Raw genomic sequence first — 72,089 nt, 5'->3', positions numbered from 1 at the left:
TTCATCAAGGATGAGGTAACAAAACTCCTCAAAATAGGATCTATTAGGGAAGTAAAATATCCCGAATGGTTGGCCAATGTGGTGGTAGTTCCCAAAAAGGGAATAAGTTAAGAATGTGCGTAGATTATAAAGACTTGAATAGAGCATGCCCCAAAGATTCATTCCCGTTGCCCAATATCGATCGCTTGATCGATGCTACGGCCGGCCACGAGATCCTTGCCTTTCTCGACGCCTACTTGGGGTATAATCAAATTCAGATGAACCCCAAGGATAGGGAAAAACTTCGTTCATCACGAAGTACGGTACGTACTGCTATAATGTAATGTCCGTCGGGCTAAAAAATGTGGGAGCCACATACCAATGCCTAGTTAATAAGATGTTCGAAAACCAAATAGGCAATTCCATGGAATTTTACATTGATGATATGTTAGTTAAGTCCCTGCGCATAGAGGACCATTTAACTCATTTGCAGGAGACATTCGACATCCTCAGAAGTTACAACATGAAACTCAATCCCGAGAAATGTGCCTTCGGAGTGGGTTCGGGCAAGTTCTTAGGCTTCATGGTGTCGAACAGGGGGATTGAGATCAATCCCGATAAAATCAAAGCCATTGAAGAGATTACGGTGGTGAACAATGTAAAGGCCGTGCAACGACTGACTGGGCGAATAGCAGCTTTGGGCCGATTCATATCAAGGCCGTCAGACAAGAGTCATCATTTCTTCTCCCTACTCAAAAAGAAAAATAGCTTCGAATGGACTCCAGAATGCCAACGTGCTTTAGAGGAGTTGAAGCGATACCTGACGAACCCACCTTTACTCCACATCCCAAAGGAGGATGAAACACTGTATTTGTACCTGGCTGTGTCTGAGGTAGCGGTAAGTGGTGTGCTGGTTCGAGAAGAGCAAAGTACGCAATTCCCTGTCTATTATGTAAGTCGGACCCTGGGAGATGCCGAAACCAGGTATTCGCACCTAGAAAAGTTAGATCTTGCATTAATAAGTGCATCTCGAAAGTTAAAGCCTTATTTCCAATGCCATTGTATTTGTGTTTTAACAACATATCCTCGCCGAAGCATATTGCATAAGCCCGAACTGTCACGTCGTATGGACAAATGGGTGATCTATCTCGGGGAGTACGATATCGAATACCAACCCCGAACGGCTATCAAGTCCCAAATTCTAGCAGATTTTGTGGCCGACTTCACACCTGCCCTCATGCCCGAGTTAGAGAAAGAACTTCTACTAAAAATGGGCACACCTTTGGGGGTATGGACCTTGTTCACTGACGGCGCCTCGAACGTGAAAGGGTCCAGACTCGGTATAGTCCTGAAGCCATCTACGGGCGGTATGATTAGGCAATCTATAAAATCTACAAAATTGACTAACAACAAAGCCGAGTATGAGTCTATGATTGCAAGTCTAGAATTGGCCAAAGGCCTAGGAGCAGAAATCATCGAAGCAAAATGTGATTACCTTCTTGTAGTAAATCAGGTAAATGGGAGCTTCGAGGTTTGAGAAGACAGGATGCAAAGATACCTAGACAAAATTCAAGTCACATTGCACCGCTTCAAAGAATGGATCCTGGTCCACATACCTCGAGAGCAGAATAGCAAGGCCGATGCCCTCGCAAACCTGGGGTCATCTGTCGAGGAAGATGACTTACTTCCCGGGGCTATTGTTCAGCTATCCAAATCAGTGATCGAGGAAGGACACGCCGAGATCAACTCTACCAGCCTGACATGGGATTGGAGAAACACATATATCGATTATTTGAAAAGTGGGAAGCTACCCGCGGACCCAAAGGAATCGAGGGCTCTACGAAACAAAGCAGCCCGATTCTCGCTCGACGAAAACGGAACTCTGTACAGGAGAACCTTTGATGGGCCCCTAGCAGTATGTCTGGGGCCGGGGGACACAAATTACGTGCTTCGAGAAATCCACGAGGGCATCTGCGAAAATCACTCCGGTGCCGATCCCTTAGCCCGAAGGGTGATCAGAGCAGGTCACTATTGGGGCAGCATGGAGAAAGACACCAAAGAATTCGTCTGAAAATGCGACAACTGCCAGAGATTCGCACCGATGATTCACCAACCCGGTGAACAGCTACATTCGATCTTGTCACCATGGCCTTTCATGAAGTGGGGAATGGACATCGTCGGACCCCTACCGACGGCGCCAAGTAAAGCTAGATTTATTCTATTTATGCTGACTATTTCTCAAAATGGGTGGAAGCGTAGGCCTTCGAGAAGATAAGAGAAAAAGAAGTCATTAACTTCATCTGGGACCGTATCATGTGCCGGTTCGGAATTCCTTCCGAGATAACGTGTGATGGCAGAAAACAGTTTATCGGAAGCAAAGTAACACAGTTCCTCAAGGACCACAAAATCAAAAGAATCCTGTCAACACCCTACCACCCATGCACAGACGGCCAGGCCGAGTCCACAAACAAGACCATCATTCAAAACTTGAAGAAGAAGTTAGAAAGTGCAAAGGGAAAATGGAGAGAAATATTACCCGAAGTACTATGGGCATATCGAACAACTCCAAAATCAAGCACAGGAGAAACGCCTTTCTCTCTGGTATATGGCGACGGGGCTTTGATACCGGTCGAGGTCGGAGAACCAAGCACCAGGGTCCGACACGCCACCAAAAGCTCAAATAACGAAGCCATGACTGCGGCTCTCGAGCTATTGGATGAAAAGCGAGAAGCTTCGCTGGTCCGAATGGCCGCCCAAAAACAAAGGATCGAAAGGTACTATAAGAGGAGAACAAATCTCCGACATTTCGAAGTCGGGGACTTGGTCCTGAGGAAAGTCACCCTGAACACTCGAAGACCTAATGAAGGAAAGCTAGGCCAGAACTGGGAAGGACCGTATCGCGTCCTCGGAGTGATCGGCAAAGGATCCTACAGGCTCGGTACCATGGAAGGCGAACAGCTTCCGAGCAATTGGAACATATCAATGCTCAAACGCTACTACTGCTAAGGAGTTCGATGGAAGACGCCAAAGCATCCCCCAGCTTGAAGACCTTAGGTTTTAAAGCATGCTGTGAGCACGTGATTTTTGCCCTAAGCAAATTATTCCAAAAGTTTCAAATAAAATGATTTTACAATTTTTGTGGGTTTTGTTGAATTGGGTGTTAATTGATTGCATGATAATTCATATTAAAAAATACAAAAATATGCCTTTGCATTTAGGTATTTAATTTCACATTTTTAGTATTAATTAGGTATTATTTTGTTTTAGAACAAAAATTAAAGAAAATAACAAAAATAGTTTCTTTGCACTTGTAATTGTTAATTGTTGAATTTATCGCGAAATAGATTTTAAGCAATTTTAGGAATCAATTAGCTTAATGTTGGAAATAGATTAGGTTTCATTTTAATTTTGCATTTTTATAAAAATCAAAAGATAAAAATACAAAAATATAAAATAAAAATAAAATACAAAAGCAAAAGAAATAAAAAGGAAACAAAAGGAATAAATAAAAGGGAAGGGCTGCCCAGATTGGACTCATTTTAATTAAGGCCCAAATCGCCTACCAGCTAGCCCCAGCCCAGGTCCGTTCTCCTCAGCTCGGTCCAAATCCTCTCAACCCAAAACGACGGCGTTTAGTCGTCAGGCAATCACAGCCTTTCATATTGATTGATCCAACGGCCCTTGATCAATGTTGGATTTTAAATATAAGTGTCTAAAATAATACCAAACCCTAGAGACCAAATATTTCTTCCTCGTACCCCCCCCCCCCTCTTTGTAACGCCGGCCACCGGATCCACCCTAACTCCACCCTGCTTCGCCGTCCTCCGCCCTAGCGCCGCCGCCGGCGATGCTTCGATGGACCCCAAAATTTCACACCATACTCGCCTTCGTCTCCTCTTTCCAAAACTCCAAAAATCATCCATCAAATCCAGCCCAATCTTCTCGAATAATCAAATTTGTGGACGCCGCCTCCGCCGCCCACGGCGGAGCCACCACCACCACGACCCCAAAAGTACACCCTATACTCTCCTGGTTCCCCTCTTCTCGAATCCCTCATTGGTTTCCGTCAAAAATCACCAGAAATGCTCGAATCTCAAATCATAGATAAGGCAGAACCCTAGAAGTTCAAATTGGCTACGATTTTTGCCGATTTCCTGAGTTTGGTATTGGATTCGAGTCACGAAATAACGTTTTCGCTTGTTCTTTGAGAAGAACAAACGATTAACATTATTCCAAGGCTCAAATCGAGTTTTTTTCATGTCTCCGTTCCGGGCTCCATAGGTAAGGTTTTCTTGGTCATTTTTTTTCATTATTCTCCTCTTATTAACTGATATGTCTGCCTATTAGTCAAGTTAGGATTTTAGTTTATTATCTTCTTTCTTTTTTTATCTGTTCGTTAGACTAGTATCTGATTAGGTTAATTCAACTGTGCTCGATTTGGAATTAAGCATATCATGACTAGTTAAAAGCATTTTTCTATTTGGCTGTTTCGTTTCCATAAGCTTGATTCTGTGTTTTAGTCAATTAGTCATTGCCATTTTATTTAGATTCATATCAGTTTAACTTGATCAGTTAGGGGTTTTGTTTTGATTTTGAATGGTTGATTTTAGTTTTGTTTGTTTAATCCTAGTTAAATGGTTTGTTTGGCTACAGCTGATTGTGTTTAGGTGGTTTAGAAGGGGCTGGAGTTAGTTGAGATAAGATTAGCAATTTCAGGGTAAAAGCAGGGGTATTTTGGGCATTTAACAATAGGATAGAATGCTGTGGATTAGAGTAGAAGTCCCCAGAATCTTCTAGAATGGGGCTCAAGTTTAGATTTCAGTAAGTTTAGGATATTAACTTGAGTGACAAGTTAGAACTTTAGGACTATCTGAATAAAATCAGAAACTTGAGGGCTGCCCTCATCTTTGCCTATAAAAGGCATGACCATTGCCTTGAATAGGGAGTTTTTTTGGCAAGACCTAAAAATTCCCCAAAAAAAAGAATAGTCTCTGCAATCTCAACAGATCTGAAATTGGAGATTCAAAATCCAAAAAAAACCAAAAACACAAAAACAGTAGAAAAACTCTATAAAAATCCTGTTCTATTGGAGTTCTCTTAGAGTTTAAGTTAGATTTTCAGCTATAGATCAGATTTCCAGTCAACAGAAGATTAGAAATGGCCTGAATATCTTTAGATTTGGTTGGTTTGAGTCCAAGGAGTTCTGGTTGGTTTTGAGCATATTTTGGTCCATTCGTGTTTGGTTTTTTCGTGTGCTTTTGGTGTTTAACCTGTTGCTGTTCGTTCCTGGGTTTGCTGTGTTAATTTTGGAGCTGAAATTGATTTAATTGCTTTGAATCTGGGTTGCTGTTCATCACTGCCTCAACTGACTTCCAATTCCTCTTCATTGTTGTATGCTGATTCCAGGTACACTTCCTGCGTTCATTGTGATGTAGATTCCCGGTTTTTAAAAGTGAAATGAAATAGAAGCTCAATTCGGCCATAATTGTCGTTTGTTGCATTGCATTGTTGCATTTCGATTAATTGGACTATAATAAGCCTGCTGGACTGTTATTGGATTGACTATGAATGCCTAAGTTTAGTATATTGATTAAAATGAAGTTAGTTGTCACATTAGTTGTTAGATGGAGTAGGAGTTAGTGTTTTATGTTTCCATCTACACATGTTCATAGAGCTGTTTGGACTGTTAAATTAGAGAGTATTCATAGCCATATCATAATTTAATTCGTTTTGTGTAAGTGTGATTTTGAAATCAGAAGAGAGCTGGAATAATGTGAGTTTCGAGTTAGTTAGGGATTGACCACGAAACTGGTTCATAATTAGTGTTAGTTGGTAAATCGTTTATCAAATTTCACGAACCGTTTAAAACTGGATTCTGACTGATAGGTAACTCGTTGGAAGTTTGGATTGATAATCATCACCAGTTTGTTTTTAATACTTTAGTTAACCCATTAGTAATAACCCCTGTTTAATTGTTAATGAATGTAATAAGTTTGCAGGAAGACCACCATTAATTGATATCACGTTCATGCTTAAAATAGGTCATTAGATTCTCTATCTTTGTTTCATTGTCAACATTGACTGAAGTTTGGCTAACATTAGTTAGGAATAAAAATGTTTGGGCTCAATGGTGGCCAGTTGAAAACGTCCAGGCCCATGACCCTTTTAATTTGATTAGTGGAGGCTCAAGTAGTATAATCCGAGGCTTGGGCCCAGGGGCAACATCATAAGCCCAAAACTGGGCAAGTTCAAAATCAGAGCAACTGTGCTCACTTGTTGACTAGGCTAATTTCAAAGCCCAAAATTACTGAAATTCTGCATCATGTGAAAAACGTGGATTTTAAATGTAGTAGTTCTTAAGCAGTATTAATCAACTAAGTCCATTAGAGACAAACTAAATGGAAAATTGAGGTTTGCCTTAGGATTGGCCCATTAATAAAATGAGACGACGAGCCTCGCCAAACAGAACGCGTAAATTGTGGGGCCCTCTTTAAATGTATATATTAAAATACTTAGAATTCGGGATGGGCCGTTTAGCGAATTTCACGGCCTTCCCCAAAGATAATAATGCGCTAGTCACTTTAGGCACGTTTGTAATAATTTTACCTTCTTAAATACGGGTGCACATTTATGTGACCCAAATCCAAATCTCAACGAAGTCGAAATGTGTCAAAAATCGCGGGTGCATTTATGTGACGCGGTTCGAGACATGTTTTCACGACGTTGCAATTCTCTCTAAAAATAATAATAAAGCGGTTCAAAGTTAAAAAGCACATAGGTCAAAACATGTATTAAAATCAAATAAATAAGACAAATATAACAGTTGAGCGACCGTGCTAGAACCACGGAATCCGGGAGTGCCTAACACCTTCTCCCGGGTTAACAGAATTCCTTACTCGGATTTCTGGATCGCAGACTGTTAAACAGAGTCATATTCTCCTCGATTCGGGATCCAACCGGTGACTTGGGACACCATGAATCTCCCAAGTGGCGACTCTGAATCCTAATAAATAACGAATCCCGTTTCGATTGTCCTTTAAGTGAAAAAACTCCTTTATTATACCCCTCATGTGGGTGTAGCGTAAAAAGGAGGTGTGACAGCTCTGGCGACTCTGCTGGGGAGACAAACCCAGAACTTCGGTTCAGGGTTTAAGAATTTGAGCTTAGAATAATTGTTATGTTTGGCTTTATCTGATTTTCCTACATGTTTTCCCGCTAAATGTGCTAAATGCTTTACCGCTTTGATATTATTTGAACTGTATATATAAACTGTGCTGAAACCCTTCTCTTCTCACCTCCGGGGATGTGCTTACTGGTTGAGACTCCCTATTCTGTTAGTGTCATACCTTGAAATAAGAAAGAGGCTGGACAAGTTACTAAGCCGGACGATCCCGCGGGTCCCCGGTACGTAGCCCTCTCCTCGACTCGAGTTGTCCGCTCGGGTACACAGTCTAGAACATATACCCAGGTTTTGAACCTAGAATAACTTGACCTCATGCCGGATCCCTAGTAGGAACGCTTATCTGCATCACGTGCATTTTGACTTAGGGGACTCAACACAGGGGTTGGGTCCGTCTAGGACAGGTGTACCCGGAATAATGGACCATCCTGATGCATCCTATTTGTGCATTTATCTGTTTTGGACTCGCATGCTGACCGGCTTTGAATATCTGGGCTATTGAAAAAAAAAGAGAGAAAAAGAGCAAATAGCAGTGTGGAGAGTTAATTACTTATATTAGAAAAACCAATGTCCAAGTAGTGCCGAAGTGCTGCCGGATTTTTTAGAACATGAAAGATAAAAAGAAACGTAGTTTTTTAATTTGTTTGTTTGCCAACGGAAAAGAAAAGGTTTTATTTTCAAATTAGTTTGTTTTATTTGCCACTAAAAAGAAAATATAAAAAGAGTCTTGCTTTCAGAAATAGTGAATTTGCCAACAAAAACAAGAAAAAAAAAGTTTAGTTTTCGAAAAATAGTTAGTTTTATTTGCCCGAATTACGCAGGTTTGATTCTCACCGGATGTGAGATACGTAGGCAACCCTCATCAGGTCCAACCACCCCTTTTGCAAAAATTAGCCAAAAATACCAAAATTTTAATTTTTATATAATAAGTCGGGTGACGCCATTCTTGTTTAAAAATAAGCCGAATGTCCCCAAAAGAACGCCGGAAGGCTGTTTTTTACAAGAACAGCCACTCTGAGTCATTTTTAAACGGTTTGCGGGCACAGCCTTGAAATCTCCCTTTCGGAAGCGCTGAAAGGCCGTATTTGCAAAACTGAGTCTTTGTTTTCTTAAATAAAATTTTTGAAATATAGCCACTTTGCTTTTTAAGTCAAAATAAGCCATTTACATGGCCAGTTTTCTTTAAATAGTCACAGTCGACATGGAAACTTTCTCAGTCTTGCGTAGGCCTGCGGCGATGCCGAGTGATGCCCCACGGGCCCCCGGATGTGAAGCTTTGATGCACTCTTGATCTAGTTTTAAATCATCGAGTCTGTATTTTGTTATTTTGAGTCTGCTTTTGTAGTTTCCCTTCAAGAAAGCAATTTAAAAAAAAAACAACAAAATTTTGCATATAATTTGCAAGAACTACGCTCGCTCTGATTCACACGGGGTCGTGATACGTAGGCAATCTCCATAGGATTCAACCGTAACTAAATGAAAAGGGGAGAAACAAGAAAGGAACGAAAGGGAAGAGGTGAAAAACAAGAAGGGAAGGAAAACAAAAGAGGGAAAGAAAAACAAAAAAAAAGAAACCAAATAAGAGCAAACAAGAGAAAATAAAAAGGGGGAGCAAAGGAAAGAAAAGAGCGGAAAAACAATTTTGAGGAAAGGAGCGAATGGGAACAAAGGAAATCCAAGGCAAAAGAAAAAGAAAAGAGGGAAAAATAAGAGAGAAAAGCAAAAGAAAAGAGGGAAAGGCAAGAAACAAACAATGGAAAACACGAGAGAAGAATGAGAGGAAAGGCATGGCAAATAAAGGAAAATGAAAAGGCCGGGATGACGCATGCGACTGATCAAAAGCATAATAGGAACTGTTAACTGCCTAGGTGCATTCATTCTCCAAATGTGCGGGTACCAATGTGTTAAATGCCCTAATGCTAACGTGATGGTTTCATTTTGTCATGTCATTCCAGAAAGGTGGTTGGTTTGTGGTTTTAAAGTGGTAACTCTGCTTCACAACACAAGGACAAGAGGTAATGGCAAACAACAAGAGAACTGAGTTGGTTGGTACCGGTGTTCGACAACAGTTGGTGGAACGGGATAATGGGTTGGTTGAAGAGGTGCGGATGCTGAGACAACACATGACAGACATGTATCAAGCCTGGATGACTGGAAAGGCGCCACCCCCGCCACCACCAATTTTCCCGGACGCTACCTTTACCCAAACTCCCAACACAATGCCGGATGATCCTCCATATTCTCCAGATACACCCGCTTATCACACTCGCCCCAACGACCCTAGTAGCCCCATCGCTCATCCTTCAGTCACTTCTCCCCAATATTGCCCTCCTGTCATATCCATTATCCCAGACAATGAATACCTACCCAAAGCGCGTAATGCCCGACTTCACCCTCCAGAGGTTGCCCACAGGGTCCTTGATCCATACAAGAAGAGCTCCCGGGATGAGCAGATTCATGGTAGAAATGAAAGAGTTGCGGGAAGAGCAGGGCGAGATGAGGNTAGTATCTGTATTAGGTTAAGTTCGACGTGTGCTCGTAATTGGAATTAAGCATATCATGACTAGTTAAAAGCATTTTTCTGTTTGGCTGTTTCGTTTCCATAAGCTTGATTCTGTGTTTTAGTCAATTAGTCATTGCCATTTTATTTAGATTCATATCAGTTTAACTTGATCAGTTAGGGGTTTTGTTTTGATTTTGAATGGTTGATTTTAATTTTGTTTGTTTAATCCTAGTTAAATGGTTTGTTTGGCTATAGCTGATTGTGTTTAGGTGGTTTAGAAGGGGCTGGAGTTAGTTGAGATAAGGTTAGCAATTTCAGGGTAAAAGCAGGGGTATTTTGGGCATTTAACAATAGGATAGAATGCTGTAGATTAGAGTAGAAGTCCCAAGAATCTTCTAGAATGGGGCTCAAGTTTTGATTTCAGTAAGTTTAGGATATTAACTTGAGTGACAAGTTAGAACTTTAGGACTATCTGAATAAAATCAGAAAATTGAGGGCTGCCCTCATCTTTGCCTATAAAAGGCATGACCATTGCCTTGAATAGGGAGTTTTTTCGAAGACCTAAAAATTCCCCCAAAAAAAAAAAGAATAGTCTCTGCAATCTCAACAGATCTGAAATAGGAGATTCAAAATCCAAAAAAAACCAAAAACACAAAAACAGTAGAAAAACTCTATAAAAATCCTGTTCTATTGGAGTTCTCTTAGAGTTTAAGTTAGATTTTCAGTTATAGATCAGATTTCCAGTCAACAGAAGATTAGAAATGGCCTGAATATCTTTAGATTTGGTTGGTTTGAGTCCAAGGAGTTCTGGTTGGTTTTGAGCATATTTTTGCCCATTCGTGTTTGGTTTTTTCGTGTGCTTTTGGTGGTTAACCTGTTGTTGTTCGTTCCTGGGTTTGCTGTGTTAATTTTGGAGCTGAAATTGATTTAATTGCTTTGAATCTGGGTTGCTGTTCATCACTGCCTCAACTGACTTCCATTTCCTCTTCATTGTTGTATGCTGATTCCAGGTACACTTCCTGCGTTCATTGTGATGTAGATTCCTGGTTTTTAAAAGTGAAATGAAATGGAAGCTCAATTCGGCCATAATTGTCGTCTATTGCATTGCGTTGTTGCATTTCGATTAATTGGACTATAATAAGCCTGCTGGACTGTTATTGGATTGACTATGAATGCCTAAGTTTAGTATATTGATTAAAATGAAGTTAGTTGTCACATTAGTTGTTAGATGGAGTAGGAGTTAGTTGTTTTTATTGTTTCCATCTACACATGCTCATAGAGCTGTTTGGACTGTTAAATTAGAGAGTATTCATAGCCATATCATAATTTAGTTCGTTTGTGTAAGTGTGATTTTGAAATCAGAAGATAGCTGGAATAATGTGAGTTTCGAGTTAGTTTGGGATTGTACCACGAAACTGGTTCATAATCAGTGTTAGTGGTAAATCGTTTATCAAATTTCACGTACCGTTTAAAGCTGGATTCTGCTGATAGGTANNNCAAAGCGCGTAATGCCCGATTTCACCCTCCAGAGGTTGCCCACAGGGTCCTTGATCTATACAAGAAGAGCTCCCGGGATGAGCAGATTCATGGTAGAAATGAAAGGGTTACGGGAAGAGCAGGGCGAGATGAGGTACCCAGGAAGTTGACAAGCACATAACAGCCCTTAAGGGACAAGCGAAGAGTGGGAGGTCAGGGTAGCATGACTTGCAAGGGACTGATTGTGCCCCATGACACCCGCCTGCCCGCAGGATTCAAAGTACCAAACTTCAACTTGTATGATGGGCGTGGAGATCCGGTAGCCCACCTGAGGGTCTATTGCAACGAAATGAGGATTTTTGGAGAGAAAGATGACGTGATGATGGCATATTTCAGTGAAAGCCTAACTAGGGCAGCTTTGGACTGGCATGGTCGTCAAAATGTCGATGAGTGGCTTACATTAGGTGATATGGCTCAAGACTTTGTCCGATACTTTCAATGCAAATCAAGTGTTACCCCAGACCGCACCTTGCTATCTAAGATGGAAAAGAGGCCGGAGGAAAGCTTTAATGAGTTTGGGCTCAGATGGAGGGAGCAAGTTGCTCGAGTCAATCCCCCGATCAGCGAAGAAGAAATGGTTAAGCTTTTTCTACAGGCCCAGGGACCCACCTACTACAGTCATTTGATCCCGGCCCTGGGTAAGCCTTTCAATGATGTGTTAAAAATGGGGGAGCTAGTGGAAGAAGGAATCAAGTCAGGCAAAATCGTGAGTCATTCGGAAGCCATCCAGAACGTACCAGTAAGCTTGGTTGGAAGTAAGAGGAACAGAAAAGACGATCCAATAGGTTTTCCCGATCAACACTTCCAGCCTCGACATCGTCCCTGTGGTTATACTTGTGCATTAGATGACCCTCCCCGACGCCACTTCTCTCCACAGAAATCCCAAAGTCGCACATCATATTCTCAGTACCCAGCTCCTCAAAATGCCCATCTACCCCCGCAAGCTTACCAAAAACACCCCGGATCAGGTTTTCGGCCCAATCCAGCATTTAAGAATGAGAGGTTACGGAAGAAGAAGACCTTCACTCCTTTGGGAGAATCATATGCCAGTCTGTTCCAGAGGCTAAGGACATTGAACATGTTGAAGCCGATTCAGATAAAAATGCCGAACCCTCTCCCAAAGAAGTTTGATCCTTCTCAAAAGTGCGCATATTGCTCAGGTGCCCGGGGGCACGACATAGAGAAATGTTGGCGCTTGAAAAAAGCAATTCAAAAGCTTATTGATGCAAGCGACATCGTCGTGCAAAACCCAGATGCAACAAACACTGGCCAAGATCCATCTCCGATGCACAATGAGACGCATATGGTGGGTATGATTGATTGTGAGAATGAGCCGGTAGAAGAAACCCAGAAGCAGTCTGCTCAGAACAACGTGATGAAGTCTTGTGAAAATTCCAGCAATCTTGGTGTGCAATTCAGTGGCTAAGACGCCGTACTTGGTAATTGGGAAGACGCTCCATCTCTTGGAGTTTTGGTGGTTTATTTTGTTGTCATTTCTGTTGTCCGGGTTATTTCAGGGTTGTAATCCGGATATTGTCTTGTGACTCAAACCCTTCTATCCTTTCACTTTGTCTTGTTCGTCTCGTCGTAGTAGCTTGTGTAGTGTTGTTTAGGTTTGTTCAAGGGTTGTAACTCTAGTCTAGTTCGCTTGTTTCGTTGTTTGAACCCTTTCACCGTCAGTCTAATGCAATTCTCTATTTCCCGCCATTTCTAGTCATTTTATCTGGTTCCTTTCTCCTTTTGCAATTCTTTTCATGTTGGTTCTGGTGACATGACATGCACGCATAATTCTCAGCCTGGTTTTAAAAGTCAGAAGCAATAAAACAATGTTAAAGATGTAAGGACAATCGAGGGATTTTGAAATCTCTTCGAGCCCAAATTGTGTGAAACTGGGTCAGATAGAACATAAAGAAATACTATTGAAACGCATCCTGCCGCATCAGGTTGAAGCCAAAGGCAAGTTTGCCCAACTGTAAGGGGTCGTTCATGGTAAGGAAAGTGAGAGTGATGTCCAATGGTGCTTTGTATTCAACAGATGTAGGAGGCAAATGTGCGGATATGGTTATCAAGTCTGATATAATCAAGATGTTACGAACGTTTTCCCTGTTTTGCTTAATTGCATTTGTTTGTACTTGGCACGTTTTGAAGATTGGAATGACGAAGGCATTTTGTTCTGCTATCTAAATATTTTATCCTTTGTTACCCCCTTTGAGCCTTATGTATTTTCTTTCCTACCCCTCTTTTGGAATCAATGACAAAGTTCGTAAACACAAGCATGGAAAGTAAGTGAAGGAAAGGGAGAAGGGAACAGTGAAAAGAGACAGAGAAGAAAAATGAAAAAAAAAGGAAAAGAGAAGGAAAAGAAAAAGAAAAAGAAAAAGAAAAAGAAAAGAAAGAAAAAGGAAAAGAAAAAGAAAAAGAAAAAGAAAAGAAAAGAAAAAGAAAAGAAAAGAAAAGGAAAAGAAAAGAAATGAAAGGAAAGAAAAGAAAAGTGGAAGAAAAGGAAAGACCGCAACAACGAACGTAGTTTTATGGCCTGAACTATGTTTGACTTGATCCCGAAAGGGTACGTAGGCAGCCTCTCTCTGAGGTTCAGTCACACCGAAATAAAAGTCCAAAGTCCCCAAGGAAGAAACTGGGGCAGAAGTTGTGGTGGTTGTGAGAAATCTATTTTCGAAAGTTGTAATTTTAAACCCATGTTAAATTGTTTTGAGCCTTTAATACCCTTTCTTTCTAACCCTATCCAAAAGCCCACATTACGGTCCAAAGGAAGACCTTCTTATCAGTCTTCGAGAGATGCCAAGTCAAGCGAGTAGAGGTGAATCATATTAAGGGCAACACTCCGGTACAAGCAGAAAAATAAGGAAAATGAGAGAGTCTTATTGGTGAAAACCCTCACGGGCACCATAAGGCAAAGTGAGTTGAGAGAAATAAAAAATGAGAAAGTCTTATTGGTGAAAACCTTCACGGGCACCTTGAGGCGACTGTAAGTTGAGAGAAAGAACGAAATGAGAGAGGCTTGATGGTGAAAACCATTCGGGCACTACAAGTCGAATAAGGATTGTGAATCAGATTGGATAAGCGGAGCATTGAAGCCCTGTTTCATGGTGAAAAGGTCCAACAAAAGCTGAACATCAGATTTTGCTTGACAAAATATCTACAGGTGCATGTCTTGGTCATTAGAGTTGGTATCCACACCTGATAGGTTTCTACTTCGTAGTTTTCTCGTTAGGAATCATCTCCTCCCTTTGTCCTTCACTCTGTTCCTTTTGTTTCATTTACTTCCTCCTCTTGAGTCTGTGTGGTCAAAACAAGTGAGAAATGACTTCAAAATCTGCCACCAAGCTTTCCAATTGAACAAAACGGGATCTGGCAAACACATCAAAGCGTTAAGTCAGGAATGAACAACAAACGCACTGCGCTGGTAACAGTCAACATGCTTTGGGATTCGTGTAAAATACGAAGGCTTGGTATGTATCAATTCATGGACGATGCAATAGAATGAGGGCTAGGGTGAACGGATCAAAGGTATTTTCTGTGAAAAGATTGACAAAAAGGGTGGTAAACCAGTGACAAGCGAGGTATTCCAAGCAGAAATCAAAGTTATTGTTGGAATATGGCAAGTGAAGGAGCAATAGATCTCGAGGCCAAGGCCATTGATTCAAATCAGGAAAGAACAACATGCGCGGTGAGTTGGTAACAATTAATATGCTTGGGAGTCCAGGTGAAACACAAAGGTTTGGTAAATGTCGGTACGAGCGGTGCAACAGATAAAGGGTATTGGGCCTGAACGAGAAGAGGTGTTTTCCGGGTCAAGGCTTACAAAGGAAGTGGTCAGTCAAGGGATGAGCAAGGTCGTCGAATGGAAATCAAAATGAAGGAGCAAAAGACCTCAAGGCCGAAGCCAGCGGTTAAGTCAAGAAAGAACAGCGTATACACAGAGCGGGGGTAATGGACGTGCTTTGGGATTCATGCGAGACACAAAGGTTGGGTAGATGCCAGTTCATGAGCAATGCAACAGATAAAGGGTGTTGGTTCTGAATGGAGAAGAGGTATTTTCAATGGTAAAGATGACAGAGGAAAGTGGTTAGTCACCAAACAAGCAAGGTCTTCAAATGAAATCAGCGATCATGGGAAGAAAAGGAGCAATCACCCTCAAAGTCAAGGCCACAAACCAGCCACCACCGTTTTAAACTGACAAAATGTTCTTTGCTTGAAACAGGGGCAGAAAAATTCGTTTTTTTTTCGGAGGAACTCTCCGCAAGGAAAAGCAAGCACCAAACAGGTATGACGGGAAATTCTCATGACCCTCCTGGAAAATGGGACTTAGTTTAAATTTCAAAACAATCATGAGTAGCATAATTTAGCATAAATGTACCCCAAAGGAACATAAGTTGGTTTCAAAGTTTGCACGTTTAAGATAGGATTCAATTAGGAGTTTTCAGGACCCTCCTGGATAATGGGATGTAGCTTTAAAGTTTGTTTAGATAACAAGATATAGTGGGAGTCGTACCTTCAGTAGATATAACTTAGGTTAAAACTATCTTTTAATTAGAAGTTGTCAGGACCCACCTGGATAATGGGGAGTAGTTTAAGACCCTTTAGATAACAAATGTAGTGGGAGTAATACCTTTAGAGGATATAACTTAGGTTCATAATTATTAGAAGTTGTCAGGACCTCCCTGGATAATAGGACTTAGCTTTCAAATTCTTATAATAGTTGGTAGAATAATTGAATTTAACACTCACCCATGTGCCCAGCTACCAAACTGGGGCAGAAGTTTTCTTTGTTTGTTTATTTTGTTGCAGTCAAGAGCTCACCTGGTGAACAAGGGAATACTTTTCAAGTTCAGCAATCAGGAGCCCACCTGGAGAACAAGGGAATGCTTTTCAAGTTTAGCAATCAGGAGCCCACCTGGAGAACAAGGGAATACTTTTCAAGTTCAGCAATCAGGAGCCCGCCTGGAGAACAAGGGAATGCTTTTCAAGTTTCAGCAGTCAGGAGCCCACCTGGAGAACAAGGGAAGTGCAATCAATTCAAATTTTAGTTTTTAATATTTGATAACATGCTGTACCCAGTTACCAAACTGGGGCAGAAAATATTCTTTGTTGTTTATTTTATTGCAGTCAGGAGCCCACCTGGAGAACAAGGGAATACTTTTCAAGTTCAGCAGTCAGGAGCCCACCTGGAGAACAAGGGAAGTGCAATTCAAATTTTAGCTTTTAATTTATTTGATAACATGTTGTACCCAGTTACCAAACTGGGGCGGAAAATTTTCTTTGTTGTTTATTTTGTTGCAGTCAGGAGCCCACCTGGAGAACAAGGGAATACTTTTCAAGTTCAGCAATCAGGAGCCCACCTGGAGAACAAGGGAATACTTTTCAAGCTTCAGCAGTCAGGCGCCCACCTGGAGAACAAGGGAAGTACAATTCAAATTCTATCTCTCAATTTTTAATATTTGATAACATGTTGTACCCAGTCACCAAACTGGGGCAGAAAATTTTCTTTGTTGTTTATTTTGTTGCAGTCAGGAGCCCACCTGGAGAACAAGGGAATACTTTTCAAGTTCAGCAATCAGGAGCCCACCTGGAGAACAAGGGAATACTTTTCAAGTTCAGCAATCAGGAGCCCACCTGGAGAACAAGGGAATACTTTTCAAGCTTCAGCAATCAGGAGCCCACCTGGAGAACAAGGGAATACTTTTCAAGCTTCAGCAGTCAGGCGCCTTCCTGGAGAACAAGGGAAGTGCAATTCAAATTTTAGCTTTTAATTTTTAATATTTGATAACATGCTGTACCCAGTTACCAAACTGGGGCAGAAAATTTTCTTTGTTGTTTATTTTGTTGCAGTCAGGAGCCCACCTGGAGAACAAGGGAATACTTTTCAAGCTTCAGCAGTCAGGCGCCCACCTGGAGAACAAGGGAAGTACAATTCAAATTTTAGCTTTTAATTTTTAATATTTGATAACATGCTGTACCCAGTTACCAAACTGGGGCAGAAAATTTTCTTTGTTGTTTATTTTGTTGCAGTCAGGAGCCCACCTGGAGAACAAGGGAATACTTTTCAAGTTCAGCAATCAGGAGCCCACCTGGAGAACAAGGGAATGTTTCTCCAAGGGAATGTTTTTCAAGTTCAGCAATCAGGAGCCCACCTGGAGAACAAGGGAATACTTTTCAAGTTTCAGCAGTCAGGCGTCCACCTGGAGAACAAGGGAAGTACAATTCTAATTTTAGCTTTTAATTTTTAATATTTGATAACATGCCGTACCCAGTTACCAAACTGGGGCAGAAAATTTTCTTTGTTTTTGTCTATTTTTGTTGCAGTCAGGAGCCCACCTGGAGAACAAGGGAATACTTTTCAAGCTTCAGCAATCAGGAGCCCACCTGGAGAACAAGGGAATACTTTTCAAGCTTCAGCAATCAGGAGCCCACCTGGAGAACAAAGGAATACATTTCAAATTTCAGCAGTCAGGCGCCCACCTGGAGAACAAGGGAAGTGCAATTCAAATTTAGCTTCCAATTTTTAATATTTGACATGCTGTGCCCAGCCACCAAACAGGGGCAGAAAATTTTCTTTGTTTGTCTATTTTGTTAGCAATCAGGAGCCCACCTGGAGAACAAGGGAATACTTTTCAAGCTTCAGCAGTCAGGCGCCCACCTGGAGAACAAGGGAAGTACAATTCAAATTTTAGCTTTTAATTTTTAATATTTGATAACATGTTGTACCCAGTTACCAAACTGGGGCGGAAAATTTTCTTTGTTGTTTATTTTGTTGCAGTCAGGAGCCCACCTGGAGAACAAGGGAATACTTTTCAAGTTCAGCAATCAGGAGCCCACCTGGAGAACAAGGAAATACTTTTCAAAGCTTCAGCAGTCAGGCGCCCACCTGGAGAACAAGGGAAGTACAATTCAAATTCTATCCTTTAATTTTTGATATTTGATAACATGATGTGCCCAGCCACCACACTGGGGCAGAAATTTTTCTTTGTTTGTCTGTTTTGTTGAAGTCAGGAGCCCCGCCTGGAGAACAGTGGCATACAAGTTTCAGCAGTCAGGAGCCCGCCTGGAGAACGGAGGCATACTTTTCAAGCGTCAGCAACCAGGAGCCCGCCTGGAAAATGGACACATATTTCAAATGGTAACAATCAAGCATCATTCGGAGGAATGGGAAAAAAACATCGCCAATCACAATGCAAGACAACAACAGGAATCCCATCGGAAGAATACAAGATACAAGTTCAAGGCAACACAAGAGCAAGTTTGAAGGCATAGATAGGATCTTTTGTAATTCATAGATCATAGCTTAGGCTAGCTTCTTTTGGTTTACCACGGTGTAATAAGGAGGTCAGTGAGCAGTAGCAGCAGCAACAGCAGTGAAATCACAGCTCTTGGTAGTCCCAGCTACCAGACATTCCTGAACTACACTGACCTGATTCCTGTTTAGCCCAGGATATGTAGGCAACCTCTGAAGCAGGGTGCGGTAAACTCTTTCAAAATGCTTCACACGGAATAGGCGAATGGGCAAAAATCGCTCATTTCCGCTCACTTGTCTTTGCACGAAAACTCTTCGTGTTTCCGGGCAAAGAGGGGCAGCTGTGAGCACGTGATTTTTGCCCTAAGCAAATTATTCCAAAAGTTTCAAATAAAATGATTTTACAATTTTTGTGGGTTTTGTTGAATTGGGTGTTAATTGAATTCATGATAATTCATATTAAAAAATACAAAAATATGCATTTGCATTTAGGTATTTAATTTCACATTTTTGGTATTAATTAGGTATTAATTTGTTTTAGAACAAAAATTAAAGAAAATAACAAAAACAGTTTCTTTGCACTTGTAATTGTTAATTGTTGAATTTATCGCGAAATAGGAGGTGTGACACATTGCACTCTTTTCCTTTAACCGGATTTTATCCCAAGAAGGGTTTTACCGGCAAGGTTTTTAATGAGGCAACATCTATATGCTACCTAAGGAGAACTTAACAAGTACTCAAGGCTTCTCATCAATCAACCTCGAATACTGGGGGGCATCCCCCCGGGAGATCACCCCCTCGAAGAAGTCAAGATGAGCCAAAAAGGGTCTCAATAGGAAAATGATGTATCGAGCCAAACGGTCAAATAAACCGTGTCCGCATAGAATAATTGAACCCTTGGCGACGAAAACATGTATACTTGTGCCAAGTAATCAAGGAATATTTTTCCATCAAAACACTTTGCGCCTCAAAGAAATTCGCTATTTTTTCAAGAAATGGCTCCAGAGCCTGAAATTTCCCGAACACTCGGGGACTGACGTCAAAAACTCGAAGTCATATGACCTCCGGGTCAGAAACTTTGAACTTGTAAGCCCTCAATAAGGCAACTCCAACTTTACACAAAACGACTCCAGAGCCAAAAGACTCTCGACGTCTGGGGGACTGTCGCCAACGGTCACCACATCGATTTGTCAAACTCGAGGCTATAAGACCCCATGCGGGCAACCTCAAGCTCATAAGACCTTTACAAGGCAAATCTGTAAGACCTCAAGCAAGGCATGAGTTATACTTATACCAAGTAACCAAATCTGTAAGACCTCAAGTAAGGCATGATAAAATTTATAAGACCTTAAAAAGGCATAATCCCGATCTTAAAGTTGAGGCTATATATTCGAACTTGTAAGACCCCTAGAAACGCATACCCTCGATATAGACGCCGAAGCTACTTCACTCGGGGACTAAAAGGCTACACCAAGTACAATGACTACGGTCACAAGGATGTACCAGCCAAACTCGGGGACGCTCGACTGTTGCCAATAAACTCACAGGCCTTCAAATTGCTTCGAAAAACACTTCGAAAAGAACTGGTTAACCAGGCTACCCTCGACATAAGCAAAAGAGCTTCAATCACATCAGCTCCAAACAATAAAAGGCTTCAAAACAATTCAGATATCGGCGACACCCTCCGAGGTACTCATTTATCGCTGCATAACGTCTCACAATCGAGGTTCTTATCGAACTGTCAAAGAGTCGGGCGAACACAAAAACTTCAAAAAAGTCTTTAACGAGGGAAAAATAAGCATATACTAGAGGTCGTACTGACCCTACGTGTAAGAGCCACTGTCGCCAGCTTAAACTAATGATCGTACCGACCCAACGCGTAAGAGCCCAGACGCCAGATTAATATTCTAAAACCTAAGGGTCAATGAGCTCGAGTCGAAATCTGAGTCGAAGGCTGAGCCAAAAACAGTTAACTAAAAGGTGCCTAAAGGCGAATGCGTAAGAGCCACTGTCGCGAGCTTAAACTAATGGTCGTACCGTCCCAACACGTGAGAGCCGCTGTCGCCAGCCTATATTAAAGGTCGTACCGACCCGACGCGTAAGAGCATTAGGCCCGGCCTAGAACAGCCTCAGGGCCGATACAGTAGACCTAAAGGTTAATAAGCTCAAGTCGAAATATGACTCGGGAACTAAGCCCCAAAACGATCAACTCTCGGCCATTACAAATCGCTCAGCGGCAGTAGGAGCCTAAGGGTTTAAATTTGAAGTCCAAATTTCGGATCAATCATCAAACAAGCATCATAGATTGTTCCTAAATAAGCAAGGGAAAAACGGAAAGCCTTTACATATTTGTTAAAAGGTTCACAAGGGTGCATTTACAAGGCCTATGTTTGAAGCCCCTACAAGGGCAAAAAGCAAATAAAACCCTAATCTACCACCAAGGCTATGCCTTCGGCGGCTCCCTCGGAAATTGTGCTGTCAACACCACCAGCCGTGACCCTCGGGTTTTCAACAGCCTCTTCCCCTTCGGGGATCACGCCTCCATCTTCATCGTCTCTCGAGCCACTGCTCGACTCGCCTTCAGAAGAAAGCAGGGCCGCAGCCTCCTCCTCTAGGGTCTTCACCCTCTCGATCTCGGCGGACAAATCGATGCCCCCCGCATATATATCCTCGAGAGCCTGTCTCCGAGACTCTAACCGGGCATGCTCCACAGCTCGGGTCAGTCGCAGCTCGGCCTCTTCGGACACCTTCCTGGCCTGAGCATTTGCAGTAGCGGCATCCCCTATATGCGAGGACACGAACGCCTCGGCTTCAGCCCTAACCTCGGATAGCGCAGCAACTAACTCAGTATGCAGATGCTTATACTTATTACTGTCCGCCCTCGCATCATCAAGTTGGTACCCGACCGAGACCACCTCCCCCTGGAGGGTATCTCTCTCAAAGACTATCTCACTTACGTGCCGTCTGAGTTCGAGAATTTCAGAGTCCCTGGCTCGGAGTTCCTCCTGCATTAGGACATCTTTCTTCTCAAGCTGCAAAGATCGACCCCAAGGGTGTTAAAGCACCGAAGTCAGATAAACATGTAGATAAAAAACAAACAAGAGCTATATAACCTGCTCAGTGAGATGAATACTTTCTCGGGACGCCGCCTCCAAATAATCCCGAAGGCCACGGAGTTCCTCCTCCCTCTTGGTAGAAAGAGCTCTGAGCTCATCAGCCTCCAAGGTGAGCTTCTTGTGCTCACCCTCGTAATGAGTCAGCTCGCTTTGAAACCTGGCGAAGGTCTGATTGTAAAGCACCTTGCCTGGGACCATGACAGAAACAAGGTTAGCAAGTCAAAAAATCGGGGTACCACACAAAATTTACAAAAAGATTAACTGCTCACAGAGCCTGTCGGTCTCACTGAAAATAAGCGAGGGGTCAAGCTCAGGATTTTCCTCAGGCGCAGCAAAAAGCCTTTCAAACACATTTTTATCTCCGACGGACGCCCCCACATCGAAAGACTCTCTATTTTGGGCACCCTACATCTCCCTCGGAGAAAAAGTCGATCCCAAAGGGGAATCGCTCACTTCAATAACCCCGACTGGATTAATCGGGGTCGTCTCCTATTTTTGGGGAGCTTTAGAGCTAGCCCCCCCCCCCCCAGACCGCCTAGTGAACGCACCTCCGCTCGAGGAAAGTTTTGGCCATCAATTAACTCGGGAATATCACCCGAAGCACCCTCGAAGGCCTCTTCAGTCCGAGGTAGGAGAACAGCGGAATCAAGTTCTGATTTAGAAGCCATCGACTCTGCAGTATATGGGACAGTCAAGTTTTCTCCCCCCACGGGAGCTTACGAGGAATCATCTTTTCCTTCGCCTTCAGCTCGGGGACTCCCAGGCACTTCTGGAAGTAAGGCCGCTGAATCAGCCTCAGGTTCTTCCAATTTGGCTTTCTTGGATTTCGGAGGATGAGTCGACACCCCCCTTCATTTTTTCTTCTCTTCATCAGGTTTCGAGGTAACCGCTTCACCAAGTTGTGCGTCCCTCATCACGAAGAACTCCCCCAGACCTGCACAAGCATAAACATAGGTAATGAGGATGCTATCCGTGATAGTTCTTTTGTGAGATACAATTACAGCAGGAGTAAAGGCTCACCGTGGTCCTTGGCTTCCCGTCAAGCCTGGGACAGATCGCGCCACACGCACTCAACGTATGGGCAAATCGAATCCAACTAGTTAACCCAGCCCGAGAGATCCTTAACCGTATTACGATACACTGCGACGGCTGCATCAGCGGAGAAAGTTAGTTGGTAAGGAGATGAAGCCACAAAGAAATAAGAGAACATTTAATTAGCGTATCTGCTTTACGTTTCATGTTCCACCTTTCGGGGAACAGCATCCTCCCCACTGGAATCAGGTCCGAAGTCCTAACTCGGACGAAATGACTCATCCACCCTCCATTCCTAACCTCGTCGCTACAAGCAAAAAGGGCTCTCGAGGCCCGACAGTAGAGCTTAATCAGGCCCCCATAGAAGAGTCGGGGGCTGTACATTCTAATCAGGTGGTCGAGGGTGAAGGGCATCCCCTTAATCATGTTCGCGTAATATCTAGTCATGTAAACAAAGCGCTAGAACAAAGGATGAATTTGGCCGAGAGTCACTCGATATCGTTCGCAGAAGTCGAGGATCACGGGGTCTATTGAAGGCGAGGATGGCTCCACCGGGCCAAGGGTAAATGGATAAGTATATACACTGAGGAAACTGGCCTTGTATGTCGTTATGTCCTCCGCCCGAGAAGGAATCTCCACTAACACCGCGTCCCCCCAATGACAATCGGTCATCACCCTTTCGGCATCTGCTATTAAACTACTATATCGGGACACAGGTTCGCATCGTTCCAACTTCGAGGAAGGTATTTTGGTCTTAAAATCGGAGGTCATTTCAAAGGCTCTTGGAACGCATTCCCCAACAAGAGGGGGCTTTGTTGCTTTGCCCCTAGACGAGCGCAAGGAAGAGGAAGGCACATCTTCCTGAGAGACAGAGGCGGAAGTTTTCGCCATTCTTGTTAAAAGATTTCAGAGGAGAAATGAAAATTGTGTTTCAGAAGAGAACTCAAGAGAGAAGTAAGAAGAACTCTTTTAAAGCCTTGGTGGTGCACTAGAGAATAAGAGGCGAAAGAAGAAGTATTTATAGAGATCTAACGTGCACGTTGGAGTGGACCAAAGGACAGCCAACCGCTGTAATTAGTTCAAAGACTTTTAAGGGTTGTGTGGACGCGACCTTTAGACACCTTATTTTGTCACATAAATCGCTCGGTAGGCCGTAACTACCGTCGTGGTGGAAATATCGAACGGGCAGGAATTTGAGATCGTTTATAATCATTTTTACTCTAAGAAACGCGGGGACTATCTGTATGCAGCTAAAATCTGAGAGCCCGATTTTACGATCGTTTTGCCTTGCCGTAGTTTCACCTCGAAGGCCCGGGGCATAGCTCGAGGTTCGTCTTCGAAATTTCTTTATGACCGACCATGGGGCAACGCAAATCGATTGTTACCATGAACAAGCGGGAAGTTCCCAAGGCACGTGACCAAAACTGACAATACCTACAAGAGAAACACTAGTCTGTACCGGACTAGTGAATAGCTGTGCCAGCTATATTTCTTTGTAATAATTACTCATGTACTATGTTGGGTTTTCCCTTCCTATATAAAAGGGACCCTTACCATTTTTTAGGGGGGGTGACATTGAATACAAGAACAAGAACATTCTCTGCTCTCTAACTTAAACATATTCTCCTTTGATCTTATTATTTACATTTAATGCTTACATTTATTGTATTTCATTGACTGTTCTTCATTTATTGCTCATCATTGATCATAAAAGAGCCCTCATCAAGGCCTTTAGAACTATTAATTTCCCGCCGACTGTCCACAGCCTAACGTATAGCTCGACCTCGAGGCCACATATTAGCCAGCTCGAGGCCCCGATTCTCAGCCATTCGGTTTGCTTAACATGTTACCTTCAAGCTCTTAATCTATTTTCTAGTCACAAACTTAGCATCCATTGCTTAACAACTAGCATAAAAATAAATCACGTATTTTTAGAACCTCAAAATCAAATCTAATTGTACTTACCATTTTGAAGGTAAACAAAGCCTTCAACCATCCCAAATTATCCAATAGGCTCACCCATTAGCCTATTCAATTCCATTCTCATGATTTAATCTTCATTTGGAGTCATTAAAAATACTACGTTAATTACCCAACATCATCAAGTCACTATTCATCGTCTTCTCCAACAAAACCCTAGGTAAAAGAACGCCCATTTCTAGAACTAGTGTTGCATCTTGTCCAAATGCTGATTTTTAATTCAATTCGCTCATCAATTAAGTTATCAAGTCTATTGGAATCATTAGAAACTCAAAACAATTCCATTTATTCAATTCATCATTATACATCTTTTTCTTTACCCAAAACGGTATTCTCAAGACCGATCCTTAAGGTTCATACAATATCCCATTACAACTTCAAATAAAATTCATAAAGACCACCGAACCTAGGCCGCTGGTTTTCTTGAAGATTCAACCTATTTCCTATGGAGTTGATTCATAATAATGTTAGCGTTATCACTAAATGATGCTATATAATCATTCTTGTACCAAAATAACTTACCTTGAAGTGTATCCATTGTGGAAGAGCTCCTCCTTCTCTCTAGAAATAATTCCAAGTTGAAGAACTAACACATTTTCCCTTAAAATGACCCTTGAAGCTGCGTAGGCTACGCACAAAGGTTACGCAATGTGGACTTACATTCCTCTTCAACTGAAAGCTGCTGGATATGCCTACGGATGGTGCATAGGCTACGCTACTATGATGCGTAGGCTACGCAAGACTCGCGTAGAAGTTCTGCTGCCCTTTAATAAAAAGGTCATAACTCCCTGTAGAAACCTCCAAACGACAAACATTTTGAAGCATTAGAAACTAGACACATAGACCTTGCATTTGATAGGTCATACACCATATAACTTATGCTTGTTTAAAGTTAGACCTTGTGGGAACTCACTTGAAACTTTACCACATCATATAATTTCCAACTGGACTTAGCCTTAGGACTCTTCTTAGACCATAAACCAATCTTAATGCACCTCATACATATATTATCATGATCAATTGATATCATTCATATTATTAGTTCTGTTCATACCCGAATTAATATAATTAGCACCTGCCAATCTTCTTAATGGTCTTAAAATACTTCGAAAAGGAATGGGAGGCATGTTCTCATGGTAAGGCTTTCCCCTGAATAGTTATTGTTATGTCTCAAGCGTACACAATGTTGTTGCCTAAGACCACCAAACCTAGGCTGCTGGATGGTGACGAGGACATGTTCTTATCCATCGGACCCTCCATTTCGGGATAACCCAGGGAAGCTAAGGAGGAGAAGAAGAGGAAAAGAAAGTCCTCGGGTGCCAAGGATCCCGAGGTGAAGAGAAAAAAGAGGGCGGCCACCCGGGCTCGGAAGCCCAAGAAGAATATTGAGTGTCGGGTACTGGACACTGAGTTTCTTTACCGGCTCAGGGATGAGCCTAAAAAGAATAACACTATTGTCCCTCATGGATAAACCCCTGCCGGGGAGCAGGCGACGATCGAGGAACGGGGCCACCAGGTCGATCCCCTTCCGGCTCGAGAGGTCAAAGTAGAGACGGGGATGTGACCTCCCGAGAAGCTGTTCCTATTTCGTAAGAGTTGACTGGTGTGATTGACATCATCGAGACACCCTCCTATACCGAGTCCATGTTCGAAGAGGCCAATCGGGCAAGGAAAAATCAAGTGAAAGGGCCCAGGGTACAGAGGATCCTCTCCACTCCTTCTTCGAAGGCAGGGACATGTCTACACTAGAAGATTTCTCCGGGATGGGCCACCTGGAGATACCGAAGAAGGACGTGCCATCGGGAGCTAACGGGTCGAGTACGAGCCTAAAATTGGTGAAGCAACTTCCTATGCCGAGTGTGGACCCCGAGCGCAAGAGAACGGTTGTTCTCACAGTTTCGGAGGATGTTCGGGTCCTGTCCTCTCTGGTAGGCGTAGCCAGCTACCTCCGCTGCCCAGCGATCGAGGAGGACCAGACAAAGATTAATGAGGTGGGCACGTCAAGTCTCTTCAACGAGGCACAACAGGTGCTGAACCGAGTATGGCTCTAAATCCGTCAAACTCCCCTTACGAATCATTTAATTTTTTCTTTGATATCTCTTACTTAATTCTATTGCTTTATAGGCTTCACTACTTCACCACAAGAGTTTCCTCCAATACCTGCATGTAAACCAGCCAGCTTGAGTTTGAGCTCATGGAGCAGGTCCGGAAGATGGACATGTACAAGCTTCTGAGTGAGCAACAGGACGAGGCCCTTAACAACCTCCCGATTCTCCAAATTGAGCTGGAAAAAACTCGAAAGGAAGCCTCGACCCTAAAACCGTAACACGTCGACCTGGTTGAAAAGGTAAAGGTCTTTGAAGATAAGAAGGAGCAGCTAGTCGTGATGACTAACAACACGACTTCGCATGTTTAACAGAAGATGGATCTAATCAACTAGCTGCGGGTCAAGATTGATGAGGTCAAGGCCTAGATCGAACTGTGGAAGGGCAGGATGGACCGACTGGCCTCAGAGAAGGTAGCTGCAAAGGCGGAGCTAGCATCGGTGGAGAACCAATTCCGGGTGGCGAAAGACAAAGCGAACAAATGGTCTTAGTTGAATGACAGTCGTTGAGCACAACTGAGCTTGGTTGTCGCAGAGCAGGATGCCCTCGGTAAAGAATATGAGATGCTGAAGTCCAAGTTGGACATAACCTACGTTGATGTAGTAGAAATGGTGGCCCAATACAAGGCCGATGTGGAGGCAGTCGAGGTCCGCCTATAGACAAAGGCTGAATACATGAAGTGGCTGTCCCGAAAGGAGACCCTCAAAGAGATCCACGCCCAAGGCTTAGACTTATCGGCTGAGATCGAGGAAGCGAAGAAGCCGAGGCAAAGAAGCTTTACGAGCCTCAGGGTGTCGAAGGACCTGAGAGCTCCGACAGTTCTGACGACAAGCCGAGCCCCGATGAAGACCATGGGTAGATGCCTCACTACCTTTTTTGCTTTTTCTTATGTATATTTATTTTATTTTATTTTGAGGCTGTTTATATTAGGCCTTTGTAAATATATTCAAAACTGTAAAAGCCCGGCACGCTAGTGATATTGTCCGCCCTGGACCTAGGCCCAGAGCGGAATATATCACTAGTGGGCTGGGCTGTTACAGATGGTATTAGAGCCACTCTTGTGTCAACCTTGCCGATGTTGGGTCACAGTTCAACTGAGTTTAGGAAAATCCCGGTTAGGCGGGACAAACCTCAGTGCTGGTCTAGGCGAATCCCATGCGGTGGGGAAAACTTTAACGAGGACGTTGAGTCTATAAGAGGGGGTGTATGTAACCACCCAAACTTTAGACATAGTTCCACATCAGCAAAACACAAGAGGAATGCTGGGTATATAAGTTAACAAGCCTTAGACCCTAGTGACGTGTTTTAAACCCGTGAGGGCCTAGGCCTAGAGCGAACAATATCACTAGCGGGCTGGGTTGTTGCATGTGGTATCAGAGCCACCAGGTGCAACCTTGAACGATGGTGGGGCAAACCTTAGCGAGGACGCTGAGTCCCTAAGGGGGTGTATGTGTCACCCTAAGAGAATCCCACATCGACAAAATACGGGAAATATGCTGGGTATATAAGTAAACATGCCTTATACCCTAGTGACGTATTTTAAACCCGTAAGGGCCTAGGCCCAGAGCAGACAATATCACTAACGGACTGGGCTGTTACAGGAATATATGCGAAACTTTCCCTTTCTGGCAATATCGTGTCTTTATTTTTCCAGCATCTTTTGATAATTTCTATGTAGTGTTTTTGATGCCTTAACACAAATTCAAATGTAGTTATAGGGCGTTCATTTTTGGGGGGGTCCGAATGGAGCCCGACTTCAATACAATTTTGTTTGCTCAAATTTTTGAGACCTCGGTGTGGCCAGAAGCTTTCAAGATGCTTAAGTGATTTTAGACAACATTTTTTCTGAAGGTAACCTTTTTGCAGGTTTCGAGATGTTATAAAAGCCTTACTTTATGATTACGAGCTTCAGACGTCTCCAAGCCGTTTTTAGGGTGGCCGTAGCCTTTTCTATTTGGGAACTGCCTAATAGGTTTGGTGCCTCCGGGATTCAGTAGCCCGGGTTGTCCGAACAATCTTCGAGTGGAAGTCCCCAAGTAGGGGTAGCTCATGGGCTCGATAGTCCCCGAGTAGGGGCAGCCCGTGGTCTTTTAGGATCTGAAATTGAAGAAAAAAGAAAATGCATAATAGCAAGGCAGAACTTTCCTTCATTTCAATATGTAAAGTACATGATCGAAGCGTGTAAAAGCTTGTATTTGGCTAAAGCGGACTATGTGGGCACGATTCGCACGACTGTTTGGCCCTTACAATGAATCCTAACCACCAAGCCTTAGCTTCTATCATACAATATCTTTTTTCCTTGCTAAAAACCTTAATCCGAGGGTAATGGCCCCAGTATTCAGGGTCGATCTTAAGAGGGCTTGGATACTATTGATACGAAGTGAATGCCCATTGACTCCGGTTTGAGACCGGCCTTCGAATCTAAGTTAAACGTTTTACTGTTGCCTCATTAAAACCTTGCCGAAAAACCCATTTTGGGACAAAAATAGTTCAAGGAGAAAAGAGTACAACGCGTGCTTTCAGACCTAACATCCATATCCGTCCTTGGTCTTTTACCTGCAAATGTTAGTCCGACTCATAACATGGTAAAAGAGTAATTGAGTTCGTATCTTAGCAGTAGTACCTCTTTAAGTGCGCGTGTTCCAGTTGTTTGGTAGTTGCACACCCTTTCCTGCTTCGAGTTTGTACGAGCCTTTGTCGATAATTCTGACGACTCGATATGGTACTTCCCAATTCGGTCCCAGCTTCTCCTCATTCGGGTTCCGGGTGTGTAATGTTACTTTTCTCAACACCAAGTCCTTGATCTTAAAGTGTCGGAGATTGGTTCTTTGATTGTAGTGTCTTTCTATTCGCTATTTTTGGGCGGCCAACCAGATTAGGGCAGCCTTCTGCCTTTCGTCCAATAGTTCTAGGCTCGTGATCATGGCCTCATCGATTCACTCTATTGTCGCATATTGGAACATGAGGCTCGATTATCCCACTTTTACTGGTCGGCCCGTAGACCAACGAAAAGGGTGGCCCCGGTACTAGACTTCGAGGTTGTACAGTATGCCCACAAGACTTCTGGCAGGATTTCCTTCCATTTCCCTTTGGCTTCGGTCAACCTCTTTTTCAAGTTTTTAAGTATGGTATTGTTTTTTGATTCCTCCTGTCTGTTCCCATTAGGGTGGTAAGGTGTTGATAGTATCTTATTAATCTTGTGATCTTCGAAGAATCTATTTACCTTGTTGCCGATGAATTGTTTCCCATTATCGCAAACAATCTCGGTTATGTGGTCCTAGATGACGTCAATGACTTCTTTTTCTTAGACTTTCTCGAACGCTTGAGCTTCGACCAATTTGGGAATATAATCAGTCATGAATAGTAGGAATTGAGCCTTACCAAGTGTCCACGGTAGGGGATCGACGATGTTCATTCCCCATTTCATAAATGGCCCCGGGGACAAGACCGAGTGGAATAGCTCTCCTGGTTGATGGATCGTTGGTGCGTGTCTCGAGCAGTCGTCGCACTGAAGTCCTTTGCATCCTTCTCCATTTCGGTCCAGTAATAGCCGGCCCTGATTAATTTTTGAACCAAAGATTCCGCCTCCGAATGGTTCCCGCAAGTGGCTTTGTGAACTTCTCTCAAGGCATATTCGGTATCTCTCGGCTCCAAGCATATGGCTAGCGGGCCGTTGAATATTCTTCTGAACAAAGTCCCTTCGACCAAGCTAAATCTGGCAGCTTTGTTACGTAGGGCCCTCGATTCTTTGGGATCTGAGGGCAATTTTCCGGTCTTCAAGTAGTCTTTGTATTTGTTCCTCCAGTCCCAAGTTAAACTCATCAAATTTACTCCGGTGTGGCCTTCTTCTATCACCAACTTCATGAGTTGTACTATCGTTCCCGAACTGAATTCAACGACATCGACCAACGAGTCCAAGTTAGCTAGAGCATTAGCCACGTTGTTCTGATCACGGGGCACGTGTTGCGGGTCCATTCCTTGAATCGATGCAGTGTTACTTGTAATTTGTCTAAGTATCTTCGCATTCGTTCCTCTTTCACTTCGAACGTCCCATTGACTTGATTTACCACGAGGAGGGAGTCGCACTTGGCTTCAATGACCTCATCCCCAAGGCTTTTAGCCAATTCAAGACTTGCAATTATGGCCTCATACTCGCCCTCATTGTTAGTCAACTTCACAGTTCTAATAGACTGCCTAACTACATTCCCTGTAGGTGGTCTTAACGCAATGCCAAGTCCACACTCTTGTGCGTTCGAGGCACCAGCCGTAAAAAGGGTCCAGATCCTAAGGTAGTCCCCGAGCTAAAAAATAATTCCCTTCCGGCTTTGGGTATTAAGGCCGGCATAAAGTCGGCCAAAATTTACGATTTTATGGCGGTTCGGGGTCGATACTCGATATCGTACCCACTGATTTTAACGGCCCATTTGGCCAACCGGTCCGAGATCTCGGGTTTGTGCATTAGGGGTATTCATAAAAACCCGAAAAACCAAACCAAACCGAAAACCAAACAAAACCGACCAAAAAAACCGATACTTATCAAATTTGGTTTGGTTTTGGTTTTAATCAAAAACAACCGAAACAAACCGACTATAGAAGTAGCTATTTCAAATTTATTGTTACACCTATATATATGTATATTTTTGTACAAAATTTCTAAAATTTTATGGTATATGTTAATTATTTGCACTTTTAGTACAATTCTTTGCCTTTGCATTCTAGTTTGATTGGCTGTTTTCTTTTGCTAAGTATAAGAATCTATTTCATGTTAAAAATAATCTATTTTTAATTGAGTCCTTAAATTATTCATCACTATTTGATTCAATTATCATCAATATATCTTGGTAAATGATAGATTTCTCAAAGGGCAATTGATTTGATAGTGTTACGTTGAAATTTAGTCGCCAGAATATGTGCTTTGTAGTGTATGTCTCATATTTAAGAAAAAATCAACTAATAACCGAAAAATTCGAAAACCCGAAAAAACCCGATATAAACCGAATCGAAAAAAAATCGACTTAATTGATTTGGTTTGATTTTAATATTTGAAAAACCGACTTACTTGGTTTGATTTCTTTTTAAGGAAAAATCGATCCAAACTTAACCATAAACACCCCTTCTTGTTAATATACGAGTTAAGTCCTAAACTAGAGTACTCTGTCCGTCCAATTCGTGTTGACTATTATTTCCTGGGAACAGACTAAAAAAGTACTGTAATTTTTTTACAAGGCAAAATGTATTGGGAGTAAATTAAATGGGAGTTTCATAAGAAAAAAAATTAAGTACACTAATCGTTTAATTTTTTTTACACCAACAATATAAATTTCAATAATACTTTATCACTACACTTGTTGTTGTACTTGGCATTTGTTATCCGTTATCAATAAAGTTACGTACATCTCCTGTTTGACCGAAAATTTAGATTTAGGTTTAAACAAGTATATTTTCTAGTAAAATAGAGTTTAATCTTAGCCAATATTAATATCCGAAAGATATGTTGATAGATTTTGTGTGACAAGATAATATGGGTATGACCCATGTAACGATAAATGACGATAACACTGTAGTATTAATGATCCAACAATGAAGGAGATAACATTTAATAGTAATAAATAACAAAGAATGACATTTAAGTAAATAAAGGCATGTGAGTCACCCGAATAGGGTGAGGTTCTTTAATACTCTTTCGCACAATGTTGAATGATTGATGAGCATTTGAATATTCGGATTCTCCTTGGATCGTGGGAGAAAAGTTAGACAATAATCTCAAGAAAAAGGTGTTTTTTGTATGTATGCAATAAAGCAAGAATCTCAGTGAATGTCAATGCGTTCTTTTACAAGTAAATGTTTTCATGTCCCCCATAGCTATGTCTCTTTCTATTTATAAGGGAACATATGTCTAAAAACCCTAATAGTACATATCCAGAGAATATGCATAGGAATATTGTCTCTAAAGTCTTATCTAAAACTAGTCATTATTACTCTTTTATAAGAGGAGTGCTTGTCATCGGCCTTAACCTGTGATGACTCCTTGGCCAAATCCTTCGTCTCTCGCTAGATCACTTCGACCATGAATTCGCCTCTTGCTGAAGTCATACTGATGACACGTGGAAGCTCTCAAAGGCCCTCTTAAAGCTGATATGGTCTAAGTTAATTTTTGGCCCATACAGTTAGTCCCCCCGCTCGTTGAGGTTGTCCTTGTAGGCAAACTCAATGAGCGGATAATGTCATTCATGGTCGAGCTTGTCGAATAAATGACATGGGTCGTAGTCGTTGTAGCGAGCTGGTGATGTGGATTTCTGTGGGCCGCATATTTCAAACCCTTGATTTTCCCGGGTGACTTGCTGGAACCATTTGATCTGAGAGATGGAGTGCCGTCATGACGTCATGCGTCATGATGACGCTAATTCCCGGCGCATTATGTCAGTTCTTGCGTGGCCCTTGATTGGTTCTGCCGTTTCGATCTTTGTGCTAATCATGACCAACTGTTTCGATTTTAGTGCCCCAAACCTTATAAATAGGGGAGGACTTGTTGAGTTTGAAGTTTTTTTACACTCTCTCTACTTTTCAAGCAAAAATTCTTCTCCTCCTTCGTAAGATTTTACCGCCTTTCTGCTGCTTTCTCTACTTCTTTATCTTCCTTTTATAACAATGTCGAACCTCTCATCTGATGCCCATATGGAAGATCACTATGTCCCTTTGGATGTCATATTCCCTTATCAGGGGGAAGATATTGCAGTCGCTGCTGAGGAGGAAACCCTCCCTACTGTGGAGGAGATCGTACCTCGACACCCTGATGCCAAACTCGATTTCTACAAGGCATCAGAAGTGGTGACTGAGTGGTTTCGATCTACAATGACAGTCGATTGTTTAGCCAAATTTAAGGCTAAGTTCGGCCTTCCTGATTATGTGGAGTTGGTCCCTGCAGGTGAAGATAAAGTGCAAGTCCATCATCCCGAATTTTGTGCCGTTTATGCTTATTCGTTAACAATTGGCTATTCGTTCCCTTTCCCACCGTTGATAGAAGAATTGTGCCGCCATTATAACGTGTGCCCTGTGCAGCTCGCCCCCTACGTCTTTAAGGTGGTCAAAATGTTGGCGAAGTTCGTCGAATTGGTCGAGGTCGAGATCACGGTACACCACTCGGTGCACCTGTTCACCCCCCATTTTTATCGAGGGACGTTACTGAATCTTCGCCACCATGGGGGAAATTCTTGGTTGTAAGGATGGACGACAAGGGTAGTCAGCACTTCTAGCTCAATTATTTCTTCGTCAGGAGCGAGGCCATATGTCGCCGTCTTCCCTGAAGCCTGGAACCCCACCCGTAAGGGCTTGTGTTGTTTGTGTTTTTTAACATTTTTCTTGCTGTGGGTCGGTCAAGCAGCTCTTCTTTTTGTGCAAGTACTATACGACCTCTCCAGTTGGTGGCACATATTGCTAACTAGGTCAGACAGATCCTTCCCTATACGGCGAGGATACATGACTGAATCGATCTTTTTCCATAAATTCAGACCGGCTCTCCTCTCGACACGTAATCCCTTCCCTATCGTTGATGTTGTCTTTATACGGTATGTGTCCGTCCTTTATACTGATCCATTCCTTCTCAATTTTTCTATAGGTTCAGATAGAGGGGCCGCGAGGAGGTCGAGGGCCACCGTACCCTCGCTCCGGATAAGGAGGGCCACTACGCCTTCAATCTCCGCCCATCTACTGCCACTTCTGCCTTTGTCCCAATTCTAGCTATTGCTGCTTCTGCCTCCGCCCCTATTCCGGCTGTTGCGACCTTCGCTCCTCCCTTATTTTAGCTTGTTGATGAGGATGACGAACACTTTCCCAGTGACGGGGATCTTCAACCTCGAAAAAGGAGGTTTGTAGATATGGGTGGCAGAGTTTCTTTGGCTATTGGCGTCGCGGAAAAAAATTTCACGTTACGTGAGACATCGACAATTTTTGTTAATGATGATATTGAGCCGAGCCTCGAGGCGCCGACATCGGTAGAAGTCGATAAGGGCGTGACCTTACATTTCGAGGGGGGAGAGGTCGAGAAGGTGGCTTTTGACGGCACCCGCGCACCTCCGTGATAAGAGGAGGCTTCATCCTCTCGGGCGGCCATGGACGTCTCTTCGCCCACCAATGATAGAGAGAAGACTGTTGCCGAGGATGGTGACGAGTCGGGCTACGATATTGATTTGGATGACTTGATAATGATCGACGAGGGGCTCACCAGCTCGAGGTGAGATTGGAGGGAGGTTCGAGGACCATCACGATTCCAATGGATCGTGATTTTCTCGTGAACACCGAGGAGGTAGTCCCTGCCTTCAGCCCTCTTTGCTCCGATGTTAAGGGTGAGACCAAGGAGATAAATGACAGTACTCTGTTGAAGAGTATTGCCGGCCTCAATCTCAGGGTAAGTACGACTGTTGCCCGCCCTTTCCTTAAATGCCTTAGTTTGTTTTAAGTTCTGACCTCTTTTCTTTGATTTGTAGACAGTTATTCTGTAAATCGAGAGTGCTCGGAGGGAGAAAAGCGCAAAGAGATTTTTGTGAAGTTGAAAGGGAAATATACTGATAATCGCGGTAAATACCGGGATCTCCAAAGTCTACTTCGTGAAGGTGGTGATGTGCGGGCCCTGAGGGAAGACTTGAAAAAGAGGGACGAAAAGCTGATGCAGGCCGTAGAGAAGTGCAGCGTCCTCGAGGGAACATTGAGGAGCAAAGAAGAGGAGCTCGAGCTTAGTAGGGGCGTGGAGGCCCATTGTAGCAATCTTCAAGCCTAGATGGTCCAGCTGCAAGGCCAACTTGAAGAGTGCCAGTTCCAGGCAGAGGCTCTCAGGGCGAGATTGCAGAGAAGCAGGAGGAGCTCGAGAAGGCGAAATCCTCTTAGTTGTACGCTCGAGGAAGGTGGACATACTTGAGCTGGCGAACAAGACACTTCGTGCTGAGCGGGAAAATGATCAGTCGACGGTGATGGCTAAAGAGGACAGGCTTGAGGAGAGGAGAGCGGAGGTGGATAGGGAAACTTCCGAGCTTTATGATCGAGTTGCCGCTTTGGAGGCCGAGAAGGCCCAACTACTTGTGCGACCTTCTTCTCCTAATGCTTTTGATTTACCCAATGTCCCTTGTGAGTTGTACGAAGAGTGGATCCATGTCGAGGACCGACTAGATGTGTTTCGGGACTTGCATGCATCGGGCTCTATTTTTGAGGTGGCCCTTGAGGATGCTCGGATTAAGGACGCGAAGCTCGGCTCGCTTATGGCTATGACCTTGCTACGCCTCGACCTGGCGAGGAGGATGAGGAAGAGAGCATAAATCGGCTTGAGGAGGACGCCTGGTATCATTCCGTTTACCCTCAAGGCGGGGATGGAGAGGATGCTGGGGGCCGAGATGGTGATGGCATTGGTGGTCAGGTTGGTGACACCATTGGAGATCGAGCTGGCGAGGGCACTGAAGGCTGTGATGGCGATGGCCAATAGTTTCTCTTTTTAACTTTTTTGTGTATTTTTGCTGACATCTTCAAGAGCCTTTTGAAAAACCTCTTTATTTAAATATGAAATATTAAAGTTGTTCTTTGCACCTTCTTCCGTTCCTGTGGTTTGTTTCTGCACTTGTATATTTTTGCTTCTGGCATTTGCTCGTTTCATTTTTCTACTTATTATTATTATTATTATTATTATTGTCTTTTAGTTGACCGTAGTCTTTGAGTCGAATATCCATGGGCCGTATCAGCCCTTTGTTTATATAGGTCGAGTGTCTCTCTTCGTTGAGATTTAGCCGAGGGCTGATAGGTGTTGTTCGAACTTGGCCGAACTTGAACTTTTGCTATATCGCGGCCGAGAGCCGATTGGCGTTGTTTGAACTTGGTCAAATTTAATCTTTTGTTAAGTCGTGGCTAAGGGCCTATAGGTGTTTGTTCGAGGTTGGCCAAATTTAACCTTTCGTAAAATCACGGCCGAGGGCCGATAGGTGTTTGTTCGAGCTTGGTTGAACTTAACCTTTCATCAAATCGTGGCCGGGGGCCGATAGGTGTTTGTTCGAGCTTGGTCGAACTTAGCCTTTTATTAAATCGTGGCTGAGGGCCGATAAGTATTGCTCGTGCTTGGTCGAACTTAACCGTTCGTTAGAGCAATTTTGATAAGTGTGAATTTCTATTACTTTGACGTCGTTGTTCTGATTACATAATTGGAGAAAGTTACAAATTTTGTGCGTTGGCTGGCAATCTAGTCCCAGTCCCGATATATTTAGTCCCTTCATTGTTCGACTTGGAGAATTTTGAGGAGTCGGGCAATGAAAAAGAAATCGATCTGTTCTTCGTAAACTTCGACTCGAAGTGTCCCTCTCGTCGCCTCGTTAAAAACCTCCTTGAGAAAACCCTAATGGGATAAAACTCAAGTGAGGGAAAAGAGAGTATGACTTGGAAGGCACCTCTCATTTTCTAGAAGTTGAAGTATTTGAGGTGGCTGATATTCCAATTATTTGGTAACTGTTTTCCTTCCATTGTTTCTAGTTGGGAAATGCATAAGTACCCCCTCAAACTTGTTTCGAATTTGTTGTTACACACTATACTTTGTGGGGATCTTATTACCCTCTTCAACATTTTCGAAGTGAAATAAATACCCCCTTGAAATGTCTCAACTAGATCTGTGTTTAAGAGGTGAAATACACGCGCCTGACAGAGGCTGACACGTGTATTTTATCATTTAATCTTTATTTTTTTTTAATTTTCTTCTTCTTCCGTATTTTTTTCTCCATCATCCACCGCCCCAACTTCCACTCCACCATTGCTGGAGAAATAATAGACCCACTTTAAAACCATACATTTGATATATTCATTAGATCTTTTCCTTGCTCATCAGGAATTGGACGATTAATATGATATTTCCAAAAATAGTTGCATATCTTATTAAATGGATTTGGTGGTGCTTCAATCTCCCTCAAGCACTGAGAACTTGATTTGACATAGTTTGAAGTTTGAACAATATTCACACTTGTAAGCTTCCGACCTTTAACCCTAAAAGAATAAAATCTCGATATCTCCTTTTAACTCAAGTGCAGTAACAAGTAGAAGAAAATTTCTATTGAGTTTTCCTATTGTAATGAGGTATGATTAGACAAGTGGCTGAAAAAATTTGTGACGGGATGAAGAAAAATTATCGTTGAGGTTTCTGCCATGGGGAGTTTGCAAAGATGAAGAAGAGGGAGAAAGGTTTACAGTGAATTGAATAGTTAATTAAGTAAAATTAATTTTAGTGTCCACTAAAAAACTGACACACGTAAGTATTAGTCAATTTTTAACTTATATTTTGCTTCTCACTTGCTTCCAAGAGAGTGTACTCACTTTCTCTGCCATGTCATCACTCAAGGAGGTATTTATTTCACTTTGAAAATGTTCAAGGGGGTAATAGGATCCCCGCAAATTATAGGTGTGTAATAGCAAATATGAGACTAGTTTGAGGGGATACTTATGCTTTTTCCCGTTTCTAGTTGGAATGATCCCTTGTTTGCTTTGCCTACAATTTTGTACGGGTTGTCCCAGTTGGTTTCCAACTTGCCTTCTCATAGATCTCTACTTGCTTGAGTTTTGGCTTTGAGTACGTAGTCCCCGATCTTGAGCTGTCGGACCTTTTCATTTTTGTTGTAGTAACGTTCCGCCTGCTATTTTTGGGCGACTATCCTTATATACGCCATATATCTTCGTTCGTCGATCCCATCGAGCTCTTGCCTTCTACTCTCGTCATTGCTGGTGCCGCTTTCAAGTGAGTACCTTAGGCTGGGTTCCCCAACCTTGACTGTTATAACTGCTTCTGTTCCATACACCAGAGAATAGGGTGTCTCTCCTGTGCTCGTCTTTGGGGTGGTTTTGTGTGCCCATAGTACTTCTGGGTGTATTTCCGGCCACAGTCCCTTGGCTTCTTAAAGTTTTTTCTTCATGATGTTTAATATGGACTTATTGGAGGATTCTGCCTGCCCGTTTCCCACTAGGTGATAAGGGGTTGAGAGTATCCTCTTAATGTGCCATTTCTCGAAGAATTAAGTGGTTTTCTTTCCCGTGAACTGGGGCCCGTTGTCGCAACTTATCTCCTTGGGTAGGCCGAATCGACAGATGATGTTTTTCCATATGAAGGCGATTACCTTTTGTTACCGCATTTAGGCGAACACTCCTGCTTCCACCCATTTAGAGAAATAGTTAGTTAAAACTAGAAGAAATCGTACATTACCTCGTCCTGGCAGGAGTAGGCCCACGATATCCATTCCCCACTTGATAAAGGGCCATGAAGAGGTGACCGGATGTAGGTGTTCTCCCGCTTGGTGAATTATTGGGGCATATTTTTGACATCGCTCGCATTTGTTTACAAATTCTGAGGCGTCTTTCTTCATGGTGGGCCAGTAGTACCCTGCCCGTATGAGACACCTGACGAGTTCTCGATCACCGAAATGGGCACCGCAGTGGCCTTCTTGGACTTCCTCGAGGACGCGCTGGGTTTGACACGGACCTAGGCATTTTGCCAAAGGGCCTCCATAAGTTCTCTTGTATAAGTCGATATGAAGGAGGTTGTATCTAGCGGCTTGCATTCTTAGTTTTTTGGCTTTCTTTTTGTCGTTTGGGAGGATTCTATCCTGCAAGTAGGTAATAATGCAGTTGCGCCAGTCCCAAGTGATGCAATGAGGAGGTGGAATACACTTTTATCCCCAGTCGTGATGCTTTTGGTGGCTGCGGCCAACTTGGCGAGACCGTCTGCTTCTATATTCTAAGCTCGCAGGATATGGTCGAGCTGGCATTCATCAAAATTGGGGAGCAACTTATAGATCTTGGCTTGATATTTCTACAACCTTTGTTCTTTGATTTGGAAAGTCCCTGTAACTTGATTAACCACAAGCTGAGAATCACAACGGAGTTTTCAGCCGCTTCGCCCATATTTGAGTGCTAGCCTTAACCCTGCAATTACGGCCTCATACTCGGACTAGTTATTAGTCATATCTAGGCATCTTATGGATTGGCGAATAACTTCGTCGATAGGGACCTCGAGTACGAGTCCCAGTCCAGATCTAGAAACAATAGGTGCACCATCGGTGTACAAGACCCAGAGGTCTTGTGTTTGAAAAGAAGTTTGAGCAGCCTCCTTCTCGGCCTGGGGGATCTCTTTTTGCGCTAAAGTCTACGACGAAGTCGGTGAGCACTTGCGACTTTACCGTTGTTCGAGGCTGATACGTGATATCTTGCTTACTTAGCTCGATGGTCCATTTGGCCAGCCTCCCCGACAGCTCGGGTTTATGTAAAATTCTTCTTAGAGGAAAAGTGGTAACGACCGAGATAGGGTGGCACTGAAAATAGGGTCTAAGCTTTCATGAAGCTACGACCAGTGCCAGGGCTAATTTTTCGAGGTGTAGGTATCTCGTCTCGGCATTGACAAGTATTTTACTAATGTAATAACTAGGAGATTGCGTACCTTTATTTTCTCGATCCAGGACTGCACTTACTGCTACTTCGAAGACGGCGAGGTAGACGAGGTGTTCCCCGAGTTCGGGCTTCGAGAGTAGAGGCGGTGATGAATGATACGCCTTTAGTTCTCGCAGCGCTTGTACGCAATTAGGCATCCATCGAGGCCGTTATCCTTTTTGAGTACTTCGAAAAATCTATGACATCTATCGGATGATCGCGAGATAAATCCTGATACGGAGGCGATTCAACCAATCAACCTTTGGACTTGCTTCTTAGTAGTCAGTTATCCAGGTATTCCATCGATAGCCTTGATTTGATCTGGGTTGACTTCAATCCCTCGTTATGACACTAAGAAACCCAAAAAATTTCCCGAGGCTACGCTAAATGCATATTTCTCTAGGTTAATTTCATCCCTTACTGTCTTAGTATGTCGAAAGCTTCCTTCAAGTGGTCGATATGGTCTTCTTCCCTCACGTACTTGACCAGCATATCATCGATATACACCTCCATGGTCTTACCGAGCTGATCTTTGAACATTCTTGTGACCAATTTTTGATAGGTGGCCCCTGCGTTCTTTAACCCAAACGACATATGTTCCTCGATGGGTGATGAAGGTGATTTTCTCCTGGTCCTCTTTTTCCATGATTATCTGGTTATAGCCTGAGTATGCGTCCAGGAAACTCAACAGCTTGTGCCCGACTGTTGCGTCGATGAGTTAGTTGATGTGTGGTAGTGGGAATGAATCTTTCGGGCATGCTTTGTTTAAGTCTGTGAAGTCTACACACATCCTCCATTTCCCGTTTTTCTTTTTGACCATCACCATGTTGGCTATCCACTTGGGGTACTTCCACTCCCTGATTTCCATTAGCTTATCTACCTTCTAGTGAGCGACATCATTGATGGTGGGATTGAATTTTCGTCAGACCTGCCTCACAAGGGGATAGAATGGGTCGACGTTCAATTTGTGTATGGCGATCTCTTTGGGGATGCCCGACATATCTACATGGCTGAAAGCAAACAAATCTGCGTTAGTTATTAAGAATTGACTAAATTTACCTGGTTCTCGGAGTTTGCAGCCGATGTAGGCCTTTTTGCTGCGGTCACTAGGATGTAATTGAACGTGGTCGAGGTCCTCTATAGTTGAGTCCGCGACTTCGACCGTTTTGGGGTCCGAAATGACATCCCTGGCTTCTTTCTGTGGCGACCACGGTCCTGTTGATTGCTATGCTTCTTTTTCCTTATCTTTCTTTTGTTGAGTTGTCGTGCTATCCATGGCGATGTTGTAACATTCTCGGGACGTGCGTTGTTCCCCTCGTATGCTGAATATTCCCCAAGGTGTTGGGAACTTGATTACTTGGTATAAACTGGAGGGGACGACTCTCATAGAATGTATCCATGGTCGTCCTACTATGCCGTTGTATGCGGTGGCCTGGTCTATGATGTGGAACGTCGTCTCTAGAGTCATGCCATCGGCAAAGACGTGGAGTATAATTTCTCCTGATGTCCGTTCAACTGCATTGTTAAAATCGGTCAGTGTGATGCAGAGCGGCACTATCTTGTCCTCGAGTCTCATATGGGCGAGGACTCGGGGATGGATAATGCACACCCCACTCCCATCATCTACCATGATACATTTAACATCAGTATCTAAAATTTGTAAAGTAATGACTAGAGCATCGTTGTGAGGGAAAGTTAAACCGTCGACATCTGACTCGTCGAAGATGATACTTTCTTCGAGTCCGTCATATCGTTTGTGGGTGATCGCTCTTTTGAGCTTGTGAGTGGTAGTGAACTTGATGTCGTTGATGGAGGTGTCGTCAGTGCCACCAATAATCATATTGATGGTGTGTGCTGGTGAGGGCGGCTTCGGCGGGCCTTGACGTTCTCGACCCCTAGTGAATGTGCTCCTTCCCTTGTCGCTCAGCAGCTCTTTGAGGTGCCCTTGTTGCAACATGTTCACTACCTCCTGCCTCAAGGCGATGCAATCTTCTGTTTTGTGTCCGTGTTCCTGATGGAACTCGTAGAGGGCTTCGGATTTCCTGGTACTCAGATCAGACCTCATTTTTGGCGGCTACTTTACCTTAGTTCCAAGTTTCTCCAGGGCGTAGACTATTTCTGTAGGCGAAACACAAAAATTGTAAGCATATAACAAGGAGGCATACCTCTCTCGTTCTTGTGAGTCCCTATCTTCGGCCTAGATGGGCCATCATCATAGTGGAGGGAAGGAGGGCGGACGCCATGATATAAGGCTGATGTCATTCTCTGTTTGGACGTGAGACTGGATGATCCTTCCTCATGTTATCTCTTCGTTCTTTACTGGGCTCGGTTTGTACCGAGATGAGCCCCCGAGTTGGTCTGTTGAGGTCGTCATCATCTGCTCGGACTTCAGCACAATAAGTATTATGGATTTCATCCCAAGTGGTTGGAGGGTACTTCATCAATCGACTTAGCAGCTTTCTGGTCGCTCTTGAACCCTCTCTACTCAACCCATTCTGAAAGGCTGAGACTGCCATCCCTTCGGATACATTTGGTAAGGTCATCCTCACCCTGTTGAATCGGGCGAGGAAGTCTCTCAGTCCCCCTCCTAGGGATTGCTTGATGGCGAAGATATTGTTCACTCTCGTTTTGGCTTTCTTGGCCCCGACATGTGCCGTCACGAACTTATCGGTCATTTCTTTGAATGTTTCTGTGGAGCAGGATGGTAACTATGAATACCAGGTTAGTGCCCCTCCAGTGAGGGTATCGTCAAATTTCTTCAGCAAAATGGAGGACACATGCTCCTTGGTGAGGTCATTGACCTTCACGGCGGTGACGTAATGAGTCATGTGGTCTTCGAGGTCGGTTGTTCCGTCGTATATCCTAAGGTATGGTGGCAATTTAAAGGTTTTTGGTATGGTATGTGAGGCTGCTTCCTCACTATATGGCTGCTCTACGAACTTGCCGTCATCCCTTTTTGGCAGTAGCTGAGGAGTGTCCAGTATCTTGTCGGCTCGCTCTTGGTGATCTTTAATTTGGTCTCTGAGAGTTTTTTCTCCATTTCTTCCATTCTTTTCAAAATAGCAGCGAGGACACCATCACTTGCACTTTTAGTAACATTGTGATTTATACCTGCGTTGGAGGGTCTGGTTGATCGCCTTGTTCGTCTCCTCATTGTACCGTGTTGGTTCTCGTGGTTTCTATAGTCGTGCATGAAGCTTGTTTGTTGAGCACGCTTACTCAGGTGCCGGTCAGCCATGCTTCGAGGAGCTTTTTCATGGCAAACGACGTCGCTTCTCCTGTGGACGTGGAAACCCCTTTTCCGTTCGGTTTCATTGTGCTGCAGTGAGGGGGAGGCGATCTCTCATGCCTGGGGGAGGCAGTGAATGTCACGTCATCGCCCAGTGTTTCATAGCTCTCGTTAATAGCGTTCATAAGGTTACCGTGAACGTCACCTGTCACCCTTGTTCCGGTTTCTTGGTTAGCCATGAAAATTTCTATACGAGTAGAAAAGAGAAAAACTTTGTGGCTTGTTAGGTTAGCAAATCACGTGGGTTGTAGATCTTATGAAAACTAAAATATTATTTAAGAAAATCCCCACAAACGGTGCCAAACTATTTGACCCAAAATTTAGTTTTGGGTTTAAACAAGTATATTTTCTAGTAAAATAGAGCTTAATCTTTGCCAATATCAATATTCGAAAGATGTGTTGACCGATTTTGTGTGACAAGATAATATGCGTATATTTGCATCTTGCAAGAGCCTACCTCTACCCGAAAGCGAGACAGGGGGCTAGGTAGAGAATACCTCTTAGTAACGATAAATGACGATAACACTGTAGTATTTAATGACCCAACAATGAAGGAGATAACATTTAATAGTAACAAAATAACAAAGAATGACATTTAAGTAAATGAAGGCGTGTGCCTCACCCAAATAGGGTGAGGTTCTTTAATATTCTTTCTGACAATGTTGAATGATTGATGAGCCTTTGAATATCTCCTTGGATTGTGGGAGGAAAGTTAGACAAGAATCTCAAGAAAAATGTGTATTTTGTATGTATGCAATAAAGCAAGAATCTCAATGGATGTCAATGTGTTCTCTTACAACTGAATGTTTTCATGTCCCCCATAGCTATGTCTCTTTCTATTTATGGAACATATGTCTAAAAACCCTAATAGTACAGATCCAAAGAATATTCATAGGAATATTTTCTCTAAAATCTTATCTAAAACTAGCCGTTATTACTCCTTTTTAAGAGGAGTGCTTGTCCTCGGCCTTGACCTGTGATGACTCCTTGACCAAATCCTTCGTCTCTTGCTAGATCACTTTGACCTTGAATTCGCCTCTTGCTGAAGTCACAGTGATGACACGTGGAAGCTCTCGAAGGCCCTCTTAATGCTGATATGGTCTAAGTTAATTTTTGGCCCATACATCTACCTTTTAAGTGATATAACTATTTTTCCACAAAAATGCTCACAACTTATCTTTGTCCCTTTGGGCAATTTGTTGATTTTTTCTTTTGGCTTTTGGAAAAAAGTTTTCCATGAAAAGAACATATTTGATAGTAACTGTTGTTTAAGAAATTTTATGAGTTTTACCGGGACAAGTTTTTAAAAAGAATTTACTTCTCAAACAAGATAAAACTTAATAACAAGGCAGAATAGCCTGGGAGACACTTGTACTTATTCCGGTTTGTCATCCCGATCAATACACTCCATAAAGTTTCATCTAGACACTTCAACTTAATCAAAACAAGACTTTTAAACCCTTCGGAATCGCGTGAAGCTCACTTGCTTGACGTGGATGACAAATCAGCATCCACATCAGATTCTATGCCAAAATAATATTATTTAACAAAATTTTAATTTCTGAAACAAAAAATAAAATAAAATAAGCAAAAAATTAAAATTAAAGAAAACCCTCCTCCCTTCTTCAAACCCACCCACTCAACCTTCTTAAAATAATAACCCACCTGCCATGGCTTCTCCACCATGAGTACCACTATTTCGTTCACTCCTCTTTTAAAGAAAGTTAGCTATCCATGAAAAACACATGAGCAGAGAATTAAGTCTTTTGAATTTTGACTTATTCCTCTACCCCAATTTGAAAGGGCTGTGAAAAAATTTGAAAGCTAAAACCATCGAAAAAAATGGAGGAAGGGACTGAAGAAGAAGAGGAGGGGGGGAGAGCGAAGGGGGAAAGGATTGAAGAAGAGCAGAACGAAAGGGAGAAAGGGATGAAGAAGAAGAGGAGGGAGGGGGCAGAACGGGGGGCAGAACGAAAGGGGAAAGGGATGAAGAAGAAGAAGAGGGAGGGGCAGAACGAGGGGGGAAGGGTTGAAGAAGAAGAAGACGGGGGTAGGGGTGGGTGGGGTAGGGGGGGGGAGGGGAGGAACGGAAGGGGCCCGGTAGGGGCTGAAGAAGAAGAATAGTATTATTTATTTATTTATTTATTTATTATTTTAATAAAGAAAAATCATCAGCTCACGCACCTAATGTGCGTGTAAATCACTTATTTTGTCCACCTCAGCCATATCAATGCCACATAAGCCCGGTCAACGGTCAGAAGGGTTTAAAAGTCTTGTTTTGATTAATTTGAAGTGTCTAGATGAAACTTTATGGAGTGTAGGGACCGGGATGACAAACCGGAACAAGTACAAGTGTCTCCCAGACTATTCTGCCTAATAACAAACCAAAAGTAACCAACATAAACAGTGAGAACTACACCTCCGAGTGTCATTTACAACATACTTCAAACATCTTGTTAAGTGGAATGTGCTATGAAAGGAGATTTTGCATAGCCGAAAGTTTAAAACCAACTACAACTAGTATCTTTTTTTTCTTATTGTAATATCTTTATTGATGATGTTTTGCTCATGCCTTTGGCTTTCCTAATTTTAAACTTATTTCTCCTTTTCTTGCCATGTTTGTTCTCTGAATTGTAACATCATTAAGAAAGATTCTTCGTTTAAGATAGTTGAGACTGTTAGCTGCTTCAAATGCAACAAGAGTCAGAGTACAATGAATAAAAATACAACACAAAGTGAACAATCCTAGTACTAGCATGCTCATTGAGAAAGAAGATTGGGTGCACTCAACTAGTAATCCAAATCAAGTTCAGAGTGAACTTAAGAACATTCATCTAAATTTGAGTCACAATTGGAGAGCCTTAGCCTCAATCTATCATCCTTGCATCTCCTCTGATCACCAACCATGGACTCAAATACATCCAACAAATGATCCAATCCTTCAGAATCCTCTTCCCCAACAGCTTTCAAAGCATATACAATACTCTCAATTGTGGACAAATATCCAGCTTTAGGTTGATGCCTTACTTCACTATACAAGCTCAGCTTCTCCACATCCAACTTCACATGTGGCAACACCTTCAACCAAGGATTCTCATTATACATTCTCTTTGCCTTTGCCCATGTTCCATCCAGTACTATCAGATTTTTCACTTCAAAATCTATATCCTCCACGCCAATCGAATTTTCACTTGGAAAAAGCAGTACTGATCCTAGAGGAACTGCAACTTCAAACTCCTCTAATTCTTGATACTCACTGCTCCCCTTTAATGGCTTTCTCTGCAACTTTTTTACTAAAATCCCTTTTCGTATATCATCAATAGTAGCTCTAGAGCCAAATAGCTTACTCAAATCTTGATTCTGAAAGGGACAATTTGTACCGTACTTCTCTATAGTAAAAGAAACATCAGCATTACTATCAAAGTTGGAGTCTTTAATCAAAGGTGGAGTCTTTTCATCCAAAGCATGAGAACCAATTTCAAGGTTTGAGTTGAGCAAACGTATGAGAAACTGAGCCTCATAATTAACATCAGAGACTGAAATTACACTCAAATTTTGCAGGCCTATAGAAGCAATTCTTGTTGAATTGAGAGGGTGTTTTTTCTCTAGACTGTGCTGAAGGATTGTGACAGCCACGGAGTTTTTGAGACATGGAATCTTCAGTCGAGTGCAGAGACAGAGGCGGGTCGGTTTGGAGCATGATGGGCACATGGGTCTCTTTGAATGACCCGATTCAGTCACCATTTCTAGGGTTTGAGGCAAACTGTGAACTCGAAAAGGTTGAGGGTTCTTTCGGGTTAAGAAATGGTTACCACCTGGCAATGAAACAACCCGATTCTTGAATTGCAATTTCATGTCTTTCACAGTTCCATGCTAACAGATATTTTCGGGTATGGTCGAAAAGGAAATAGGGCAGGAGTGACCCGACCCGGGAAGTTGCAGCACGAAAGGACATGACGAAATAAATCCATGGGACAGAAGTAGAAAACATATGTGTGAAAAATGACAAAAGTCGTCCCTTTTGTTTGGGGTAATTATACTTTGAGCAGTTTTAATTCTCTAAATTTACCAAAAGCGAGTATTTTTTTTTGAATATCTGTGAAATATTTAACAAGATCTGGGAATTGTGAAATATATTTTTAGTAAACTGACACTTAGAAATGAAGTGTTTGCAGTTTCTGTTACTCCCTCCGGTCCACAATAAGTGACCAATTTGCTTTTGGCACGCCCATTAAGAAAATATTAAATTCTATACAAAAATACCTAGTATGACTAAACTACCCTTAATTAAATATTTAATGTGAGGAGTAAGAAAACTTTTTAGGGATATGCACATAAGGTTAATTTTGTAAAAACAATTGGATTCTTTCTTGATTATATAAATGGACACTTATTTTGGACCAAAATCAAAAAGCAAATTGGGCACTTATTGTGAACCGGAGGGAGTATTTAATTATATTTGGAGTCTAGGTACTGTTTGACAAAAAAGTGTTGAACTTTTCAGTTAAATCAATTAATGATAAGATGAAGGGTGAATCTTAGTTAAGAATAATAAAATCTAGGCCAAATATTATGTAAAGTCAGTAAGATAAATAATGTTAATCAGTATGCTCGTGCTGATTAAATGCTCATGAATGCAATAAAATAAATGTGCAATAAATGTAGATAATGATTATGAATATAACAAAGAGGAATCTACCACCCAATTATTATAAGACTGTATACGGTAAAAATCAGAGAGTCGATTTGTGGTCATTAAGGCACCTCGAAAAGACCGCCCCAGAAGGCTCGAAGTTCAGCTCGGAGTTCGACCTCGAGGTTTCTTAATGATCGACCTCGAGGCAGCGCAAGGCAGCGGTTATGATGCACTAACGGGAAGTTCCCAAGGCACATGACTAAAGCTGACCTAGTCTATTAGGCTAGTCCAAGCCCATACAGTGGCATTAAATAGTTGTGCCAACTATATATCTTTTCAATAAATGCATTTTGTACTATGTTAGGATTCCCCCTGATATATAAAGGGGATCCTAGCCATTTTGTAAAGGAACAAGTTACAATATACAACACACCACATTCAATACAAGAACATTCTCTGCTCTCTAACTCAAATATACTCTCTATTTTGATTCTATTGCTTACATTTATTGTCTTACTTATATTTATCACATTTCATTAATTGTTCATCATTTATTGCTCATTATTGGTCATAAAGAGCCGCCATCACATTTATCATAACTGTTAATCCTTCATCGACTGCCCTTAGCCAGGCATCCGACTCGATCTCGAGGCCCAGTATACGCCAGCTCGAGGCCCCGATTTCTAGCCATTCGGTTTGATTATTACACTATCTACAAGTTCTTATCTTATCTTCTAATCTCTCACTTAGCATCTATTGCCAAACAACTAGCATAAAAATAGATCACGTATTTTTAGAACCACAAAATCAAATCTAATTGTTATTACCATTTTCAAGGTAAACAGTTTGGCGCCCACGTGGGGCTAAAAATAATAGTGTTTGTTTTCTTGCTGGTTTACTACATAACGCAAGTTATCTTTCACACTTTTTCTTGTCCAAGATCTTTGATTTCAGGTCAAAATGTCTAACTCAGTAAACGCACATGAAAACAACGGTCTTGAGGACCATGGAGAAAATGGTGTAGTTGTTCCAGGTTTTGGTGTACCACCACGAAACCCTGAGGATGCACCAGAACCAATTCCCGTGGACGTGGTCTCGCGCAACGCTCAACACGTCGAGATAAGCTCCCACACCAACAGGAATATACATCAAGAAAACCAACAGGAAGCCCAAAAACCCTGGCTCAGGAAGAACAAGGGGTTAGCCTTCACGTCATCTTCGAGATGTTACAGGCACAACAGCTGGCGATTGCTCAGCTGCAAAGCCACCAGAAAACTCCCAGCACGGTAGCACCGAAAACGGCTGCCCGAGCCGAGCAGGTACCAGAAAGATCAAGCAATAACGGGTCGGCAGCCGACCCCGCCATCATAAAGATGCTCGAGGACCTCACAAAGAGGATCGAGTCGGGCGAGAAGAAGATAGAAGCCAACGACAAGAGGGTAGAGACCTACAACCCTAGGGTCGATCAAATTTCGGGCGCACCCCCGATCCTGAAGGGTGTAGATTCGAAGAAGTTCGTACAAAAGCCGTTCCCACAGGAAGCGGCTCCAAAACCCATTCCGAAGAAGTTCAGAATGCCCGACCTTCCGAAGTACAATGGAACCTCGGACCCCAACGAGCACGTCACTACTGCTTACACTTGTGCAGTGAAGGGCAATGAACTAAAGGACGACAATATCGAATCCGTCCTACTAAAGAAATTCGGAGAGACGCTTTCAAAAGAGGCGATGATGTGGTATCACAACCTGGCCCTAAACTCGATAGACTCGTTTGCCATGGCGGCAGATTCCTTCACAAAGGCGCATGCTGGTGCCATCAAGGTAGCTACAAGGAAATCCGACGTCTTCAAAATCAAGCAAAGGGAGAACGAGATGCTGCGAGAGTTCGTGTCTAGCTTTCAGATGGAACGAATGGAATTACCACCAGTCTCCGATGACTAGGTAGTGCAGGCCTTCACTCGAGGCTTGAACGAGCGAAGCTCGGTAGCTTCGAAGCAGAACTTGATTGAATATCCCGCTGTGACTTGGTCGGATGTCCACAACCGATACCAATCAAAGATCAGGTTCGAGGACGACCAACTAGGAGCCCCCTCGGGCTCGGTATATCCTAGTAGGCTTCAGGCAAAGGAGCCAAGGCCAAACAAATAAAGATACCAACCATACACTGAAGATAGAAGAAACGCCCCAAGGCGCAACATACCCCGAAACGATCGAAGAATGGATTGAGGTCAGAATCCTTGGGGACTTGTGAGCAAAGCCGGATTCGATAGGAACACAGGCCGACGGAAGCGCCCCGCTTGTCGGAAGATAATTTCAACGTCGATGCTTCAGACATCGTATCTGCCATCGGTAAAATCAGGGACACCAGGTGGCCAAAGCCTGTACAATCGGATCCTTCACAAAGGAACCATAACTTAATGTGCGAATTTCACGGCACACACGGTCACATGACCGAAGATTGCCGGCAGCTCCGGGAAGAAGTAGCCCAGCTGCATCTCCGAGAATTCCTCAGCGACCAAGCCAAAAATCAGTTCCGAGAAAAAGAGATGACCAAGAAAAATGAAACTGATGAACCACAACATGTCATCCACATGATCTTTGGAGGCATTGACGCTCCACAAGAACCCACGGTCAGGAGAACAAAAATATCCATCACCAGGGAGAAGCGAACTCGAAGTTACATACTCGAGGACGCCTTCACATTCAGCGACGAAGATATCTAGGCTCTATCTCAACCTCATAATGACGCATTGGTAATTTCTTTTCTTGTAAATACATTTCAAATTAAGCGTGTGATTGTGGATCCAGGTAGCTCGGCAAACATTATCAGGTCGAGAGTGGTGGAGCAGCTCGGACTGCTCGACCAGATCGTTCCCGCGTCTCGAGTCCTCAACGGATTCAACATGGCGAGCGAAACAACGAGAGGGGAAATCACCCTCCCGGTCAACGTGGCTGGCACAACCCAAAATGCCAAGTTTCATGTCATCGAAGGAGACATGAGGTATAACGCCTTGCTCGGAAGGCCATGGATACACTGCATGAGTGCAGTACCGTCCACCCTCCATCAAATGATGAAATTTCCAACAAAGGACGGAATAAAAAGCATCTACAGAGAACAACATGCAGCGAAAGAGATGTTCGCGGTGCACGATGTGGCACCAGCGCCAATACCTCCAACATCGAAGGAGCCAAAGGATAAACAAACAATAAAATAGCAACAACAAAATATACTCTCGGCTACACCCGACTGAACAAGTAAAGGACCGTGCCGCGTCCTCAGAACAAACCATCAGAGCATATCAAGGCCTAAAACGCCGTCAACACTGAGGTATGATCATCTCCCTTTTTATTTTACATTTTACGCTAACCTGTGTACAGGTGTTCGATCGAAACAGCCGAAGCGCTTTCCAGCCTGAAGACCTTGGGTTTCAAAAGCATGCGTTGAACTCTTTTCCTTCGATCGGGTTTTATCCTAAGGAGGGTTTTACCAGCAAGGTTTTTAACGAGGCAACACCTATATGCCACCTAAGGAAGACTCAACAAGTATTCAAGTCTTCTCTTCAATCGACCTCGAATACTGGGGGACATCCCCCCGAAAGGTCACCTCCTCGGAGAAGCCAAGAGGTGCTAAATGGGGTCTCGATAGGAAAACGATGTACCGGGCCAAACGGTCGAACAAACCGTGTTCCTATAGAATAACCGAGCCCTTGACAGTGAAAACATGTATACTTGTACCAAGTAATCAAAGAATACTTTCCCCTCCGTCAAAGCATTTCACGTTTCAAAGAAGTTTGCCATTTTTTACAAAAACGGCCCCAGAGCCAAAAATGTCCCGAACACTAGGGACTGGCGTCAAAAATTCGAAGACGTATGACCTCCGGGTCGGAAACTTCAAACTCGTAAGCCCTCAATGAGGAAACATCAAGTTTGCAAAAAAAATGGCTCCACAGCCAAAAATGTCCCGAACACTCGGGGACTGGCATCAAAAACTCGTAGTTGTACGACCTCCGGGTCGAAAGCTTCGAACTCATAAGCCCTCAATAAGGCGATACTAAGTTTACAGAAAATGGCTCCAGAGCCAAGAAAACTTTCAATGTCTCGGGGACTGTCGTCGACTGCCACCCTCTTAGACTTAACAACAACCCGAGGCCATAAGACCCCATGTGGGCAACCTCGAGCTCATAAGACCTTTATAAGGCAACCATACTTGTACCAAGTAACAAAATCTGTAAGACCTCAAGCAAGGCATGAACCATACTTATACCAAGTAACCAAAACTGTAAGACCTCAAGCAAGGCATGAACCATACTTGTACCAAGTAACCAAAACTGTAAGACCTCAAGCAAGGCATGAACCATACTTGTACCAAGTAACCAAAACTGTAAGACCTCAAGTAAGGCATGTAAAAATTATAAGACCTTACGAAAAGGCATTATCCCGACCTTAAAGTTAAGGCTATATATTCGAACTTGTAAGACCCCTAAAAGGGCAACCCTCGATATAGACGCCAAAACTACTTCATGCGGGAACTAAGAGGCTACGGCCAAACATAAATGACTACGGTCATAAGGCTCCAGCCAAACTAACGCGACTCGAGGATGCCCGACCGTCGCTATAAAATCACATGTCTTTAATTACTTCGAAAGTACTTCGAAAAGAACCGGTTAAACAGGCTACCCTCGACATAGGCAAAAGAGCTTTGACCATGTCAGCTCCAAACTATAGGATTCGAAACACTCAGCCACCGAGCAAAACCTCCTGAGATGCTCGTTCATCGCCACATAATGACTCACAATCGAGGTTTTTATCGAACCGTCGAAGAGATAGGCAAACACAATTTCAAAAAGTCCTTAACAAGGGAAAAATAAAGCCTATATTAGAGGTCGTACCGACCCAATTCGTAAGAGCCACTGCCGCCAGCCCATATAAAAGGTCGTACCGACCTTAATGCGTAAGAGCCACTGCCGCCAGCCCATGTGAGAGGTCGTACCAACCTAACGCGTAAGAGCCTAAGGGACAACTTTAAATTTAAAAACTTAAGGGTCAATGAGCTCGAGTCGAAACACGACTCGGAGACTAAACCCGAAACAGTTAACTGAATATGCCTAAGAGCAAAAGCATAAGAGCTTAAACGCCGGCTTATACTAAAAGGTCGTACCGACCAAACGCGTAAGAGCCTACGGGCCAGCCCAACGAGCCCCAGGGCCGTACTATAAACCTAAGGGTTCTTTTAACTCAAAGAACAGTTCATCTGGCTAATGGCTGACAAACATCAAAGTAAAGGGAAGTGCATGAGAAATGAAACCGCAAGGCTTCCTTTTATACGTATATGTGAAAAAATACAAAGCTCCACTTACAATGTTCTTTAAAAGCACTATACACAAAATCAAAAAAGAAAGGCCTAATTTACGTCCCCCTCGGGGACTACGGCCCGCCGGCCTCTTTCACGCTATCTTCGGCATCGGACAGAAGGAACTTAGCGTTATATTCGTCCGCCTTTGCCTGCTTCATCTCTTTAGAGAGATCGAAGCCCCTGGCATGGCTCTCCTCGAGGGTTTCCCTCCGAGATTTGCACTGAGCATACTCCTTGCTTCTGCTCTCACGGTCAAGAGCCCCTCTCAGCTCAGCTCGAGCGTCGGCAGCATCCTTCAAGTAGACGACCACTTTCTTATCAGCTTTAGTTTGGATCGCTTCGACTTCATACCGGGCATCCACAACTTCGGCCTTCATCTTCAGAAGCTCAGACTCGAGCCTTGTAATCATGTCCATTCGGACCGAGCTATTCTCACGAGCATTGCGGAGTTGTACTTCGAGGGCGGAAGCCTTGGCCAAAGCATCCTTCTCAGCCGCAACATGGGCATCCGCCCGAGCCTTTAGCTCATCACATTCACACTTGGCTTGACCAACTTCGCTCCGAAGGTGTTCCAGGTCTTCCGTCTTTTTCTGTAACTGAAGTAAACGAAACATTAGCCTCAGAAGATAGAAGAAGAAACACGCACTCCCTTGGAACAAAAATTACCTGCCCCTCGAGGTAGCTTTCGTACTTCAGACTTTGACTCGCCTCATACCGCAAGTGTGCCAACTCGTCTTCCCTTTCATCGCAAAGAAGCCTGAGGGATTTCTCCCCATCTACGGCTTTTCGCAGCCTGGCCTCACAACGAAGCAGCTCAGACTTGAGCTTGTTAAAAGGCTATGAAGGAGAAACTCGATAAGAGAGTAAAAATTGCAAAAACTATAAAACCAATACGATCGGCCAAAACTCACCACAGAGTAAAGCCGCTGAGCTTCCTCAAAAGTCGAGCGTACATCTACTAATCTGGCTCCACCAACCCTAGTAAAACCGCTCCCGGTTGGGATATGGTCACTCGATATATGCGGCCCCGACTTCTAACATCCCTCAAAGTACCTTCGAGGGGAGAAGAAGTCGGCGGTAAAGAACCCTCGTTCTTCGAGGTACCCTCGACGGGAAAAGAAGACGACATCGGAGGAGGGACCGTTTTTCTAAAGCTAAAGATCTCAGGCGCTACAGGCTCAGCTAATACATCCTCTCTGAGCCTCTGGGCTGGACTCGTCTTGCTATAAGCACTGTCGCCCTGCGAGGGCCCTTTTCGCTTATTATTATTATTCCTCGGCCCCGAAGCTGACGATCCTTCTCCCTCTCCGAGAGGGCATGATTTCACCTCGAAGAACTCCCCAATGCCTACGATGACGAAGTTAGTGCGCATAAAAAGAAAGTGCCTTTCAAAAAAGGAGCAAATCACATAGCACGTACCGTGGTGTTTTGCCTCCCACCTACCCGTAGACAAGTCTCGCCACTTACGTTCATCATAAATTGAGTGGGTCGCCAACTTCCAAGCCCAATCCGTCAGGTCGGGGACCTTATAGGGCATCCATGGAATTTCTGGAGAAAGGGAAAGAAAAGCGCATTTACGGAGCCCGCCTCTGCCATAAGCAAAACAACGAAGGCACAAGTGTACCACTTACGTGTAAAATTCCATTCCTCGGGAAATGACAAAAACTCCGCGGGGATGATGTCAACAGTCCGTACTCGGACGAATCGGCTCATCCATCCCCGGTCCCGCCTTCTTCATCATCGACAACGAAGGGCCTGGTGGATCGACATCGTAGGGTTAGCAGGCCTCGGTGGTGAAAATGCTGGTACAGCTTGATGAGATGACTAAGGGTGAAATCAAGCCCTGCTTCCTCCGCAAAGAATCTCATCATCAATACTATCCTCCAAAACGACGGATGAACCTGTGCCAAGGTAGCCCGATACTTTCAACAGAAGTTGAGCACAACCCTATTAAAGGGGCCTAGCGTAAAGGGGTACATGTATACGTTCAAAAAACCCTCGGCATTATCCAAGATGCTCTCTTCCGAGGAAGGTACCTGCAGTACTACCTTTTCCCCCATCCACAATCTTTCCTCACTGGCTCAAGGTGCCCCTCTCCTATTAAAGAAACAAACTTCGAGGCATACTCCCAATGACCCTGAACATTGGGAGGCTTATCTGACGAAAAGTCCCTCCTCGAAACAAAATGTCCCGAGGTTGGCTCGCCTGACACCGGCGGCGCACCATCAACCAGGCGGGAACCAGAGGCAGAACTTCCTTCTCCTTGCCAAACGGATCCTGGCATAGCAGTTATAACTGTGGTAAAATCAGAGAATTGGAGCGGGAATTTGAGAGAGGGCTTCAAAGTTAAAATGGTGAAGGACCTAACACAGGAAAGAAGAACTCTATGAAGGAGGATAGCTAATCAGAATAGCGGAATCCTTTAAGGAGGGAAGACAAACCTATATATATATATAGAGCAAGCGGTGATTGTCCGCCTGCCTCAAAGGCCAATTAAAAATACTGACTAAGCCATTATCACTTTGGGAAGATGTACCGGCGGGATCGCCTCGGTCGTTTCATAACCATGTCATACGATTAACGCTGTCGTACGATGTTTTGGGGATTAAAGACCCCCGCATCAACCTAGCCTCGAGATGGTACCCGATCTCGAGGATTTCTGTTACCATGACTGAAGGCTCTAAAGAGCCATTAATATCACTATGAGCCTCGAGATGGTGCCCGATCTCGAGAATCTCTGTCAAAAAGAAGATAGGCTCTAAGGAGCCATTGATATCATTACAAGTCTCGAGTGGTGCCCGATCTCGAGAATCTCTGTCAAAAAGAAGATAGGCTCTAAGGAGCCATTGATATCATTACAAGTCTCGAGATGGTGCCCGATCTCGAGGATCTCTGTCAAAAAGAAGATAGGCTCTAAGGAGCCATTAATGTCATTACAAGCCTCGAAATGGTGCCCGATCTCGAGGATCTCTGTCAAAATGAAAGATAAACTCTAAGGAGCTACTCATATAAGCCTGACCTCAAGGTGGTACCCTACCTCGAGGATTTCTGCTATTGCGAATACGGGTCATTCACCCGATTCTCTAGCCCTCGAGCTGCCTAAGTCCGAGCCAATTTTCACTCGAAAACTACTAATAAAGCCTTAGGGCTATTTTTCGCCTTCGGATCAAGTTAAACTTCCTCTCGATTACTTTAATCCAGGGGCTATCCGAGTCCAGGCGTACCCCCATCTGGGGTCTATCTATGACGCCTTAAGACTATCTTCACTCTAAGTTCAAAACAAGTTTTTAGGTCGCCCGAGCTCGAGTGAACTCTCACTCGGGGACTGTCTACGAAAGCCTAAGGGCTATTTTTGTTCTCAAAGGCTCAAGCAAATTATCCCTCGAGGATTATCGACGTGGTATAAAAGGCCTAAGTTTTGTTCTAAAAATCAAGGCCCTATTCTCACTCAATTCGAAGTCGCCGGTTCCGACGACCTAAGTTGATCAAGTCAACCCCGACTTAGTCCAAGGAACGGCAATAGATCCTAGGGAAAATCATATTTACCAATCAAAAAACATGGAAATTCCTACGCCCGGGTCCGATATTTGGACCGATCGGCAAAATCACATGCTCCGATTCTTTGCAAACACAAATAAAAGGAAATCTGGCATTAATCAGAGGAAAATTGAAGAAACACTTTTCATTAGTAAACGATGATTACAAAAGCCCACGAAGGGTCCTTACACATGGTTACAAATTCCCACAAAGGGTCCTTACAAAGAAACAAAAAAAATAATGGCTAAAAGTCTAAACTACTCTCAAGGATGCATCTTCGGGAGTTGTTTCTGCGAGAACCATTCCCTTGGGGACCCATATCGACCTTCCAAACAATGTCTTCGAGAACCCCCTCCAAGGCGGAAAAGGACGAAGAAGCAAAAAATGATGAAGAAGCAGAAAAAGATGAAGGACTGGCTGGGAGAAAAATTTGGTGAGTATGGGTCTCGTCAGCACTACTATTGTGAAGCCACTTCTTGAGATGTTGCACCGGTGCGGGATGCAACAGTTAGTAGATGGAACCACCTCACTCCACGGAAAGCAAAAGGAGTGAAGCACCGCACCAGGTAGTTAAGAGAGATTAGCAGAAGTTCATAGTCCGCATGTCCTTTAATGCGAAGATAATTTAAGATTTCTCTCTCATTATTTCGGGCCAGCAACAACAACAACAACAACAACAAACCAGTGCAGTCCCACTCAGTAGGGGAAAGCTCCGAGAAAGGCCCATGGAATAACTGATGAGAACACTGCCGTATGATCTTATGGCCACGAGCTTCAAGCATGGGAAATAGCGTTGGATGAGGATGAAGAGAAGAAAGGAGTGAAAGGCTGTTGAAGAACGATTGAATGAAGTTTTGGTTCAAGAAAGCTTCCATTTATAGAAAAGGTGGCAGCGTAACCAATGGCGCAATCAATGTCTTTGGAAAACGTATCGACAGGTGCAATCAATGCCTGTTGGGAGACGGATCGGCGGTGATATTATCGCCTTGAGAAAGTAAATCGGCACTACATTAAGTGTTCGTAGGAAAGACGTATCGATGGGACGTCTCAGTTATTGCTAAAGCTGACGTCATAAGCATGACATCATCACAATAGGCTCGAGGAGATCGGTGTCAAAATCATTTCTTATCACTTTAATCATAAGAAATGCGGGGACTATCTGTATACGGTAAAAATCAGAGAGTCGATTTGTGGTCATTAAGGCACCTCGAAAAGACCGCCCCTAGAAGGCTCGAAGTTCTGCTTGGAGTTCGACCTCGAGGTTTCTTAATGATCGACCTCGAGGCAGCGCAAGGCAGCAGTTATGATGCACTAATGGGAAGTTCCCAAGGCACATGACTAAAGCTGACCTAGTCTACTAGGCTAGTCTACGCTCATACAGTGGCATTAAATAGTTGTTCCAACTACATATCTTTTCAATAAATGCATTTTGTACTATGTTAGGATTCCCCCTGATGTATAAAGGGGATCCTAGTCATATTGTAAAGGAACAAGTTACAATATACAACACACCACATTCAATACAAGAACATTCTCTGCTCTCTAACTCAATATACTCTCTATTTTGATTCTATTGCTTACCTTTATTGTCTTACTTATATTTATCACATTTCATTAATTGTTCATCATTTATTGCTCATTATTGGTCATAAAAAGCTGCCATCACATTTATTATAACTGTTAATCCTTCATCGACTGCCCTTAGCCAGGCATCCGACTCGATCTCGAGGCCCAGTATACGCCAGCTCGAGGCCCCGATTTCTAGCCATTCGGTTTGATTATTACACTATCTACAAGTTCTTATCTTATCTTCTAATCTCTCACTTAGCATCTATTGCCAAACAACTAGCATAAAAACAGATCACGTATTTTTAGAACCACAAAATCAAATCTAATTTTTATTACCATTTTCAAGGTAAACAAAGACTTGGATGGCTCTTTTCCCTGACTGCAACATGGAGAAAAGAGAAATAAAGAGGGTTGAGGAATCTTTGGATCTTATGAATAAAGAAGCAAAAAACGTATACTTGAATAAGATAATCAATGAACAAGACAACTGTTGTATATTCTCTCAGGTCAACCTTTTACAATGTGTTTTTCTCATAAAGTGAAGATCCCCCTTTTTGTTCTCTATCTTCCTATTTATAAAGAATATTTCCTAGAAACCCTAAAAAGTACAAAATAAGGAATATCCAAAGGAATATTCCTTGTGTCAATATCCGAACCTATGCTACCGTTATTTCTTCATCTCAGCTGCCCGTCTTTGGCACCAGCCCTCTCGAGAGCAGCCTTCAGCTATGACACCGCGGTCGACCCCATCCTTGGTCTCGCTTATCCATGACTGCCAAGTCACCAAATTTAGACCAATACAGTTAGTCCCTCCGCTTGTTGAGGTTGTGGTCCTACGCGCCCTCGATAAGCGGACCTGATTCTCCTCCATTTTGGAAAAATTTGGTTGTGTTGAATAAGTGGGGTCGGTCGAGGTGGAGAGAACATCGCAACCAGTGAAGTCGCGATTGGTGTGGCTACCAAGGGGTGACGTCATAGCCACACGCATCATCATTACACATCTTCCCGAGACAACTTCTGTGTGTCTGCCGCTTTGGTTTTTGTGCCATTGACAATCCTTTGCTTCGATTCTTGCACCACCCGGCCCTATAAATAGATGGGGGTTTCATTTTTCTGAAGTTTTCACCATCCTTTACCTTGCATAAGCACTATTCTTCTTTGATCTTCTTTGCCAGTTTCTGCTCTTGATTTCGCTTTTCCGATTCCATTCCTCTCCTCCTTACCTAGTTGTTATCTTCTTCTTTGGGTTTGGTAGAACACATTTCATTGTCGAAACATGTCACAAACTCTTCGCATTCATGATGAAGTTTCCAATGCCACTCCGTTATTAGTGGCTCCTCCTCCCGATGGTGAGGAATTTATGGCTGAAGAGGATGAGAGCTTTCCTACCGCGGAGGAGATATTTCCCAGAAACCCTTTCTCTAGAAATGATTTTCTCAAGGAGCCTGCTCCCGCTCCTGCTAAGGTGATATATGAGACTGGTCCGTCTCATATATCTAAGCTTCGATCAAAATATCGCATCCCCCCCACGCCGAGATATTTCCGGCTGGTGGCGACATCGTGGAGGTTCATCGACCTGGGTATTGTTCCTTCTATGCCTATCCGTTCTTGATCGGTTATACTCTTCCTCTTCTTCCGCTAGCGGAGGAATTTTGCCGGTTTTACAATGTTTGCCCGACACAACTCTCTCCTTATTTGTATAAAGCTTTTCTGATGCTGACGAAGTACGCGGAATTGGCTGGTTGTGAGGTTTATATTCGTCACTTGCTGGACTTATTTTCACCAAGTTTTTATAGAGGTACTATGATACACATACGGCATCGCGGGACCAAAGGGCTGATAGTCGGAATGGATGGCAGGACGAATCCAAAGTTCTGCATAAGTACTTTTTTATTAAGACCGAGCACTTGGTGGCGGACCCGACTAGGTTTCCCGAGCAGTGGAACCATAATCGTAGGTGTTTGTCATACGCTTGTTGTCTTTTTTGTCCTTTCAATTTCGACTCATTTGCGGTCTCTTTGTTTTTCAGCTGAAAGACGTGTACCCTCCCCTGTCCTCGACATTGAAGATTGGGAGGCTCGCGTGGTGCCTCACATGGCTGGGATTCGTGATTGGGCGGCTTTCTACAAGCTCTTCGGACCGAAGGTCCCGTCTTGTAAGTGTTACTTTTGCTTCAGCTCTCTGTTGTTTGCCATTGCTCATTGATACGACCTCCTTTTGGTGCCAAGTCGAAGGGTTTCCAAGAAGAAATCTCCAGTGCTGGCATTTCGCCAGGCTATCGCATCGGCAGCGATGCAATTTGCTTTGGCCGAGTCCGTTCGCGGGGGTCATACTCTAGCTCTTTCACCGAGGGATTCCGCCCCTCAGGATGTTGCTGTGCGGGATGAGATCTCTTCCCGGTGTATCTACCATCTTGTAGACGAGTCGTCTAATGGAGAGGAGTCGCCAACGAGAAAGAGGCGAAGGGTGGAGCTTGGGAAGGCCGTCGTCATTGGTATTGAACCGAAGAAACTCATTGCTCCGGAAGCGGCGCCTGCACTTGCACCTGACGTAAGGGCAATTTTTATGGCGGATGCTGTTATTGAGAGGAGGTCCTCTAGGGCCGAGGAGGTGCATGAAGGCGAGGAACTTATAAGGACCGTGGAAGGTGGCGCATCGTCGGCGGCCGGGGGAGATGGAACGGTACCTGCAAGGGACAACGGTTCTGGTTCGGACATCGACCCTGAAGAGATACGGGCCTTCTTGGAGAGGAACATTCGCGTGGAGGTAAGGACGGAAGGTCCCAACCGGCATGTAATCATCCCTGTAGGTTATGGCCTTTTGGCCAACTCGAAACGGGCGGTGCCATCCTTTGCCCCCTTGTGTGCTGCTTCTGAGTACACGCCGCTGCAACCGATGAGCGATGCTGAGTTATCGCTGAGTATATCTAGCATGGCTCTATGAGTAAGTGCTTTTTAATGTTAGGATTTGTTTTGTATGTGTAATCTGCCTATACTGACTCTTTTCTTCTGCATGTCAGACTCTTATCATGGGGATTGAGCGTGAACGGAGGGAAGAGCGGAGGACGACCCTCTTTAAAGAGGTGACTTCCAAGTACAGGGAGTACCGTACTAAGCACCGAACGCTGGCCAATGTTTTTACCCAGGATAGCGAGTTTCAGTTGTTTCGAGACGGGCTCAAACAGAAAGACGAGGAGTTGGCGAAGAAATATGAAGAGTTAAAGGAGAGGGATGATGAGCTAATGAGAGCCATCGGTCGATGTAGTGAGCTCGAGGCAGCTCTAAAGGCCAAGGATGACAAGCTCGAGGTGAGTAAAGGGGTGATGGCTTTTTGGAAGTGATCACTGCCAACTCCGCACTACTAAAAAGTAGCAAGAGAGGGTCGCAATAGCTTTTACCCGATTTAGGGTCATGATCTAATCCACAAAGAGCTAGAATTTGGAATCGAGTATCTATCTAGTGTAGAATTGATCTATCTAGTGTAGAATTGCATATGTGTTCCAAATTACACTTATATTCATTTTTGGAGTTTTTGTTTACTTCTACTTTTATCAAAGTACAATTTGTAATTGCAACTAAATTATGCTAAGAGTTATAATGCTACGAGTTGTTCAAATAGGTTTAAAAGGCACTAGGGTAGTGACTGCCGCCTAGGTGGTCAATTGATGGGTACATGAATCTAAAGCACGTTTGACATGTTTGGGGAGTATGTTATAACCGTTGCACGACTGTACCCACTCTACACCTCTCGGTGGTTCGAGTGATTTGCCCGAATTGACTTTCTCAAGACCAATTGGGTATGCAAATTTGCACAAGCAACTAGGGTTCAATTCGGGTATTACTCCCTCGAGGTTTAACCCTTTAATTGGGGCTATCAATCTCTTGTACGCCCCAATTCATTGTTGGACCAATTTTGGAGACTTAGGCTCTCTTTCTCAAGAAGAGCTCAAGTCAACTCAACACAAACTAGTGTTTGCAACCACCAATTCAGAAATTAACCATGAAATTGGCCCAAATAACAAACACCCATAGTCAAATTAGCCCAAAAATACAAGACCCATCAATTACCCACACTAGGGTTGAGCCACAACCCTAGCTTATGGGTCTAGCTACTCATAATTAAAGAAAAAAAAAACAAGAAATAGATGAAGATAATGTCATATTAATTAATTACTAAGTTAAACACAAAGATTCAATGATAAAAAGTAGCTAAAAGTTCCCAAAATAGCTAAGAATCTCGAACCCACGAGTGCAGCAGCTAAATTACAATATCTGATAACCTAAAAATGGAAAAAGAAGCTATTTATACTAGGCTCAAAAATTAGGACAAAAATGCCCCTGCGGGGTTAGTGCGGACCGCACAGAATGGACCACGGTCCGCACTGGGGCTTTGGCTTCAAAATCCAGATCTCTGAACTCAGGCTCTGCGGACCGCACAGAATTGATTGCAGCCGCGGAAGCTTCTAGTGCGGTCCGCGTAAAATGGACTGCGGACTGCGGAGGCTCGAAACTCTGAAAATGTAACCTCTCTGATTCTTGGCTCTGCGGACCGCACTAAATTGACTGCGGCCGCATTGCCTTCAGTGCGGACCGCACAAAACCTTGTGCGGACGCACTGCCTTTTAGCCTGAATACCTGCTCTCTGAATCTCCTAGTGCGGACCGCACAAAGTGGTGTGCGGCCGCACTGGACCTATTTTGCCTGAGCTTGTCTTGTCTTTGGCACTTGTGCAAGTTTCACTCCTTTTGAGCTGATCTTTGACATCTTGTCACTTTGTTGATCAAACCTGCAATCAAGCACAACTTATGAGCCTTTTTGGACTATTTTGTATGAATTTCTAATCAAAGCATGAGCAAGAAGGAGTATAAAATGCATCAAAATCCCTAGTTATCAACTCCCCCAAACTTAAGCTTTTGCTTGTCCTCCAGCAAACAAAATAAGACCCACCCCTTAAGAGACTGTCCAAGAAAAATTTCAGCTGTCCTAAAGTGACCTCAACTAGCCTCAATTGGGACTAACAATTGCCCTCAATACACATGAATCATTAACACATTTACTCTTTTAAAACACCATGGATCAAGTGTGACACAAGAGCATCAAGAATTGACTCAACACATCAAAGAACACTTTTCTATTACTTTGGTCATTGTGGAACCCAAACTCACACATCCTCAACTCTCCCTAAGCAATCCTCACCTTTAAGATAATGGCACTCAGAACGAGGATAATGGGGAATTCACTCATCTCCCTCAATAAAAAGCCACAAGTCCGGCTCTAGGTACCATATGCTTGCCCCTTATGTGAGTATCCACTAATGTAAGCTTCATTCAACTCAAGATCATATAAGGCTTTTGTGGAGACATTGTGAAGGCTTTTGGTTCAGGGTAGGAAATGTTTTAGTCTAAGTGGGATCCAACTTCCCTTAAGCACTTCTTTTGATTCATTTGGCATCCATTCACTTGACTCTTTGAGTCATTTTCACTTCTTTCTAAGGGGTTAGAGAGACACACTGTCACTCTTTCTTATAAATTTCAAACCTTTTCTCCTTTTTCAACTTTCCACACCTTTCATTCTTTGCCTTTTTTTTTGAATCCCTTTTTATTCTTTTTCACATTGAACTTTCTTTTTGTCTTTTTGCTTTTCTTTTCCGTTTCATTGCCTTTCCTTTTCTTCATTTTTGTGCCTTTTTACCACTTTGTTGCAATCCTCGTCTCTCCCCCCCAAACTTATACTTTTGCCATGTGCTAAAGGAAAGATCGGGTGCCAAGAGAGGGTATCTTTTTAAAACGGGTATAGGCTTGTACCATGGTTATTGAAGGAAAAGGTCAAAGGCTCAAAAGGGTTGACTAGGGATCTTATCATTGGTAAGTTATGGAAGTGTTAAAGCTATCATTTGGACCAAGGAGAGCCTATAATCATGTCTCAAGTCAAAATTCACTTAGGATTCTGCCTCAACAAACATTCAGGGCAAGTTCTAAACTAATGGCTCGGGACATGGACTTGCAATACGATTACTCACCACACAAGCTATGGGATTGCTAAAGACATAGTGTCGGGGGCCCACAACGACCTTAGATAAGATTTAAGTTCACAATGGTCCCGAAAAATCACTTGATGATTATCGGCCAACACATGAGTCTCAAGGTCAAGACTTTCACCATCCTAAACACAACAAATTGTCTTTGACCATAAGATCAAAGGCAAATGTGCTAGGCCCAAGTGAAGCTTTTCTCGAGGCACCCTTAACTATTAACTACCAAAAACAAAAAGAAAAACGGACTCAAACCCTTAAGAAGGTTGTCACGCCATCTATCATTGGGAAGAGCCACCTGGTTCACACAACACTCCACCTTTGGAAAGAACCGTGGCATTAAGTAAACCAAAGGCTTATTGAAAATTTCAAAACAAGAAGCTACGAATCACAACTAAGAAGCTAAAAACGAAAAATTTGCGGAAAGTAAAATGAATATATACAAGAGGGGATTTGTCAAATATACAATAGATGGGATGAATATCTACAATGTAACATAACTTTATATACAGACCCAAAGTAAAATAAAAGTGCGAGAAATGTAGCGAAATGTTAAAAATATATACAGACCAAAGATGAAAAATCAAGAAAGCATAAAAAGTATCCAAAAATATATACAGTCATCTGAATGAATCCATGAAGCAAAAAGTAGGGCCTGCCCCCTCAAATGAAAGCTGGCATTGTCCCTAGTGCCAACTAACCAAAATAAAGCACCAAAAAGATGATAAAGAAGGATATAGAAACTCCTTATGGCCTGTCTGTCTGTATAGGCTCCTGAGTGGTCCCTGGGTCCTCATTGAGCTCGGGAACCTCAGACCGGTTCCCTGTGGTCTGCTGCTCTGCTGCTGGGACCTGGGCCTGGACCTGGATAGGATCCTGAGGTAGTGCACCTTGTGGCTGATTGGAGGATGTCTCCTGTGGGTCTGCCAACTGGATGACTGCATCACAGCTCTAGGGATCATCCTCCTCCTCTTATGAGGCCTCTGTGACTGCTCCGGCTGGGGGTGCTCTGCTGGTACTGGGTCTTGGAGCAATAAGTCTAAAGGCAGGTGATCTACCTTCAGTCTGTCAACATCCGCTCTCAGGTCCTTCACGGAATCCTTGGAAGCCCGTGTCTTCCTCAACTTCTTCTGCTCCCTAGCAAGCTCCTTGAGAGCCTTGCTGTGTGAATCAACTGCCTCAGCAAGCTTCTTCTGGTTGTCGAGGATTTTCTTCTGGTTGTCCAGCATCTCCTTAAGAGCATCCTCTATGAACTGTGGAACCTGTGGAGCTGGAGGAGCCGACTGAGCCTCAACAGTGGTGGTCGAAATGGACAACTTGGATGAGGCAGTCTGCATCCAGTTGTTGATACTCATAAGTGTCTGGCTCAATCTGTGGGCAGTAATAGGATGGGCCCGGGAAGATGGAATCTCCGGGCCTACTGAGGTGGATGGGCCAGCAAGAATGGCTATGGATGTGGATGGACCGGGAGGGATATCTGTGGAAGTGGAGGTAGGCTCAGCAGGAGCCACTACCACAACTGGCTCTTTAGACTGGCCAATTGTAGTAGTAGTTGTACCCTTGAAGGTCTTGCTCTTGGGGTTATCATCCCCCTACATGTTGTACCAAGAAAAAGGGGCCTTCGCTTTGACTTTGACATCGAAGGACCTCTTTCCACTTCAAGTCCCGAAGTNTGACGCGAAACATGAGTAATTGTTTAACGAGCGAAATGGATATCGCACTGGGCAAATGAGCTCCGAATTGAGTTTCGATTGAAGGGTTGTGTTCGTATTATTATTTGTGACTCATAGGAACAAGAATCGTCTAATTCCGAGTTCGTACGAAGGAGTTAGAGCCTTTTTAGTGAAATTAAAGAGTGCTGGTGCATCAGGTCTGGTGTGGCACTTCTAGCGACCAGATTAGCACCTTTAGCGACCAGATTTGGGTCTTTAGCGACCAGATTTGCTTATTAAAAGCTGCTGCGTTTCTGCTCATTTTTTTTTACCTATTTTCATGCGAAATAACACGGCTTGGGGCGATTTTGAGCAAGAAATCATGGGAAATCTTGAGTTAAGTCACTTGTGATTATTTCTACTCCATAATATTGAATTATCATCGAATAATCCGACTAGATTACATGTTTTTGAGGTGTAAATTGGGGATTTTGGACCTAGAGATTTGAAAATAAGATTTGAAGATTTGAGAGGTCATTTGAGTTCTGATTTTGGTAAACTTTATATGTACGGACTCGTGGCGAGACGAGGAATCCGTTGGTGTGATTTTCGGAATTTTTCGAGAAGTGGGCCCGGGGCTCGGGTTTTACCAACTTCGTGAATTTTAGTACTTTTCGAGTATTTTTTATTGGGTTATGTTTCTTTAACCCATATTTATGTATTCGCTGTGATTTTGACTAGATTCGACGCGCGAGGAGGTCGATACAAAGGGAAAATGCATTGCGGACCAGTCTACGGCCGGTTAGAGGTGAGTAGTTGATGTATATGATGGCCTGAGGGTTTGAAACCCCGGCTTATCACATTGTGACGCTATTGTAGGGCGTGACTCGCACCCCATGGCAGGTGCGGGATTAGTTATGACTGGGGATTGAGACTTAGTCCATCCCCGAACAAGAATGTTTCTATATTGGCGACTGATACGCACCCTGTATTGAATATATCTGGGCTTATTGCCGTGTTTGGGGCCTTGTGCCGATCTGTAGCATCCTTAGAGGATGAATGTCATTGTGATAGCATGCTTTGTATAATTATTGATCTCAGTCCTGTGTTTAATCACTGTTATGAAATGCTAAGTCACTTTTCCTGAAGTTAAATATCTAAAGTATATTCTCCTTAATAAATTGGAAATTGGGAAATTAATTGAATCTGTTACGTGACTCATATGCATATTGTGGACTGAGTATGGATCGGGCTGCACGCCGCAGCGAATGGTATGATTATATTGCGCTTGGGCTGAAGGAGCCCCTCCGGAGTCTGTACACACCCCCAGTGAGCGTTGTCGACGTTAAATGGATCGGGCTACGCGCCGTAGCGGTCATGTGCATTGCATTGCATCCTTACATTATACTTGACTGAGATATTTGAAGTTGTTTTGCTGTTGGTTCGTAGTTAGGTGTTGGACTGTTAGTTTTAGCTTTACTTTGTGGCATTTCGTGGATTTCTTATCTTCAGACATTTTATATGCTTATTACTCACTGAGTTGGTAGTACTCACCCCCTACTCCCTGCACCTTGTGTGCAGATTCAGGTACTTCGGGAGCTTAGTTGAGCTAGCCGCTGGTTTCCAGAGTTCCAGGAGTGGTCGAGGTAGCTGCTATGACGTCCGCAGGACCCAACTCCTCCCTTATCCCTTTAGTATTTTCGTACTTTAGAACATACTTATTTTGAGGATTTTTTTTGACTCTGTATTTGTTAGAGGCTTTAGACTCATGACCCCAGGTCTTTGGGAGTTACAGTTATGTCAGTATTTCGTATTGTTTTAATTGAGTATTTCAACTATGAGTATTAATATTTGATTTTAAGTATCTGATTAATTGGCTTTGAGCTTTGTGCTCGGGTTGAGAGAGTAAATGGTCGGGCTTGCCTAGCATTAGTGTTGGGCGCCATCACGACCGGGTTTGGGGCCGTGACATACACATGCTCAGGACATTCCTTGCTCTCAAACCCTGGAGGTTGTTTCACAAGCACTTCTTCTTTCAGGTAGCCATTCAGGAAGGCACTTTTGACATCCATCTGATGAAGAGTGAATTCCATGTGTGCTGCAAAGGCTATGAGGAGTCTTATTGCCTTTAGTCTTGCAACTGGAGCAAAAGTCTCATCATAATCTATACCCTCCTCTTGGCTGTAACCTTGGACCACCAGTCTTGCCTTGTTTCGTATAACTGTTCCATCTTCATCAAGTGTGTTTCTGAAGACCCATTTTGTACCAATAACTGATCTGTCCTTGGGTCTTGGAACTAGATGCCAAACTTGACTTCTTTCGAACTGATTGAGTTCATCTTGCATTGCATTCACCCAATCTGCATCCTGCAAAGCCTCAACAACATTTTTAGGTTCAATAATAGATAGCAAAGCATCAAAAGCACACAGATTCTTTAATTGTGATCTAGTTTTGACTCCAGATGTTGGATCAGTGATTATGTTCTCAATAGGATGAGAACTTTGATACTTGTGAGGTTTCACAACCATCTGGTTTTTGCTAGATGTTTCTCCCATGTTCTATTTCTGAGGAACAGGATCATGAACAGATTCTTTTAGAGGATTAGTTTCAATTCCTCTTTGATTAGCTCCCCCTGTCAGGTTGCCCTGGATGGAAGAACCTGTTCCATCACCTGTTCCTTCTTTTGGTGCCACTTTAACTTATGCTGAGACTTCAGTTAAGTCCTTTACCAGTCCAATGGCTTCATCTTCATGTTCCTGTCTCTCAGAAAGAATGTTAGTTTCATCAAACACAACATGCACACTTTCTTCTACACACAAAGTTCTTTTATTGAACACTTTATATGCTTTGCTATGTGAAGAATATCCCAAGAATACTCCCTCATCACTTCTGGGATCAAACTTACCTAGGGAGTCTTTTTCATTAGTGTGCACAAAGCACTTGCATCCAAATGCCCTAAGATGGGATATATTTAGTTTTCTCCCTTTAAGTAACTCATAGAGAGTCTTCTCTACAAGAGGTCTAGTCATGCATCTATTTATAATGTAACATGCAGTGTTTACAGCCTCTGCCCAGAAGCTGTGGGGAAGTTTACTAGAAAGAAGCATAGTCCTAGCCATGTCTTCAAGAGTCCTGTTCTTTCTTTCAACTACTCCATTTTGTTGAGGAGTCCTAGGGGCAGAGAAGTTATGATTTATACCATGCTCATTACAGAATTCAACAAACTTAGCATTTTCAAATTCAGTTCCATGATCAAACCTAATGGATGCAAGTAGATTACCTAGTTGTTTCTGAGTTTTTCTAACAAAAGCAGTAAACATGTCAAATGCTTCATCTTTAGATGTTAGAAATAGTACCCAAATAAATCTAGAATAATCATCAACAAGTACCATCACATATTTCTTTCCACCACTGCTCAAGGTTCTCATTGGACCACAGAGATCCATATGAACCAGTTCCAACATTGTGCTTACCATTTTCTTGTTTTTGAAGGATGATCTTACCTGCTTCCCCCTTGCATAGGCCTCACAAACTTTGTCTTCCTTGAACTTGATGTTAGGTAGCCCTATCACCAAGTCCTTAGAGACTAATTTGTTTAGCTAATTCAGACTGGCATGACCAAGTCTTTTGTGCCACAGGAGGGGATCATTATCCAACACACTTAGGCAGGTGAGTTCATTTTCTGACAAAGTAGACAAGTCTACAATGTAAATATCGTTAACTTTTTTTCCCTGCAAAACAATCTTGTCAGTGATAAGATTAATCACAAAACATTTGGTAGAGGTGAATGTTACAAGGTTAACTCTGTCACACAGTTGTGACACACTGATCAGGCTGTATTTCAAGCCATCTATTAAGTAGACATTCTCAATGGAGTGTGAGTCTGTCTTACCTACCTTTCCAACCCCAATAATCTCACCTTTCTTTCCATTACCAAAGGAGACATTACCTCCCTTTAAGTCCTCAAGTGAAAGGAACTGGTTCTTGCTTCCAGTCATATGTTTCGAGCAGCCACTATCCATGTACCATATTTGGCTACTTCCCTTCACTTGGACCTGCAAAAAGAAATCAAGGGTTAGTCTTAGGAACCCAAACTAGTTTGGGTCCTTTTCTATAGGCAAAGGAGTTAATCAAATTCCTTTTATCCCACCTAGGCAGCCTATTTTTCTTTTGAACAAAAGCTTTGTTCTTTTGACTGGCCCTTTCTTTTTCATTACATTCATTTTTGTAATGGCCAGTCTTTCCGCAGTGTGTGGAGATTTTGTTCTCAGGAAGAGTGAGATACTTGCTTTTAGGATCCCACTTAGGTGCTTGAGTCCCATAGCCAAGTCCTCTTTTATTGCTACTGTGATTTCTTGTAGCCAGGAAAGTGCATCAGAAGCCTTGTTCCATTTGCAAGTTCTGTCTAGTTCATGTTTTACCTTCCCTAGATCTTCATTTAAGACTTTTATCTGCTCATCCTTCCTGTACAACTCATCCTTCATTTTTCCTGAGTTTTCTTCTAGGGTGAGTTGAGTGTGATCAGCTTTCTTTTTACCTGTTCCTAGTTTTAGTTTTAAGTTCTGATAACTAGGGATTTTGACACATTTTATACTCCTTCTTGCTCATGCTTTGATTAGAAATTCATACAAAATAGTCCCAAAAGGCTCATAAGTTGTGCTTGATTGCAGGTTTGATCAACAAAGTGACAAGATGTCAAAGATCAACTCAAAAGGAGTGAAACTTGCACAAGTGCCAAAGACAAGACAAGCTCAGGCAAAATAGGTCCAGTGCGGCCGCACACCACTTTGTGCGGTCCGCACAAGGAGATTCAGAGAGCAGGTATTCAGGCTAAAAGGCAATGCGGCCGCACTTGATTTAGTGCGGTCCGCACTGGAGTCCATGCGACCACACTACTATTCTGTGCGGTCCGCAGAGCTGACATTCAGAGAGGTTACATTTTAAGAGTTTCAAGCCTCTGCGGTCCGCAGTCCATTTTACACGGACCGCACTAGAAGCCTCCGCGGCCGCGATCCATTCTGTGCGTTCCGCGGAGCCTGAGTTCAGAGAGCTGGATTTTGAAGCCAAAGCCCCAGTGCGGACCGCGGTCCATTCTGTGCGGTCCGCACTAACCCCGCAGGAGCATTTTTGTCCAGATTTTTCAGCCTAGTATAAATAGCTTCTTTTTCCATTTTTAGGTTATCAGATATTGTAATTTAGCTGCTGCACTCGTGGGTTCGAGATTCTTAGCTATTTTGGGCACTTTTAGCTACTTTTTATCATTGAATCTTTGTGTTTAACTTAGTAATTAATTAATATGAGATTATCTTCATCTATTTCTTGTTTTTTTCTTTAATTATGAGTAGCTAGACCCATAAGCTAGGGTTGTGGCTCAACCCTAGTGTGGGTAATTGATGGGTCTTGTATTTTTGGGCTAATTTGACTATGGGTGTTTGTTATTTGGGCCAATTTCATGGTTAACTTTTGAATTAGTAGTTACAAACACTAGTTTGTGTTGAGTTGACTTGAGATCTTCTTGAGAAAGAGAGCCTAAGTCTCCGAAATTGGTCCAACAATGAATTGGGGCGTACTCAAGAGATTGATATCCCCAATTAAAGGGTTAAACCTCGAGAGAGTAATACCCGAATTGAACCCTAGTTGCTTGTGCAAATTTGCATACCCAATTGGTTTTGAGAAAGTCAATTCGGGCAAAATCACTCGAACCACCGAGAGGTGTAGAGTGGGTACAGTCGTGCAACAGTTATAACATACTCCCCAAAAATGTCAAACCTGCTTTAGATTCAAGTACCCGTCAATTGACCACCTAGGCGGTAGCCACTACCCTAGTGCCTTTTAAACCTATTTGAACAACTTGTAGCATTATAACTTTTAGCATAATTTAGTTGAAATTACAAATTGTAGTTTGATAAA

At 43.2% G+C, this 72,089-nt stretch overlaps 2 protein-coding genes across 2 annotated transcripts; both read right to left on the bottom strand.

The window, feature by feature from the left end:
• LOC109232628 lies at positions 41,340-42,179 on the bottom strand. The gene has a single exon (XM_019398384.1). It carries the CDS (start codon positions 42,177-42,179, stop codon positions 41,340-41,342), a length of 840 nt encoding a protein of 279 aa, XP_019253929.1.
• On the bottom strand, positions 46,046-47,411 carry LOC109232210. The gene has a single exon (XM_019397895.1). It carries the CDS (start codon positions 47,256-47,258, stop codon positions 46,224-46,226), a length of 1,035 nt encoding a protein of 344 aa, XP_019253440.1. The 5' UTR covers positions 47,259-47,411; the 3' UTR covers positions 46,046-46,223.

The sequence above is a fragment of the Nicotiana attenuata genome, chromosome 9 (assembly GCF_001879085.1).
Source record: "Nicotiana attenuata strain UT chromosome 9, NIATTr2, whole genome shotgun sequence".
Classification (NCBI taxonomy): Eukaryota; Viridiplantae; Streptophyta; class Magnoliopsida; order Solanales; family Solanaceae; genus Nicotiana; species Nicotiana attenuata.
The sequence above is the reverse complement of the archived record's forward strand: the minus strand, read 5'-3'. Positions and strand labels throughout refer to the sequence as shown.

Excerpts from the sequence above, each read along its gene's own strand:
- LOC109232210 (XM_019397895.1), bottom strand. The coding sequence starts at position 47,258 with ATGAAATTGCAATTCAAGAATCGGGTTGTTTCATTGCCAGGTGGTAAC.
- LOC109232628 (XM_019398384.1), bottom strand. The coding sequence starts at position 42,179 with ATGAGGTCTGATCTGAGTACCAGGAAATCCGAAGCCCTCTACGAGTTC.